This window comes from Orussus abietinus, unplaced genomic scaffold (genome assembly GCF_000612105.2).
Source record: "Orussus abietinus isolate OABI.00-Male unplaced genomic scaffold, Oabi_2.0 scaffold86, whole genome shotgun sequence".
In the NCBI taxonomy this organism is placed as follows: domain Eukaryota; kingdom Metazoa; phylum Arthropoda; class Insecta; order Hymenoptera; family Orussidae; genus Orussus; species Orussus abietinus.
The window spans coordinates 372,374-433,508 of record NW_019394257.1 but is presented as its reverse complement, the minus strand read 5'-3'; the positions used below and the strand labels follow the sequence as shown (position 1 = coordinate 433,508).

Here is a 61,135-nt window from a genome sequence, read left to right as displayed (position 1 = left end):
CCCGGTCCCCCTCCCGCCGCCCCCCCGGGCGAACGCGCATGCGCGAGGAGGACGCCGACGGGCTCCTGCGAATCTGACTGCGAGAGGAAGAGAGAGACGGAGAAAGGGAGGAAGAGAGAGAGAGAGAGACAAGAGGAAGAGAACTCGCCGCGCTCCTTAGGTGTGGCCGAAACCCCTTTTCCAAGGGGCCCGCTCCAATTACCGTCGCCATACCCCGGTAAGACAATTAATCGGAAGAGATCCCCCCCGGAAAAAAAAAAAAATGGATCGGTCATCCCCGAAAGAAAAATCCGCAAAGAGAAATGGGCTCCCGTGTTAAGTGCCCCCACCCACCCTCTCCCGCCCCCGTACCCAGGATATCGGGCGGTGCGTATCCCAGAATTTTTTGGAAACGACGATAATCCAGGCGGGGGGGGGGGAGAGAGAGGCGGGGGAATTCTAGAAATTCCAAGCACGGTCGAGAGGAGGATCATGCAGATCCGATCGTTACGCGGTATCCTCTCCCCCCACCCCCACCCACCCCCGGTGACCCTTTTCGCCCTAAATGTCCACCGCCCACCCCCTCATAAGGGGAGCGCGCGCACGTGTTATTTTTTCCGAGGCATTAAGCCTGCTTTCCCCGGGAGCCTTACGCGCCTCCACCCGCCCCCGGAGGGGGGGGGGGGAGGATTCGAGGATGGGAAACGCGGTCGCGGAGTGCCCTCGGTTTCCCTTTAGTTTTCCCTTCGGTTTCCCTTCTACCTTCCTACGGCCCTCGGTCATGGCTTCTTCCGCTGGGCGCCCCTCGAAGGGCTCTCCTCCGCCCCCCCACCCCCCCACCCCCCGGACGGGAAGAGACATTCGTGNGGGGTGGAGGTGTCCTCGACAGCCTCCGCTCGAGGTCCAGAGCACGACCGACGACGTTTTTCTCTCGTTTCCCCCCCCCCCCCGCCGCCCCCCTCGAAAGGGGGGCCTGTCACGTACATCGGGGCCCGTCGACGAAACGCGCTGGGGGGAGGGAATTTGGAAAAACGCCCTCGAAATAACATTTCCGGAGTGACCGATAACTATTCGGCACCGATTACGAGGGTGAGGACGCCGAGGTCGTCGCCTCGAGGTTGGGGCCCCCACCGGGGCCCGCCGGGGCCCGCGTTGGCGGCCATCTTTTATGCCGACTGTACCCCGTCCTTACGCGGCATACCAAATAGGGATACCCGGCCGGGCCCTGACTGACTGACTGACGTTAGTCAATCAAGGAGGAGAAAAAATGCTCACCCTCGAAGAGGGGCCCCGGGCCCCGCGGAATTCCTGGGCCCTTCTCCGACCACCTCCCCCCCCCCCCCCCCCCCTGACAAACTCATCGGAGGACTCGCCGAGGATCGCAGGTGCATCCGTGCGCGCGATTTTCCACCCTCGAAGTGCGGAATTGAATTTCCGAAGAGGGGGGCAATCGGGGGGCGATCCAGGATCGATCGGCTCGTTTGGTCGGGGGCAAACATGCCCGTTTATTCCGTTATCTCGACCACCAGCGGGGGTGTTAAATTCCAGCTCTTCTGCCCTGACAAAAGGAATTGTGGGGGCAGGGGGCAGGGGGCAGGGGGGGGGCTGAATTCGGGAATTATTCATAATTGGCCGCGGGCACCGCCGGGTCGCTGATCAAACGGCCGGCGCCCTTTCGTCGATTAATCCCATTTCCTCCGGTGAATTTGAATGGCGGATTGGCCGCGCGCGGGTTTTTTTTTTTCTCTCTTCTTTTTTTTTTCTTTCTTTCTTTCCCGATTTTTCCGCCCGCGGCGACCGCGCGGAAATTCGGACCACCTGTACGCCGGGGTACCGCGAGAAATACGACGGGGGGAGGGGGGTGGGGGGGCCCGAGTAGGTACGCAAGCGCGACGGTGAAATACGAGCTAATAAAAATCCCCTAAGTATTTCCGCGAGGTGGGGGGTGGGGACGTCGCCTCTGGGGTTTTTCTTCCCGGGGTAAGGGGGGGACCGGGAAACCGGGAAAAACGGAGGAGCCGACCTTCGCAACCTCGTAACTTTTCGGCGCCGCGGAATTACGCCGTCGGGCTTGGCTTAATAAATTAAACAAAATTACCCCCTCGTTACCCGGGCCGCGGGTAACTCGCCGCGGTCGTTCCTCCGGGCCGTTTTTAATGAAAACCCTCCTCTCTAATTCGCTTAGCTCGCGACAAGCCCGAGGAGAGCGCGGCTTTCCCACTTCCCTCGTCTCCTACCCTTACCCCCCCTCAGAACGTAACCACCCCCGACAAATTTACCCATCTTTCGCAATTAATTCTCAAGAGAACAATCGCCGTATAATTATCGACGGATCGTCAGGTCCTAGGTGAGGATCGCGAATGGAAGATCGAACTAGGGAGAGGGCAGCGGGGGCGCGAATTTTATCCGGGGGCGACTGCCCCCCGGCCCCCGGGGCTCGGCGGCGACGCGACCGTACATCAAGAATTAATCTTGCCTAGTGTTCGAAATACAAAATGGACGAGGACCAGGAGCGTGATGGGGCGTCGGCGTCGGCGGGCGGAAAGGGGGGGGGGGGTGGCGCTCGAAATATGAAATATGAAGGTTCCACCGGGGCGCGGCCGCGCTCTCGGTTGTTTTGTTTCAGGGAGGGTGACGTCAACAGGGTCGTTTGTCAGGGTCCCGCCGACCCGACGACCCTGGGGTCGGTATCGGTACCCTCGAGTACGGCACCGACTGCACTTGGGATCTGCGAAGGGGGGGTGCAACCTAATCGTCCGGCCAAGACGGGTGAATTCCCTCTTTGACCTTCTTCTTCTTCTTTTTTCCTCCCTTTCCTCCCTTAGCCCGCCCATGGCGCCTAATTGCCGCCCTCGGTGGAGTTGCTAATTTAAACCGGGCACTTAGCGCGACGAGTCGGATATCTATAATCCGATACCCTCGCCCCCCTCCCGCCCCCGATGGATTGGATTTAATTAAGGATAAAATTAAGCCCGCTGCCCTCTCGGCGGCCCGATTAGCCAATTTGCATCAGATCTGCATGGCTAACCGAGAGAGAGAGCGACAGCGCCCCCTCCCCCCCCCCCGGGTGGAGGGAAGTCGAGTGCCCCTGAAGAGGATATCGGACTCGACCGGGGATGGGGGGCACAGGGACCCCTATCGATCCTCGGCCGGTCGATCGGAATTGCTAATTAGCGATCGGGCACCGTCCAATTAAGCGAGCCACGCCTATCGCGAGGCTGCCTGCGAATTGTATCTGGGGGGGGGGCACCCCCCCCCAGGGGCGATTATCCCGGAGACCTCGGGCGGCCGGGCATGGCCTCTGGTCCTCCGCTCTCATTTGCCGGGAGGCGTCGTAATTAATCGGGGGAGTCGCCGCCTTTTGATAGCACCGATGCAGGGTAGGGGGGAGGGGGAGAGGGGGTGGGCGTGGCCGGGGTGGAGGAGAAACAACCGAGTGCAGTCCGCCCGGCGGCGCGGTGCACCGGCCACGTGGCCGCCCGGACGGCCAATCGGCGTCCTGGTAATCGCCGCCACCCTGGGCTCTCCCCTAATTACCAGACCCTCGGAAAGGCGCGCCGGGGGTGGAGGTGTCCTCGACAGCCTCCGCTCGAGGTCCTCGGAGCCCTTTCATGACTCTCTCCGGTTTTAAGGTGATACGAAGGTGTGATATATATATATATATATATATGTATACACGTACCGTAAAGTCGGCATATTCATGATAATTCATATCTCCAAACTGGGTGAACCGAATTATCTGAAACTTTCGTGATCATGGAGGCTCCGATATTTCTCATTTTTCGACAAAAAAAAATTGTACATATATCGTTTTTGTTTCTTATCAGAGATAAGTAGGAAACTTTGTTAAAAAAAAAAAAAGACAAAGAAACTTCACGAGGGGGGGAAAGGCCCCCCTCATCTGGATTCAATCCGTCGAACCGCCTCGCCACGCTTTCCGGGATCCTCCTGGAAACCCTCGCGGATCGTCTTTCCCGAGATACGTCACCTCTCTTTGGGTCTTGGGGGGGTGGGGCGGGTTGGGTGGGGGGGGGCGACGCCGCCGTCGGTAATGGCGATGGCGATGGTGACGGTGGCAGGGCATACCCGGGCCGCGCATTCGTACACAGGGGATTCCGGTTTAAAAACACAAATGGAGTATCGAGCTTTCGAGGCGCCCCCAGCCGGGTGGGTGCCCGGGGGGTGGTAGGGACGGGGGGAACTGCGGGTGGAGGGGAGATATTTCAAAAATCGAATATTGATCAGAGCTGCCAATCCTACGTGGCGCTACACTCGCAGTGGACGACTCTTACGTCGGGAGAGAGCGTCTCTCCTCGGGGGTGTGTGGGTATGTCTCCCTCCCGGCGTCGCGACGTGCACACACGGGGGTGCCCGCCCCCCGCTCCACGTACGTCGCTCCCCCGCCACCCCAAGATTCGCCGTCCCGCTCTTTCCTTATTTTCCGCCCCCCTGTGCTGTCTCCTTCTCCTTATTTCTCGCCCTTTCCCGCCCACCCCACCCACCCTCCAACCTCGCCACCCCTCGCTCTTTCTCCCTCGGCGGTACACCGTATGCGCCCACGTATCCTCCGTGTCCGGGGGGGGGGTCGTCCCTTTCTCTGTCTGCCAGTATGTGGAACAGCCCGAGGGGTGGGACGACGGGCGAGAAAAGGGAGGACGGAGAATAAGAAAGAAGGGGGCGGGGGGGGTGGCTCTCAGATTACTCACCCTTATATATGGGCGACCGGGCGGTGGGGTGCCGTCGCCCGGGGGGGAGGGTGGGCGAAATCTTTTAATGGCAGCCATCCAAGCTGCCGCACCCCCCCCCCGCACCCCCGAACCGTATTAGCTATTCTTATGTCCACCCCGCGACGCGCACCCGCCCACCCCCCCAAACGGCCACCCTAGGGATGGCGACCCTTCGCGTAATCGCATTTTAAATTACCCCGCGTAGGTGTCCGCCGGGATCGAAAGTCGCTCCGCTCTCGACGAGGGATCGATATGGACGGACTTTACCCCCCCCCCCCCCCCAACACATTTGTCGCGTGTTGCAGATCCGCGACTCGTCGGGTTTATGGAAACTGCGGAAGGGGTGCTATAGTGGACACGGGCGGTTTGCCGTTTGTTCGTGGATATTGGCAGTGGCGACGACCTGGAGGAATAGTTAGTGGGGGGGACAATGGGCGGAGGTAGGTCGTTGGGAGAGATGGTAAAAACGACTGGTAGAGAGAGCTAGTAGAAAGGGTCGGTTGAATTAGTTAGCGGAGACGGATAGGACGGACGGTGGAGTGACGGGCAGGAGTGAGGGACGGTAGATGAGGACAGTAGAATCGGTCAGATGGGGAGCAGATGGTAGAAACTGGTAATAGGATCGGTTAGTAGAAATTGTTAAGAAGCACTGACAGGGGAGATAGCTGGCGAACCACCGTAAGTGGAGAGAGATGACCGAGTACCGGCAGAGAAAAAAAATAGCTTGGTAGCGCTGACAGTAGAAATAGGTAAGGACCGTCGCAAGTAGAAATGGCCCAACAACCACCGCCTAAGAGAAATGGCTAATGACCGCCAGTAGAAACAGCTAATGACCGTAAGTAGAAACGACCAGCAACCACCGCCAGGAGTAGCCAAGAGCCGTCAGGAGAAATGGCGAACGACCACCGCCAGGAGAAACAGCCGACAAGAGGCGGCCATCCCCATACCCTCCACGTGGCATGGAATGAATTTAATTCCAAATAGGAGCCGTCGGTCCACGGGTTGTTTAACCCGGTCCTTCGGTTCCTTTCCGGCGGAAACGCGAAAAACGGCGACAATCGGCCGGTACACACACCCCCCTCGTAATGGGGCCGGACGCGAGGCGCGTGACGTCACGCGTCGGGGGCACATAGCCGCACGCGCACACGTGCCCCCGACAGCCCCCGGACCAGGAGGGGAGGTAAATCCATATTTTACACCGCCACCCCCGCACCCCCACAGGGCGCCTCGCTTGTTTCGCCCGTCTTCCGCCCCCGACTCGCTGGAACCCACCCCAGCTTGCCCCCCAAGGGGGGGCAGGGGGTGCGAAAGGGGGCCCAAGCCTTTCTGCCATTTTTTGGTTACCAGGGACTCCGCGTCTAATTAATTCACGCATCGATCTCGTGTGTCCTGACACCCGCCCCCCTTGACCCCGGTCATCTGCNGCTGGTCAACACCGCGCACGCCACTCGGTTAGTCCTAATCCGCAGTTAAAACAGAGTGGACACTGACCGATCGTGTCCAGAACAAACGAGAGGGCCGGACACCTGGTGGCCGTCGACTTTCGTCCCCCTCGGAAATTAATCGTTTTCGGCCCACCCCCAACCCCCCCGGACCTCCCCGACCCTCGATAAATCGGGAGCAGAGGAATCCCGAGGTTAGGTTACACATGGGTGTGCCCGTGTTTCCCGGAGCCCGAGAGGAGGTTGAGGTTAGGGTACACCCTGGCGCGTCCTAGGTACACAGGGAAGGAGGGAGGCTCGAGGTTAGGATACGCGCGAGTTAACTTCGCGCGGGATGAGGAAGATCCAGGTTAGGATGCCCAAAACATGCCCGAATTTCCCGGGGAAGAAAAAAAAAAAGAAAGAAATGGGAACGAAAAAATTTCCTGACCCCACCAGGACCACGGGACGGTGGAAACGGCCAACTGGATATCGGAACAACCTCGGGCTCGATGATTGGCCGGACGTAGGACCACCTCGGGAGCGACCGAAAATGGTTTTATTATGCAACTCGGGCGTTAAGGTTAGGGTCGGCTGATGAGTGGAGTCGGAGAGGCTCTCCTCTGGGAAATACTCATCTCCGTCCCCAGCTCCATCTTAGAGCCCCGTTCCCTGTACACGGTCATGTCCTCCTCCTCCACCCCCCATCAGGTAAACTTACCCCAAGCCCTAAAAAACCATCCCGAAGGGTCCAGTTCCCCCACGTCTTCGTTCCGTGGCGCGAATTGCTTTCCGGGAATTAATCCATTCCCTGGTTTCCCAGCCCCCCCAGGGGGGGTGGAGGCGTTCCGGGGGGCTTCGTTCACCCCATTTCGAGACGTCCTGTGACTTTTCCTACCCCTTCACCCCCGCGGACTCTCTCCTAGCTTGCGAAAAGTGGAGCGAGATCCCTGGGAGGCAGTCGTAGGGGCGGCGGTCGAGGGGGCCGGGAGGCGGCAGTCGGGGGGTGGCAGGAAAGGTTTATGAAAGCAAAACGAGAGCGGGACGTGCGTTGCCTACCTTCTTCGGCACCCTGTCCCCCCTCTCCCTCCCTCCCACCCCCCGAGAGCGGCCCTTGTTTCGGATCCGGCCTTCGCTCTTTTATCGACTCGAAATTTCTTCCTTAGTCCGCCACCCCCGAACCCCTTCCTCAGGGCTGAGGGAATTCTATCGCGTCTCGTCGCGGGAAACACCCCCGCACACGCATACATACGTATATGTGTATATATACACATTTTCTTGCGACAAAAAGTGAGCGGCTTTAATTTCGATACCCTCGGTCCCCTCGGTCCACCCTCCCCGGGAAATCGATGTCCACCCCTTGGAGGCGACCAGGGGGAAAGGGGGATTATTTTCTTTTTTTTACCGCCTGACATTTGCAGAGATATTCCCTTTTCCGGGGTTCCTCTCTCAGTCGGGGCTCTCCTCCCTTAGGAAGGTTAGATCCCGAGGGCGGGCGGGTGGGTGGGTGGGACCCCCCTCCGGGGGCTGTCGAGCCGCGTGCGAGGCTAATCATATTTTCTAATCCAATGTCGGGACCCGGGAAAGCCGGAGGGGGGGGGGAGAAAGCTCTCCTCGGCCGCTATCATATAATTTTCCGGCAAAAAGCACTTACGACGCCTTCGCCGTCCGCTTTTACGACCCCCTTCCCTCCCCACTAGGGGAGGGCTCAAGTTTTCGCTAAGACGAAACTTAACTCGATATCTCCGATACGGTGGCAGTGGCCGAGACGGTTCCCCCCGAAATTTCCCGAGAAGACGACGGCCGCCACCCCCCGCGAGGCGCTCTTATCAGTAGCGCCCAGGGGATGCGAACAGGTGCGCGGACGATATGGGGTAGAATTTTGTCGATAATTCGGCCAGGTCCCCCGCCACCCTCCCCCGATCACGTTGATACGCGGACGTCCTTTATCAACCGTATCCGATAACAGTGTGGGGCCCGGGTGAGCGAGGAAAGGGCGTCGGTGTCGCCATCTCGCGGCGTCAGGAGTGGCCGGCCCGCGTCCCGAGCTCGGGGCTCCTAGGGAGAAAAAGTCCCTAGGCAGCTCGCCCGGGGTGGCTGTATCGCGGATCGGCCGGTCGTTACCGCTCGTCTCGTTAGGGTGCCGGCCGCGCTCACGTCGCTCACGACGTCCGATTAACCCGTCGCCATTTCTGCTCGTTAAGGGGCCCCGAGGCCCGGCGCTACGGAGCCGGTGGCTCTCTATTAATACGTGTCAGCCCCCGGGACACGGGAGGAAGGCTCGTAGATCAGTCGGCGCGGACACCCCGGGGACTTCTGCCGAACGGCGATATCTCGGGCCGAGCCAACCCAACCTCTACCCCACCTGGGGAGGTTCCTGGGCACGAGGTCACCCAGGTAACCCGCGACCCGTAGCTTCTCCAAGGCCTCCAAGTTCTCCAGGTTCCCCCCGTTCTCCATTTACGTTAGTTTCGCGAAATACCCCCGGTAACCCCCCTGACCCACCCCTCACCCACCCCGCCTCACCTCATAAGCATAACGAGGCGCGGCGTTAGGGAACTCCCTCGGCATTACCCGCGACATGCCCCCGTGGGGGGGGGGGGGCATCCTGGCGTAACAATCCCCAGAGGAGGGGGGCCGCAAGGGGGGCGGCAGAAATTAACTCGGACGCCTCCGTTCCCCCCACCCTCCGGCGACACCTCTCTTCTCTCTCTGTCTCTCTCTCCCACCTCCACCTCGTGTGTAGGATTCCGAAATAAGCTCCCCCCCCCTTCCCGCCCCTCGCACGCTGCCGCCACCCACCCCNCTCCCCCTCCCCCCCCCAGGCCCCACTACTCAGGAAACTTCCGCCGTACCCGGCGAGCCATTGGCCGCCTTCGGATCGCAGCGAGGCGCTCATTTGGGCGAAATACTTGCACGTCCCTCCCGGGGGGAGGGTGGCGAGGGGGGCCTCTTTACAATCACAGATGCCCCCCACCCACCCACCCACCCCCCAAACCTCGCATTTCAAGCCGGCGGTCCACTCGCTCCTCGGTCGCCCGGCCGACCGACTCGATTTCCATTCATTTATTTTCGCCGCCATTTCATTGATTGCCACCTCTTCCTTCACCTCCCCCCCCCCCCGAGGACGGGGGAGGGAGCGGGGGTGGCTCTTCTTTCACTCTAATTCCCGGCTTCGCTTTAATCACCGGAAGTGCTGCCCCCCCTGTCCCATGTTTCGGGTCAACCGCTTCAGGTTCCCGTCCCCGAGACGCCTGGATGGGAAATAGGGGGGGATACCACCCCCTTTCCGCGAATATTCACCTCCCCTAGTAAGGGGGTGAGTTAACGCCGGGTTTTAATTTCCCCCCCCTCGATGGTTCCGGGGTGCAGGTGTAAATCCGAAATCGGGGAGTTTCCCGCGGGGGGGTGGCGGTGGGTGGGGTGGCGGCGCCTCCCGGAATTCGACTCGGAGGATCTCCCGTGTTTGCGAATCCCGGATGGAATATCTAACCTCGGTCGGGGCCGCAACAATGGAGTGTTTGTCATTCCTTTCGAGCGGCGTATCGATATCGCTCGAGCACTTACGGCTTTCAGAGGCTCGACGGAGATCTTTGACTCCCCACCCTCCGCACCCCCCAAGATTTCGAGTCGCGAGATCTGGATCTGGACCAAGTTTCGGGATGCTGGACGAGGACTGGACGAGCGCCCCGGCAAGTATCGCTAATGCGGTCGTACGTCCCTTCCTAACTTGGGAATTTTCCTGGGGGATTTTTCTATTTTAGGGGAAAATCGGAGGGGGGTAGGTGGGGGGCAAGAATTACAGCTCCGTTCATTAATAAACGTCCGGGACGTGTCCGGAACGGGAAGGACCACGTTGGCTCTCCCGGGGTCCAGGGACCGACGTTAATGGCAGAAGTGGGACGCATAAAGCGTGGACACCGGGGGGTGGTGCCCCCCCCCCCCCCGGAGAAAAAAGGCGATTTATGGCGGAAAAAAAAAGTAATGGTATGATAATGAAACGAAACGCGTCCAGAAGGGCGAGAGTCCCTTCGAGGTCGGGGGCGGAAAATCCTTGGGGATGATTTCTTCGCGGGGGGTGTGCTAGGGCGAAGGATAAGTCCGGATCTGCGCCTTATGAGCCGCCGAGACAAAAGCCGCCGTTTCGGGCCCGATTTAGGGCGGGGGCGCGGGTAAACGGGGGTGTCGAGGGAATGAACCTGGTCGTGGGGTGGCTTTCTAGGAAAAAAAAGAAAAAGGAGGTTCAACGTAACGTCGGGATTTACTCGGAATTAAGGACGATCGAAGGAGGACTTAATAGCTATCCTTTGCAGCGTCCCCAGGTGATTACATTAAGGGTTGACCTTATCTGGGTTTTTTCTTTTTCCTTTCTTTGGGACGATCAGTGAAAATCATCGGGGTTTACCAAAAGTTAAAGGGCCGGTGAGCACGTGTTTTACCGTCGAATGAGCCGGAATGATCGGGCGAGGGACATTTAAGGTTGCGGAATTAAGGCCGGCCTAAGGTTGTACATTTCCCCTTATCGGCGTCGCCGGGGCGCGGGTGTATTTCGCGGGATCTGCAAAGGCCGGGGCTCGCAGTTTCCGGGCTGGCCGGCGCATAAGCCTCCGCGAAGCCGGCGACAAAAGCCGCCATATCTGGGGCCCCCCCCCCGTGGTAGGGGGGTAATAACGCGCGGGCTAATCTACCGGTGTGCGTCCGTGCGCGGCGCGGCGGACACTGAGGCGGCGGGGCCCGCGCGCGCGTATTTATACCCGGCCGGGAATGGCGGCTGGGCGGGCGTTTATTATTATCATGGCCGCGCTCGGTGTATATCCCCGAAGCGCGCGGCGGGCCCCCTGCGAGACTTTCCCTCCTTTCCTTTCCGATATTAATATTATTTCTGCCCGGGCGTAGCGGCCGCCATATATCTCGGCCCTGGGCATAAAATCCATTCCGCCCCCCGGCCGGCCGCGGAGGAAATTCCCCCCCACAGCGGGCGGACGGGAAGGAGAGAGAGAGAGAGAAAGAGAGAGACCGACAAAGGGGATGGAAATGCGCGAGCGAGACGGCCACCGACCACTCTAGAAAAGGACGGAAACCCCCGCGAACACAACTATACGGACATTCGTCCGCCCGGTCGAAGCGTCTCTCTCCCATAATTAATTAACATGGCGGATCCGCCATTTTCCATCTCTCACGCGTCCCTCCACCCCAGGACACCCCGAATACCACCGAGAAGAGGATCCATAGAAATTTGCATACACTTTGACCAACCACCCAACCGAACTTTCACTTAGAGAGAAAACCGTAAAATGGAGGAATTACAAATCAGGCACATGTATACATGCCCGCGACATTCTACATTCATTGCACTATTTCATTTTCACTTGAATCAACTGTAACGTTACGTTCTAATTCTTCCCGCAGGGCTACCACAAGAGACCCGTCAATATTACCCCCGATGAAAGTATACACGGGAATTCTTTCCTCAACCGAGGATCACATCCCCATCCGTCGGTCCGGTCCTCGCGAGGACGCGCTCCGCGAGCGGCGACGTCCACCCCCCGGTGGGTGGTGGGTGGGCGAGATTAAAACCCGCGGCGGAATTCCGCCATGTTGGATCGCCGCTGGCGGGACTGCAGGAGGCAGTCGGATCCCGGGCGCCGTATATTAATGGAAAAATGAACGGACAAACCGAGCCGATACGAATACATCCCCCCGCCCCACCTCACCCCCTCCGCCCCCCTCGACTCTTCCCGGATCGATCAGGGGATGATCCCGGCGAGATCCTCCGGGACGGCGTTGCTCGAACTCTAATTCGAAACTTTGGAAAATAATTCGTCAGCACGGTCAGGGGGGGTGGGGTGAGATCGGGCCGGGGGGGGAGGCCGACGTCGTCGCCGTAGTTTCCGAGGCGGACCGTGCGAGAAATTTTAAACTACAATCATCTCTCCGAGGGCCGTGGGGGCAAGGAGCCCCACGGCCTGGCCGAGCCTTGGGGGGTGTGAAGGGGCGAAGGGGGGGAGAGATGCCCCCGTCCCCGGGGCCGGAGGGGCAGGATCGACCCATAGACGCCCGGCACCGCGTCCTACGTGCGGGACATCATAGGACACGGGGGGAGGGCGGGGGCAGGGGGAGGAAGAGAGAGCCGGAGGGATGAGAGAATGAGGACGGGGGAGGGAGCGGGGGTGGCTCTTCTTTCACTCTAATTCCCGGCTTCGCTTTAATCACCGGAAGTGCTGCCCCCCCTGTCCCATGTTTCGNCCTCATCTCCCTCGACCCCCGTGTCCTCCCCCTCACCTTTCCCCGCTCCCAAGGACCACCTCGCCGTTCTACGCTCCTGGCGTGTTCGATCGAAATTCAATTTCCACCGCCCCCCCCCTCCTCCTCCCCACCCCTCCCCCAAGGGGGACGAGTGGGGGGAGAAGGACCCCGGGAAAGCGAGGGCGGCATTCCTCCCGATAAATTACGCGGCTCAATTATTCACCGGAATCTCCCTGGCGCGAGAGCGAGCGCCCCTTCCCCCCCCCCACCCACCCCCCCATCTTAAATTTCGCATGTGCGACCCAGCTGCATCTCCGCAAGTGAGGGGGGGGGCGGGAAAGGTGAAGGGTGGAGGAGCGACCTTAGCTGAGGACGCGACTACTTGTTAATTTAGGGCAAACCGTCCCGGGTGATCCTTCGTTTGGCGTCGATCGATGTGAAATTGTTAATTATCCCGGCCGTGTCCCGGCAAGATAGGCCGGGGACCCCCCAGGTGAGGATGCATCCCTACTTGTCAATTCGAGTGTACCGGTCAAGCCAAGTGCCGTCGGACAAGTGCAGCGAACCCACCGGGCCCGGTTAAGCCGCCATACCCCGCGCACCCCCGAATCGTCGCGCCTTAAGCCCCACTATCAACTGGTTAATTATACCACCACCCCCCCCCCCCCCCCCCCTCCAAGGATCCACCAGGAGTTAATCAGCGCAATAATTAATTACCCCGGTCCCGGTGAATCCCAAGCCCAAGGCGAGTTCCAGGTCCCGGGGAGGCAGCTACCCCCGCGGCCGTTCCATCCAAGTAAGGACGGGAAGAAAGAGGAGGGGGAGGGGGTAGGGGGGATTTACCGGGGGAGGAGGAGGGAGCGGGGCGAGAAAGAAAGGCCATATGAGGGTGGCCGCAGAACAAATACATTAATTTCGCCCCCGCGACGCCTCCACTCCCCCCCTGGTCCTCCGCTACCCCGTCTTCCGCCCCCCCCCCCGCCCCACGTAAGGGACACACGCATGCTCTCGGCGAGTCGCCCACCCACACGCGCACCCACACCCTCACCCTCGGCGTGTCCCCCGGCATATAAGTAAACGGGCGGGGGGCGATGGGGTTGGGGGTGGTGTGGTCGCCATGGCGACGCCCAGTCCCTCTCTTATAATTATATGGGGAAAAATGGCTCGCGGACTTTTACCCCGCGCAAGCCCNCCCGTGTTCCTTTTTTCCTTCCCCTTTCCCCGTTCCTCGCGGTTTTTCTTTTTTTTTTCCCGGCTCCCTCCCTCCCCCTCCGGTCCGCCCTCCTACGCCCGGCACCTACTTCCTCGGTACGCCTCGGGAATATTATGCTTGTACCTCCGGGGCTCTGACTATGTAACTACCTTCGACAAGGTTTATGTATTGCGCGGGCTCCTCCGGCGCCCGGGAAGCCGCGCCTCGCGACCTGGGAATCGGAATTTCGGATTCGGGGGGGGGAGGATGGTGCTGGGGGGGTTGCCCCCGAAAACACACTCGAAAAGACCCCGCGAAAGTCGGCCCGACCCTACCCCACCGACGGAGTCGGGCCTCGTTGCGCGAAAGAAAAGAAAAGGAGAAAAAAAGAAACATACGCGCCAGGAGAGAAGAGGCCGTTCTCGGGGCGATCGCCCCCGACCCCCGGGGGGGTGGTGGCTCGGAGATCCCGAGGAAGATAGCCCCCGACCCATTGGTCAGCGTTTAGTCGCATCCCCCGCGCCGATACACACGCTGAGCTCTCATTTCGGCCCGCTTTCCCAGATAACGGGGGCTCGGACTGAGATAAGGGCTGAGAGCGAATAGAACGACGGGGGGAAGAAGAGAGCGTCAGAGAGACGCGCGCCCCCCCCCCCCTTCGCGGGGAGCATATTGCTCCGGAGTAATCCTACTTGATCGCGGTTTTCGGTGCCCCCCTCCCCTTCTCCCTCCACACTAATATCGATGTGTGCCATCTCAGTCGGGATTACTGCTTGAAGATACGCCTCACCCCCCCTCCCGTCCCCCGCTCCAAAGATCCTAGAAGAGCCGGGGGTTTAAATACCCCCGAGGTAACCCTCGTCCTGCGGGGGGGGGGAGGCCTAATTCCCTACCTTGGTGACGTTCCTTGGAGAACTTCCTAGCATCTGGGAATAAAGGGATGCTGAATGTCGGTGGTTCAAGTGATCCGGGGGGGGGGGTCGTCGTGGGGCGAGGGGCGATTTTCGGGGTTTCCAGGGAAATGCACGCATCCGAAGCACGGCATGCCTTTCCCCGGAAACAAAGTTTCGGACGCGTCGGCCGGAAGGGAGAACAAAGGGTCCTTAAAGAGTCGGCTTAATCCGAGGGGGAGGGGTTGGGGGCATCACCCCCGAGAGTGACTCGATCGGGCCGAAGCGGCCGATCGGTCGTTTTAATGAAATAATCCGCTTTGATCGCCGTCTCTCCTTTCCGCCGGTTCGGCGGTCCTCGCTCGCGCGGGGGATGCGCCCCCGCCCCCGTCCCACCCCCCCCCCCCAAGGAAGACCACCTCGAGCAGAAGGTTTTAATTGCAGCGACGATTGTTTCCGCTCGGCGAGCGACCCCGAGAGACCCTTTAAACCTTAAAAATCTTCCCAAACCCGGGATACGCCCTTTGATTGCGGGGAAAGAGAGTCGTGGGGACGGGGGCGTTCGCCCCCCCCGTCCCTCCCGGCCGCCCTCACCTTCATTATGATCGATAAATTTAACGCGCACTCCCCTCGGCGACACTTCCGGGAGGGAGGAAGGGCAGGGGGGGGGAGGAGGTGGCCCTTCCCGAGTGAAAACTCCGATAACTCGGAAAACCGGCGTGAATTAAAGGGAACGGCCCGGGAAATTAATAGGGCCCCGACGCGTTAGCCTCCCCCCCAACCCCCTTCCCAATGTCCCCACCCTTAAACCCCCCCTGTCGAAATGAAATTCCACCGAGGGGGTCGCCCGAAAGTATTAATAATTATGTTAATGTCGCGTAATAAGGGGGTGGGTGTGCGGCGATCCTCGACGTAAGAACATCCTGGGGGGGTGGGAGGCGGCGGGGGGGCGGGGGGTGGGCCCTCGCGTATTTTTATCAATATCTCGCGAGCGGCGCCTGCGCGCCTCCGCGGTCCCACACACTCCTTCTCTCTCTCTCCTCTCTTTCTCGGCGTCCCTTCCCTTGCGCCGGCGGTGCATATGTGTGCCCGAGGGTGCCTATGTGTGTGCCCCCCCCCAGGGTGGAGGGGGGAGGGGTGTGCGCCTGTCTAAGGACCCCCAGGACAAAATGGAGCCCGCTTACACTCCGGCGTCGCCGCTGCGAAGTGTATCCTTCTCTGGCGTCTCTCTCTTTCTCTCTTTCTCCTGGTTCTTAGCTTCTGTCCCTTTCTCCTGTTTCTTCTCTCTCTCCCTTCGTCCGTCCCCTCCCCCCGCGTCTCTTTCTCTGTCTGTAATTCCAGGGAGAATCGAATGGAAGAATCAGAGGGAGCGAAGGAGACCTCCGAATGCAAAATCGCAAGGAAACCCTCGGAAGGATAATTGCCCCACGGTGCCCCCCCCCCCTGAAGGGGAGGAGGAGGACTCCTCTCTCGAATCCTTCATGTCTCCCGGGACGAATCGACCTCCGGTGTCCTGGAGAATTAATTTCTAGCCCGGTTTCCGGACGTGGAAGGATTCTTCCTTGTCTTCCTCTTTCTCTCATTCTTCTTCCTCTTCTTCTTGAGAATGTCACTCGCGAAGCTTATCGACTCCGTAGAATCCGCGAGGATGCTGGGTACAGACCCGAGGAGGGTGCCTATCAGCCGCGAACAAAGGGCACTATCACTTATCCCACCTCTCTGTCTCTCTCGGCTCCTCTTTATCTCCCTTTCTGTTTATCTCCTGGGAGGAGGGCCGGCGTTCCATCCCTTTCCCTCGCAAGATAGATATTATTTTCCGCGGCGACGAAGGGCGACGAGGGTTGGCGGTTCCGCCGCGGGGTGGAGGGGGGCAGGGAAAGAAGAAAGAAGGAGAATGGAGGAAGAGGGCGACTCGGGTGTTTTGCAGCGCGAAATACCCTCCATTACACCCGGGCGCCGTATATAAGGGATTATTTTTCTTTTCTCTCGGCCAAGCTCGACGGCGAGTCTCGCCCAGGGTGGAGGGCAAAAGGCGGGGAGGAGACTTCCCCGGGTTTTGAAAAATCGGCGAAAATTAGCCCCGAGACGTCCCGGCTTCGTTATCCCGGGGGAAGGACGAGTCGAGGCTGGAAAGCCGAAAACCACCCCTGAAGGGAGGCCGGTTAAATATGGCGACAAACCAGCCACTTGCTTCATCGGGGGTGGTTTTTCTTTTCTTTTTCGTTTTTTTTTTCTCGTTTCTTCTCTTGGCCGCGTTCTTGAGGTGGAGTCCCGTTCTTTTAATCGCTGATAAGGCGTGGAAGGGATCTTCACTCCGTTGGACCACTCGCTAGGAGTTTCGACTTTCCACCCCCCCTTTCCTGCTGGATCCTTCGGCAAGAACAAACAATATGGATCTCCTTTAACTAACAATGCACTCTCTGGCACTTCGTCACTTTATATTGCGGCTTCTCGCACTGTTTCAATGTTTAATTCGAGTAATCTTCGCACTGAAGAAATTCGAAGACGAGGAAATAGTTGAAGATCGCGCTCCTCACCCCGTTTCAATTTTCAATTCGATTTCGGGAGAAATTTAACAAATTCGAACAAACTTCGCACTGTGGAAATTCGGAGACAAGGAAATAGTTGGAACCGCGCGCGAGTGGGCCAGGTGAGTGACTGGCTGACTGAAAAATTTCGCTTTTCGAGACCCCACGAGGGGTACAGATGCTGCGGAGAGCGTATAAAAAAAAAGGGGACCCACCCCGAGCGCGTGGGGCCCCCTGTGGGTAAAAAAGTTGCCCCCTCGGCGAGGAGCCCCTGTGTAAAAAACCGAAGGGGGTCGGCTCCACCTAGCTGCTGCGAGGGGTTCGCGTAGCTCGCGCTCTGGACCAACACGCAGCATCCCTCAGGAGTCCACCGTTTCCTCAAAGCGAAGCTAAAAACCGATCCCCGATTCCTTTCGGGACATCTACACACCTCCTATCACCGATTACCCAAACCGTGATTAGCATGGAAGCTCTTAAGACGATAAGAAAGAGTCATCTGATAAGTGAAATCGCTGGGGAAAGTGTTCCCCGAATGGGGTGTACCGATTCGTTTGAAATTTCCCCACGGGAACAGGGACGCCCTAAACTAGGTCCCGAAACTCCTGAAATTTGATTTTTCACCCAAAATTTATTTATTTATTTATTTCGTCTCGGATGTTGATGCATCCTGACCAGGTGGAGTCTTTGGATCCGTTTTTTTTTCCATCCTCATCCCAGCTCGTAGCCATCACTCCTGTTCTCAGGGGGGGGGAAGCGTGCCCCACGGTTTTTTATTCTCACGAGCCGCACCCCCCGGGAACGGTGTGGGGTGGTTTTTCGGGAAGGCCTCTCTTTTTTCTCCCGGGTACCCCTCTTTTTCTCCGCCATCAAACTCTCGTTACTTCTGTCCGCCGGCGGATTACCGATTTTCCGCGTTCCTCGATCGCCTTTATTTTCCCGGCTGGTTTTTCTTTTTTTCCTCTCCTCTTTCGGGAATCCTCCCGCGGGATTACAACTTCATCCCCAGTGAGATGACCATTGTGGGACCGGTCACCGGGTGCATCACTTCCGGCACTTGCCTCCGAGGTGCACACGCGTAATGCGCTTCCCTCACAAAGGAGCCGAGGGAATAATCCCGAAAATCTGGAGTCGTTTTTTTTTTCTCCCGAAAATCCTGCCTTTTCGAGAAATGTGTTAAAAAATTCTCAGAGTGGAGGCGACTTGCTCTTGGTGATCATTTTCAAGGAATCTTTGCCATCGGAGTTCCTACCCTATGTTACACAACAATGGAATAACATGATGCATAATGCACATATAAACATGTTAAAAAATTCATAATTAATAATTAATCCGGCGCTTGTGTTTTAAATCCTTTCGATTTAACCCCTGTTTAATATGAAATTTCTCTCCGGATGAATAATCACATATTTAGAAATAGAATGGCGTAATGTACTTTGCGCTCACATAGCAAACTAGAAAGAGATTATACGTTGTAATATCCACGTAAAAAACCATATTACATGACATATCGTACTTACCCAACCCTGGTTAGGCTCGATGGAACTGCATAGCGTTTTGGATTTAGGAAAGCAGGCTGCCACCAAAATTCGGTCGTCCGAGAATTTGCCGGAGTTTCGATCGCTGCGCCACCTCTCCCCTCGATCCGGAACTAATAGACTTTTTCTTTCACCCTCGCAGAGGCCGATGGGATATCGGCGCCATTATGACCATGATTTTCAATGGGTTCTCTCGAAGAGAGAGCGAGAGGGAACACTTGGAAGGACGTGTCTCACGGGGAGAGCCTCGGATATCCAACCTAACCTAAACACACCCCGAGCCGTTCGATCGGCATCGAGGACCTCGACAGATGTTCCCCATTTTTTCGTCCCCCTAGCCGTTATTCCGCAAAAAAAGAAAACAGTGTCCCGAAAACCGGCGGTTTCCAGGAGTCACGGGGGATCGATTCCTGGAACCGGACGATTGATTCTCGGGAGAAAAAAAAATAATTCCCGGAATACGCACCCCGAAGGACCCCACATCCCAAAACACAGAGTACGAAGGAGAGCCCCAGGAAATTTCCTGAGAGAATTTCCCTTATCTAAACCCACCGCCACTTCACGGTACGACATCTAAACCACTGTCCGACCTAACCTCGAAATCCCACCCTCCACGTATGGACGGAAGAGGGACACAGAGTGAAGACGTACCTCTGCTCCATCTCGCAACCCTAACCTCAATTTCCCTACCGACTCTAGCCAGAAATAATATAAAAAGAAAAAGGGATCAGCGCTTAATAGTGATTTATTCTAGACGTGCTTTATTTTACATCCGTCGGTATAAATAGTAAACGATGGAGATAACGTGGCCGATAAGCTGCACGTCGGTTTAGGAGGCGCCACCCTTTCGTCGCCCTTCATCCCCGGGTGGTCCGTTTAAGGGGTGGCGGCCCTTTAATTGGGATATCGTCCCTCGTTGTTTTTTTTTTCTTCCAGGGCGCGTTCGGTTTTCGTTGCGGGTATTCCGTGGCGGTTTTTTCTTACGTTTTTTCCTTCCTCTCGCGAGCCGCGCCACCCGGTAATTATGTGGGCGCGACAGACCGAGGGGGTAGTTTCGGGGTAGTTTAGGGGGAGAGGAGAAGCGGCTCCCGGCGGAAGGGAAAAGAGAGAAGAGAAAAAAACTCCCTTAGCATATTTAAATCCCGGGCGAGAAAGGGGCGCAGCGCCCGGAAGGGGTTGCCACCCCTGTATCGCGCAGGCGCGTGCGCACCCCGCCTCGGCGGAACAATGTCGTGTTTGCGCTCTGTTTGCACACCCGAAAATTGGCGGTGGAAGAAAAAAAAAAAGAAAAAGGAATATAGGAAATCGCTCTCCGAGAGAGCTAAAGGGCTTCTGCTTGGAAATTCTGCACTGGTGGATTTTCCGTTTATTTTATTTTCTATATTTTTAATAGATATTGTAAATTTTGTAAATATTTAACAGCTTATCGGCGACGTTATGTCCATCGTTTATTGTTTATACCGGTGGATGTGAAATGCACGTCTAGGATAAATCACCATTAAGGCGAAGTGAAACCACCCCTACTATCGGTATTATCGATATTTGTTAAATGTATAGAAAATATATATCGCAAGTATAACATCGATAGTATAAAATATTAGCAAAACGTTTACTTTAGGATACTGTATAATATTACCTCCATGTGTTTCATAATATTTTTCTAACGGATATACAAAACGATTCGTTTCATTTTAATGTAAGTATCTTCTGAATATTATGTGCCGAATACATTATAAACATTTTAAAAATATTTAAAATCGAGATCACACATTTTGCTACGATAATGAAATAGTAGTTTTTCTCAATGTCCCCATCCACGTCGACTGTCAGAGAAGTTGCCGAGAGACCGAGGTGGGTATCGCAATTAAACGTCGGCGGGCAACAAATTGGGGGTTGAATTTTTTAAGCGGCACGTCCAGGGGCGCGACCCACCGGCAGGGTCCCGAGTGTTCCAGGGGTGCCCACGGGATGGTGAAAAAAGAAAAAAATCCATAGGGGTTTCCGAGTCGCCGAAAAGGGGATGCGAGTCTGGGGAGAGACGGCCGAGAGGGTGGCCGAAGGCAAAACAAAACCCGGGGACATTCCGCGCGCCCGAAGGAAAACATGGCGCCTCCGGCGAGAAGAAACCTCCCAACAGAATCCGCCGCATCCGGGTAAAAACGAGCCCGGAACCGTGGCCTTTCCCTCCGATTCGAGCCCGCGATAAGCCGTAAATTACGGATCCGTGAATATTTTGAAGATCAGACGGATTTAACCCCCGAAACAGACGCCAAAATAGAGTCGGCGTCGCCGGCCGGCGAAACACTTCGAACGACCGCTGGAGGTCGGATAATTAAAGATTTAGAGGCAAAATGGCCTGCATTTATAATGGGGGAAAAAATCCATAGAGACGGCCGCGCCCATCATATATAATAGACGCGCTCCCCTTCGGGCCGCCTCCTCTCATCTCGCATCTCTCTCACCATCCAGCCTCCTCCCGCCGCGCACACTTCCACATCTCCTCCAACCTACTTCCAATCAATATTTAAAGAATTGCGCCTTAATAACCAGCCCTGCGACGCCTTTCCCCGCCCAGAGACGCCTATCTTTCATTTCCGCAAACCGCGGCTCCTTGCCGGAAATGTAGAAGCCTAGTAGCCTTGTCGGTAATGCAGACGCGCTGCGTCTATTATAAATCGCGTCGATAACGTCTCTTGGCTAAATCCAGCCCATCTTCGGATGAGACGGTCGCTCTCTTCCTTTCCGACTGAATTTCGTCGATAACACGAATGTGAAACAGAGATGAGTTGGGAGATTGCTCACGGGCAGGGTCGCGCGATCGCATCGTGTGCTGCCCTCTGGTGGAGGATGCAGACGGCTAATGCACTTGCCACCTGTTACAACTCTGGGCAGCCGGAGAACCGGCTGAAAAAGTGAAGAACTCCTCACAAAAACCACAAAACCCTGTATGCCTGTATGGAGACAAATAAAACAAGAATAACACGTCGGACGTTATAAAGGGCCACAAAACGTGAGAAGGAAATTTTTGAGGAAGCAGGTACAATTAACATTAATTAACATACAGTAAGGTTCTAAAGGAAACGGATCCGTGGACATATACCAACTAAACAAATGTTTTATGGATATAATAATTGTTCTATAATAATTCATTGGCTAATTGGGAGAGGAGATTTGACATCCTGCATCGGTCTCCGGATTCCTCCCAGCGCATTCAAGGATTTTTATTTTCACCTCTAAGGTACGACAATGAATCTATACGACATGGCGTTATCCCGAGGACTAGTTCTTGGACTTACCCGTTACCCTGTCCAGGACAGTTTGCGTAATGACCTGCTGGGCAAGGTTCCTGGCGAAGCTGGTCAGCTGGTCGCTGATACTGGGCTTCTTGGTGGGCGGAGGGACATTCGGGTTCTGATACCCGGGGTAATTGGGATTGTAGTACCCACCGGCAGGAGGATATCCACCTTGAGGAGGTGGAGGATAGTTCCCTGGGTACTGACCATATCCAGGATTCTGGTATCCCTGGTATCCATATTGGTTTGGATAATTACCGGGAGCAGGTTGTCCCTGACTCGGATACCCAGCATTGGTCCTCGATGCGCTGCTTCGACTCATGGCAGGCTCGTTACTGGGATATCCTGGATAGCCCGATGATCCTGAACTGGGATAGCCTGACGATCCAGAACCAGGATAGCCAGATGACTTCGACCCAGGATAGCCCGATGATCCAGAACCAGGATAGCCCGACGATCCAGAACCAGGATAACCCGATGACCCAGAGCCAGGGTACCCAGAGTTCACAGAGCTGGCCGAAGCCTTCTTCGCGCTGGCCTCCGTCGAGGGATAGCCAGGATAGCCAGAAGATCCACTTCCAGGATATCCAGACGAGGAGCGCGAGCTACTGGGGTATCCCGATCCCGCAGGATACCCTGACGACTTGGGGTAGCCAGAAGACGAGCTCCCACCAGCAGGATACCCTGACGACTTGGGGTATCCAGAAGACGAGCTTCCGCTGGATGGGTACCCCGATCCCGCAGGATAATCGGACTTCTTCGACGTCTCCAAAGTCCCTGTGACCACGATTCCCTCCGGCTCGCTCTGCCGTTTGCGGAGGATCCTGTTCTCGACGTCGACGTACTCTGCGAACAGGTCGTAGACTGGCCCCGAGGAGCCGTCAGTGATCCGTGATCGACCTCCCGGTGATCATAGGAGCCAACCTGGCATGCAGAGCCCAACTCTGATAGCCCGATCATTCCTCGAAGCGAAGAGCTGGATCTCGTCGGACCTTCCTGTCCGCGAGTCCATCGGATAACGCAATCATCGCTGCCAAGAAAGCCTGATAGCCTAATAGCCTGATAGCCTAGTTAGTAGTCGAACGGAGTGTTAGTACAAACCAGTCTAGAGAGGAGTCCAGCCTAAATGAGATTTTCAAGGACGATAAACCCACCCACCTGGAAGATATCCCACCAAGGTCCTCAAGGATGACTCCAGCAGTTCTCGTTGATAAGATTAGCCTTTATTGGACGCTCTTAAACCTTAAACCCTAGTACAGTGGTCATGCTCGAAGGCATGTCAAGTCTCATCAGTAAATGGCGCGTCCGAGCTTCTCGCGATGGTTAAACGTTAACAAATGAAATTAAAGCAGAACACTGGATTAGAAGAGGAGTATTTACGGAGGGAGTTCGAAGACCATATACACGGATGTATCCGGAAGACCCTTGCCAGCTCCGGTTGTTCATGAATACGATGTCCAATATGATGTTCTGAAACCTGAGGGGCTATCGTTGACATCATTGGTACAGGTATTGTTGGTTAAGTTGGTACGGTTGGAACAGCGTGTACAGCTGGTACAGTTGGTACAGTTGGAACACTCGGTGCAGTTGGTACAGTTGGTGCAGCCGGAACACCTGGTGCAGCTGGTAGAACTGGTACACCCGGTGCAGCCGTTACAGCTTGTGCAGCTAGTACAGCTGTCACAGTCGTTACAGTTGGTACAGCTACGACAGTTACGACAGTTACGGCAGTTAGTGCAGTTGACGCAGTTGACGCAGTTGACACAGTTGACGCAGTTGGTATTTGATCCCGATGATGATCTTGACACCCTTGGTACACTGCCGGTACCGCTTCTAGCCGGAAAAAGTCCAGACTCGATTCCCTCGATTGTCCACAGTAGTGTGGGTGTCGTAGTAGTTGGATCCTCCCGAGCTGGGTTCTCTTCTGGTGATAGGGCGTTTATCATCCACCCCCCTAGACCTGCCCCCGCCCCCGAAGAGCCTGGACCAGATGGAATTGTTACCGATGGTGTTTCTAGAACCAGAGTACCCAGTGTTGCGACCCATAGAAGAGGTCCTCGGAGGCGGCGTCGGCGGCGTAGGTCGTCCTATCTCCCGATGTCTGTTCCCGGGGTTCGACGGTGAGACTGAAACATTTCTCTCACTTTCGCCTCGTCCTCGAATCGAACTAGGACTCCAGACCATCGAAGGACATCTTCCTAGATGACTGAAAACGTCCTGGCACGCCAAGGCTCATCGCACCCCACGGACCGCGAGATAAAGGACACCACGCAACTACTCCCGATACTTCGAATTTCTGCCGATAGGGGAGACTATGGATAAATACAGAACGAAACCCCGAAGAAGGAGCTCAAAGCAAAGGACCCCACGTGCAACGCGAGAAACTCGGTACGGTCCCCGCCGTTCGTGCATAAATTACCCGGGAATAGGTCGCGACCTAGACTCTTAGATGTAAGGTCTTCGAGTTACAAGGCAACGTCTCATCCAAGAATATAGTATTTCGCCAGCGAGAGTGCATCCAGACAGTTCCTGCCAAGACTCCTGCTCATCCCTTCTCATGATTAGGTGTGACCCGAGATATTCTGTACGTGCAACTATCAGAAGACTGATATCTGGTCCTTAACAAGACTAAGCCCCCCAAGGACAACCCCTGGAGAGAGCCACATCGGTGAGGACGGCATTCGTGGTAATGGTCTAGACTAGGATATCTCCAGGAACAACCCTGGGAGAGAGCCACAGGAACGAGGACGGCATCCGGGATAACCCACTGGCACAACCCGTGATCTCGAGTCTGCCCAACCCCTCGCCTCCAGTCTTTGGACGCGTCCAGGAGTCGTTCCGGCCAACGGAGCCCCATCCAGGTGGGGAACGAGACCCAGGAACACCAGGTCTTATCCACACCCGGCCAGGACCAGGAGGGCCAGCAGGATCACCGACGACCAGGCGACGCCGCTCGTGGCGGCGCTTCTGCGGTACCCACCAACGGTGTTGTACATCCCTCGACTCTGGGAAGGATCCCCAGGATATCCAGGATAGTACTGTCCGGCAGGGTATCGCTGTCCGCTTCCTGGATACTGTTGGGGGTACCCGGGGGGCTGGGGGTACCCCTGGTGGCCAGGATAGACCGGGTACGACTGGCCAGGATAAGGCTGGCCAGGGTAGTTGGCCTGACCTGGAACCGGCATCCTGTTTTGCGTCGGGTATGGTGGATAGCCCAGGTTCGTGCCCCCCGATGAGCTCCGGTTAGGGGTCTGATTAACCGGGTATGGTGGGTACCCGTTGTTGTTCCCCGAAGAGGGGTACGGCGGGTAGCCCAGGTTCGTCCCCGAGTTCACCGGGTAACTTGGCTCTGCGGGGGGTGCGTTTGCATTCGCGTAGGGGTCTCGCGACCCCTGATGCTCCTTAGGACCCTCGTCCACCCGCTGCCCGTTTACGATCGACACGCCTGCGGATTCGTACCCTGGAACACGTCGAGGGTGGGTCCAGGTTCACTCCAAGTGTGCCGCCAGGTGGTGCAACCTCCAGGGATGCGGTCACATTACCCGTTCCATGATCTAATCTCTACCCTACTCCACCTTCCGACCCGTCCATGAGCCATGGACCATTTTTCATCCTCTTAAGGTGATATGAAAGAGTCAGCCTACATATATACATCCCCCGAATTTTGTGTGCCAATTAGTTTCAGATTTTACCACGAGAGTATGGAGGCCCTAAAGTAGGTCCTGACACTCATGAAGTTTCATTTTTCATCAAACAATTTATTTATTTATCATGGACGGGCTGACTGGACCTGCGTTCGGTGATGATCGCCGCATCCCTGGCCATCGGTGATAACCGTGATAACCGAGATAGTGCCAGGTGGGAATTCCCCCCTCCCCCCGATTCCCATGCATCTAATAGTGCTCTAGGATATGTGCAAACATTCTTCCTGGACTTGAGGAACTTGTTATCAGGTGCATAGAGGACCGTCAAGATTCTGGATAGTGGGGACAATTAATACCGATCGGATAGGTATGCAAAGCAGGGTTCCCAAGACGTCACCAGTCATGCAGCAGTGCCTGGATGTACCACCGAGGGAGAGAGACTGAGTAATTAGCCTCGGAAAATACGGGATCGATACCAAAGGCCGTCCAGAGGTCCCACTATCATGCAACCGGCTTATCGTTATCACAGGGTCCAGCACCGTTCCGTATCCATCCCATATCTTCCCCTCTATCTGTGTCTACGGGAGTGAGACACCTCCGTCACTAATTCAGGAGGAAGAGGTACCAAGTACTCACCTGAATTGGGTACTTGGTTTACGCAAGTCGGCTTTCCGTCCTCAGTCTTGCAGTACTGCCCGCTGGGACAGATCATCGTCGTGCAGCTGAGCGCTAAAAAATGGAAATTAATTTTAATTCATAATTGATTATCATTACAGGTGGTGGATATTGATAGAGGGTCATCACCTCCGGCTTGGGACATCTTCTTGCAGGTAGGATAACGTCCGCACTGGTTCTGAGAGTACAATGTGCAGGGGTCCTCCGCCATTATGCAAACCTCGTTGCTGAGACAGCCAATGTCCTTGCAGGACCTCCCATACTCTGAAAAGACAACGAGACGTCAGAGTCCTGGTCCAATTGGCCCGAGTAAGTGTATCTTACGAGAGTACCCCATCCCCGGTGTACAAACCACTCGTCCTGGCCATTACTCGAAATTGCGACGCAAGACGAGTCGTCAATTGCGCTCAACGAGACGAAATCAATGATTCGATATGACCCCGCTCTCTCAACTACTGTTCTGATTACTTCGTCGAAAATAAATAACCATTTGGCTACTAACAGCGCCTAAAGGCGCCCGACGTTTGGTCCAATATTGCCTGCACGGTCAGGCGAATTTCGCCCATATGTCGAAATGGGTCAAAAGGGTAAAAATTATCGCGGAAGAAATTCAAGAAAAATTGCACCGAGATAAAAAATGAAATGTCCGAACCGAAGAAATATTTCTTTCAATGGTACCGAAGAAACTTACTTGGCTGAAATGAATTGCCATTACTCCTAATCAACGTTGCGGCCAATTGATTCTCAGTGGAGTAATTATTATTTGAATTAAAATGTTTCTTCGTTTCATTTTACTTTTTACTTCGGATTTTAAGGACCAGGTCAACCTTTTCCTGTCCGTAATGTAGGAGGTGTACCTCCCTGGAGATTACCTCCACCTACACTCGCGACATGTCTCATTACTCGGCCATCTCCTCGGGACCGGGACAATCCATTTGCGTTAATTCCACGTGGCGTCGCGACGCCGACGCGGAGGGAGCGCCTCCGTCTCGAAGCGCCTCCACCCTGGTTAACTCCTTTTAACAAGCCGGCCTCGGCTGATGATTAATGGAATTGCGCGGGGCTAATTGATCGTAAGGGAGTAATTACAACCGACGTATCCCGGAAAACGTCGCGCGCGATCAGCATCCGGGACCCTGGACCATTTTTTTTCCCCAGCCGCGTTATCATCTCATATCACCATTAAAATACCTTGCAACATTAATATAAACTTTATCCCTGGAAATTAAATTAACATACCCTCACCGGGAATTTCTAAATAGCTTTGTACACTGAGGAAAAGAAAAAAAAAAAATGGTGTCACCGAACCAAAGAAATATGAATAGTAAATAGTTCTAGAAAATAACAACAAAAATGTTGTAAAATTATAAAACGCGCCTTTTAACAATGTCAGCCAATTTCCATTACACGAGATGGGAAATTGCCGAGTATTGAGAACGTTTTTCCACGCGATGACGTGTTTCCTCCCCCCCCCCCCAATGTTAATCATCGCATGATAGCGCGCAATTCGCGCCAAATTACTCGCCTAAGGCTTGTTTGAAATTGACTACGCTAAATGGGGAACATTATTGAACATTATTTTCCACCCTGTTGTCCCGGAGCTGATGAGAAATTCGCCGGCGCGGTCATCGTTATCAGCGATAACCTCCCGACTTGTGATAACGCGGTGCGGTTTACGAATGCGACCGATTCCTTGATATGTACGCAAATTTCATGGAGATTCCCGGAATTCTTCCTCTCGTCACTTCCACTGCGTAGAAAACTAAGACGAAGGTTGTGATGATTACTCTTATCAGGTCGGAGAGTAAGTCTGGTCCTCCTTGACTTTTATCTTCGACTCTGGACCGACTTAGAGTAAATAGCGGGTGGAAATAATATTTTTCGTATTTTCTTTTTCTTTTCTTTTCCTTTTTATCTACTTACTGGAATACGGAGTAGCGCCGGCCAGGCAGACGATAAGTAGCAGCGCCGCGGCGCCGCAGTGCGCCGTCGTCATTATTTTTCTGGAATTAAAAATAACAGGAGGGTAGAGGTGAGAGGTAGAAAGAGAGGAGGAGAGAATTACGCACAATTTACTGGAGAGGGTGAGAGGGGAAAATGTCATGAAAATGGCGCTTAAAAAATAGGGGACAATTTAATGACGCTGTTTTCGCGGATGGGAAGTAAGGCGAAGCTGAATCATCAGTAACTGACTCGACGAGTGCAATTCCACGCAAGTTTCGCAAGGTCGGCTACTTCCTGTGTCGCAATATTCTTCGAGGCCTCCTTCGACGAGGACTTGTCCGAGAGTCCTTTAGAAAAATCCTCTAGGAGTGAAATCCGCGATAATTACGCGGGACCTTGAACGAATACACGAGAGTCATTGAAAAAAAATTCCTGGAATTCGAGGTCGAGGCGACACGTGGAAAATTGAATTTTCTGGGAAAACTGATCGAGCAGGTGGAAGGAGCCGCGAAATTGCGCGATCTCGCGGCTGCGCAGTAATCGCGACTCGAGACGACGCGGAGAAGGCGCGATTTCCAGGAATTAGCCGGATCTGACGGGTCCAATTCCTGGAATTTTGGCGTCAGACGGTGCCGAGAGGCCCCCGACGACACTTGACATTGTTTTCGGGCGAAATCGGGGAAAGCAAGCCGAGGAAATGTACCTTGAGTCACGCGGCGTTCCTTCCTTCGACGAAGTTGCTTCAACACTGAAGGCGAGCGGGAGATTCAGCATGGCCGCCGGTCGTAACAGCGCGGGGCGAGAGAAGGAGAGAGGGAGATACGGGCGTAGTGGGAGAGGGAGAGAGACAAAGCGAGAGTCGCCAGGTGACGGGCGAGAGAGAGAAGAGGGGAGTATTGGGTGAGGTAGAGAAAGAAAGAGGGAACTACAGAGTCGAACAGGTATACGAGAGAGAAGGGGAGAGAGAGAGAAAGCGAGGCGGTAGCGTTAGAGAGTGAGAAGGAGAGAGAGATGACACTCCCGCAGAGTATGGAAGAGAGAAAGAGAGAATTCCCAGTCGATTGCGGGAGGAAGATACGCAATAGAGGAAGGAAGAGAAAATGCGGCGGTAGTACCGAGGAGAGATAGAGACAGGCCTAAACGCGGGAAAAAAGAGAGGACGCTATACATAGCGCATAGGAGTAACGGAAAGGGCAGACTCCGTGACGACAGAGCGGGGTGGACGAAGACCGCTATATAGGGGACCGCGTGAGTGCGAGAGAGAGGTCGGAGGGTATCGAACGAGGACGGAGAGCCGCGCCACGTGCTCGGCCCTGAAACACCGAGATGAAAGACGACGTAGAGGGGACCACGGGACTCCCCGGGAGTGAAAGAGAGAAGAAGATAGGGAAAACATGAAGAAAAAAGTATCCCCAGTAAGAATAACCGAGGGAAAACCACCGGTGACTCGAGCGTCGCCGTGAAGTCATCGGCCAAAAGAAAGAGATAGACCTCACCCCCCTAATCTACGCAGCATTCTCTCTGCCATTACAGTCCGCGACCTTGACTCAAGAATTACCTTCCGCCCCATTATCTCGTAGGTCGATAACACGAAGTCTGCATTACCGGGCGAGTGCGCGCCGTCCGAGGCGTCGGGACGCCTCTGGCCGGAAGCCGGGAAGCTGGTCGGCGCCGGCGCGAGCCTGTGGCACAGGACTAAGGGATGGAATCCAGGGGATGGGCACTCGAGAGAGACAAAGAACCTCAAAGAGAGGGACAAAGAGCCTGAGAAACCCCCAGCCAGCCCCCCCCACGAGTCCCCATTTCCGCCGAGTTCCACAATCCACCGATCTCAAATCACTCAAGATAAGCCCACCCACCCCTCCCTCCGAGAAAAACACCCTTCCCTATCACCCCTCCCCCCACATATCAAATCCCCCTCGCGAATAAAACAATGGAAACCCCGGGAAAATTCGGGAAATCCCATTCTAATCGTGGAGGTTCCACTTTTCTCGAGGGCTGGCTCATTGATCAGGGTCGAGGGTGGTTTTCGCGGGGAAAGATGGACCGGAGATGTAAAACGTGGATGTGGATAGTGGAGGGGGCGCCACCCCCTCCAGATATAGGGGGGTCGCCGGCGCGACGGGCGTCGACCGTCAGTCGAACTCGCACCCCCGGTAGGGTAGGTTCCGCGCGCCGCCGCTCTGCCCCCCTCCTTCTCCCTCGACCCCCCCGGGGTGGTTAGTGAGAGAGAGGGAGCCACGCGACTGATAAGGACCGCGATATCTCCGGCGCAGCTGCGCGACAGAGATGGCCGAGTCGCACGAGGGTGCAGCGCGGGCCGGTGCCGTCGCAGTTGCAGTTGCAGCTGCAGCTGCGAGTCGCGCCCCTCGCTGCTCGCGGCCTTATCACGGTTACCGGACCCACTTCTGAGGAGTTCCAGTTCTGTTATCACACCTCGGAAATGTCGCACTGCCGAGTTTACCCCGTTTTTTGAAGCCACCCCTTTGTGCCCGACCTCTCCGAATTTAGTTGCCCGGATTGTGACCCAAGTGCCGGACTGATTATCCTTATCACCGGTGATAGCTGCACCTTCGAGGGGGGTGCTACCCTCTGACCAGCCACAAGTAAGCCTGGGACCTTCTGCACGGGGTTACTCACCTGTGATCGTTACAGATCCCGGGATTCCTTGGGGAATCTGCACCCCGTTGCACCTGTGCTTCGGGGAAACATTAAGGGGGTGGTTAACCCTTACCGTCTCTCCTGATGATTAATTTTATATACACTGTTTAGGTGACGATTTTAATTAGGAATCCACTTTTATTCCGTTGCTCGGGGCCATTTTCAACCCTTTGCACCCCTTTGTCGGGGGTGACTCGATTTCTCAATAACCGGGGGTGCAAAGGGTTATGTCACCTGGGTATATACGATAATTCTGAAATTTTCTGGAGGATTGAGTATTAATTAGGAATTAAATGGGGTTATCACCACGTGTTGAGGACTTCTATATGTTAGTTCGGGAGACGGGGAAAAGTCAAGGATGACCCGGAAGTGTGATAATTTCGGGGGGGCGGAATTGATTGCAAAATTAATCGTGTCGGGGTTCGATCGGCAATGGAAGTGTAGAGGCGATTGGCTCGCATCGCTGACCGGCTCGATATCAATATATCGAACGGCGTTTAATCGAAAGTGGGGGCGGAGGGTGGAGGGTGGAGCGTTTTCACGTAATTCCAAACCCTGGTGCCTGAATAGTCCGGGGTATCGCCCGGGCACTTTCACTGATAACCCGTCCAGAGAAAGCGCGACTTTCGCGCGAGACCGCGACCGCGTCCCTTATCGCGCAAGGCTGCTATCGATTGCTTATCTCCGGTTACTTTCTGGGGATTCCTCGCATCCTTTGTCGCCGGTTGTGCAGGAATTAAAGGAACCGATAGCCGCAACCGAGGTGATAAGAATGCAGGGCGCAAAATCCCGCGGCGAGGTTCCTTATCACGCGAGGACATTATCAGTACTGCATCTCGTTCCTTTGAGAGTACTCGCAGCTTCCGAATCGGAGATTAAAATGATCTAACGGGGAACTGATAACGCGCGATCGAGATTATAAGGAATTGGAAGTAGAAAATCGTGAAGAGCCCTTATCACGTATCGGTATCGATATATGGATAATTAATCGATTCAATTTCGATCGAGACGATCGGTAGTTGAACGAGCGAGGGGACTGTTCAACATCACTGATAAGCGCGTTTACTCCTCGTGGAGTCGATCGATCTTCGTTGAAAAGAGCTCCGATAAGAATCGATCGAGCTGTCGAGTCGACCGGAAACCCGGAACCCGCGTTAATCGGCGGTCGGTTTTTTAATCGCGGTTTTATCAGTGGGCATATCGGCGAATTCGGCTCGCGCGTCCGACCGGGCGGAAAAAAAAACGCCCGGCGGGCGGACCGTGACGGGGAAACAATGGTTCGGTTTACGCCCGGAGATTCTCGGAGCGACGTCATGTACGGGAGAAACGCGCGAGCGAGCTTTTCCGAGTTAACATCCGACGCCACCCCCTCCACCCTCTGGGGGTGCGACGATTTCCAAGAGAGTGATAACGCGTCTGATAACAATCTGCCTAATATCAGGGACAACAATATCCTCGCTAGAGATTCTCTGCCAAAATCATCCCTCGCGCACCCCTCCGACGCCACCCCCTCCACCCTCTGGGGGTGCGACGATTTCCAAGAGAGTGATAACGCGTTTGATAACAATCTACCTAATATCAGGGACAACAATATCCTCGGTAGAGATTCTCTGCCAAAATCATCCCTCGCGCACCCCGAGGGAGCGCGACGTCGCTTCGACGCGTCACCCCTTTTTCCGCGACGGGGACGTCGCGACGCCCCGCATAAGAATCACCGAGAGACGTCCCCAAGGACGCCGCGTGACGTCGACGTCGCGAGGGGGATCGACGTCCAGGACCAGGGGGGTGGAAACCACCCCTTTTATCGGCCTCGGAAAAGGATCTAGCAGGGGTGTCCGTAATTCGCAACCGAGACCCCGATATGTCGGTTCTGCCTCAGAAACGTCATCGAGCTCGACATGTTGAAATGACATGGAACATCCCCTAAGGGGTGGGGAAACATCCCCCGATTGTTCCGCCGATGAGTATCCGATGATTCTTCGTTTCTTTCGGAACCATGATCTATCCTTCAATGATGGACGGATTTTCTCCAGTTCGTCACATTGTCACCAACCTCTGGTAATTCTTCCCCGTCATTTATCCCATTTTTCCTCAGAGCCATGACCTAGTCTTCCCCGCGGATTACCTTCCCTCAAACGAGGGCCCCTCGATCATCGCGACCTCTTCCATCCCACGACCTCTTCCAAGCCACGACCTACGACAACCAGGTCAGCTGTGCGTCTTCTTTGCGTCCTTTGACTGCCACGAGAAAATCCCCCCCCTTCGTTCCCAGATTTCACATCCGACCTGGTAATTAGACCTCAGGTATAATTACCACCTCGCTCGGAATAATCGGCGATAAAGTCTCCCCCAAGAAAGATCAGCATCGAATCCAGCCTCCGAGGTCGCAGTAAAAAATATCTTCTCTTAATAAATAATTCCTTAATTGAAAACATCATTAGGAGTCATACCATTTCTAGGTTATCCCAGATCCCTCTCACCCCCACCGATCGATTGATCGATTTCAAATCGAGAACTAATTTCTACATCTCAGACGTCCTCCGTAATTTACATCCTCCCAGTTTCCGGTCTCTGATGGGTGAAACATTTCCACCCCCAGGAGGCTAGGGGGGGTTCGATCTCAACCCCCGAGACGATTTCCGCCCCCGGACGTGTCCATCTCCTCTTTGACAGAAATCCTACCATCCCTGGATCTGCATCCCAGGATTTACCCCTTTCTACCCCTTCGATTCCCATTTTAATCCCCCCTCCCGGGAGGGGGGCTGAAATCTTAACGCGTCTCCCAACCCCGGAGGAATCTCGGATTTCCGGGGCGTTTCCTATGGTCGAAACTTCTGGGGGGATGAAAAATCGCGGGGAACGTTTCCGGGGGTCTCCCTCGGGATGGGGCGAAGGAAGGAGGGAAATCCTCCAGAGGTTAGGAACGGCCAAGTTCTTCCACGGTCCCTCGACGTTTCGGATACCTTCTTCCTTTCTTTCTCCTCTCTTCCCTTTTATTTTTTATTTCCCTTTTCCCATTCCCCCCGGAGGAAGTGGAGATAAATCCGGGATAGGTTGAAGTCTCTCCAGAAAATTAATTTGGAATACGAGGCCGCCTCGCGTCCGGTCGATCCGTCGAGCCGGAAGTTGGTCCCCGGGGTACTTTCGAGGACTTCCGGTTCCGGCTCGCTTCCGGTGGACCGACCTCCATCTCTGAGGTAATCAGGAAGAGGAGGATTTGGCAGAGGACTTCCGGCTTGCCTTTTGAGATGTTACTTAAAAAATTGATATATAAAAAAAGTACCCCGTAAATTGAGGGAGGGGTGTACTTCTCATTCACCCTTATCACGTCATATTGTACGTAGATCGCGTATATGAAAAATTGCTTTTCCAATTTTTTTTTTCTCTCCTCCACGAGGCACTCCCTCGGGAATCGCACCCCCCCGGGTCCCAGAGGTGTCGTCGTCGCGGCGAATGTTCCGTTCGATTAATCGACCTCGAAGAGGACGGATCGTGCGAGCCGGTACGTGTCCTGAATCCCGCACTTCCGGCCACCGATGGGGATTGTTTCCGGATAAGCGCGCTTATCAGTTTACCTTGTCGCCCCGACAAATGCCAAGAAAATACTCCGCAAATCACGGCAAAACCTCAATTCTTTTTTTTTCTTCTTTTTTTTTCGACAAACAATCAACATAAAGAAATTAAATAACAACCCCTACGCCGATACTTGGCGCGGGACTCTACCGAGTACCTCGACCCCCGCGAACTGTTACCGTCAATTTTTACGATCCATCAACAAAAGTCATCCGGAGCAAGTACACCCCCCAGAGAGGGATGTCTTTCCAGGAGGGTCGTCACCCTCGGGAACAGCCCCCCGACCCAGATCGTGCACCCCTAGACAACCGGAAGTCGTATCCCTGGAACGACAGGGGCGGACACCGACCCCCCACATCCAGGCGGGGGTGCGAATTTTCATCCCCAATCTCGGCCGAAAACCTAACCCTTTCCTCGACTCCCGGAGGAGTGCCCGATTCTTATTCCTTCCACCCCTCGCCGGGACTTCGCGCAAAGGACGTGTCGCAATCTCGCGAAGAAGCGTCCCGAGGGATGCAGGGTGAGTGGGGGAGGAGCCCCATCGGGTGCGCTCGAACGCGGGAAACTCGCCGAGAGGGATGAAAAGCCCATTCCGGTGGGAAAGGAGAAACAATAATGGCCCCTCGAAGCGGGGGGTGGGTGCTTCCTTGGAGGAAAAATCGAGTCCGGCAATAAAATCTTGAGATCCCCCCCCGACCCCCCCCCCGGGGTTCTAGAGGTACAAGGAGCAGTAACATAAAGATCCCGGATGCAAAATAAAGGGGATGAAGAAGCCTCCCCGCAGGGATGGCGCTTTTTCCTTGCCCGGTGACGACGGGGGTCGGGCGCCCCCGCTCCCCCTAGCCCTCGGGGGAGTTCAATTTCCTCTTGTTTCGAAATAGTAGGACCGTGGGGGTTGCGACGAGCCCCTTAAAACGGGCGAGAAGGGAAGAAACCGCGACGAGATCCGCTGGGGGAGGGAAGCCCCCCTTCTCCCGGAATTTCAGAAAAAAAAAGTCCGAGGCGACCATTAAATTCGAAGAGGGGGCGAGGGTTGAAACGAAGCCAATAACCCGGAGGTTTACTTCTCATCGGAGCTCGAAGGTTCCTCACAGGGGCGATCACCCCCGCGCCGCACTCCCCGTGAAATGTCAGTTCATCACCCTCCCCCCTTCTTATTTCCGGGGGTGTCTCCACCCGCCCGGTCGATTCTAAACTCCTTGGAAGCAGAAGTCATCCCCCGAGATGAATAGAAATCCTGACCCACACAAACAGATGCCCCCCCCACGCACACCCTATTGGAACCCCCAAAAATGGTTTCTCAAAATTCCGTAAAAAAAATTCGGGAGTCTCCCCTCTCGCCGGAAAGGGTAGCGCCAACCGCCAGGGAGAATCCCCGGTCCTAGGGGAAAAGTTTCAGGTGGGGCATGGGGGGAGGGGGATAACTCACCGTAATTCGCCCGGAGGAGGTAATTTAGCGACTCCGCGTGCGCCGCGACGCTTATTTATACCCGGGCCGAACGGCGCCGCCACGGTAATTCGCCATGGCGGTCCCCGAGGGAAACTTCCCCAGGAAGTTCACCCCCCTCCCCCCCGGGAAACTTTAAAGAAGCTTAATTCGAAACACGGCCCCCGAAACTTCCCTTACTACGGAGTTGGTCCTTTGCGGGCGTCCTGGCAACCCATGAGACTTCCTCCCCCCACCTCCCCCCCACCACAATTCCTGAAAACCCTTCTCAACTCTCGTGAGGGCCCCTCCCCCCGGTGGGGGAGGCATAGGAAATAGGGATTATCGGTGCGTAGGAAAATGGAAGAAAAATCTGAAGATAGGAAAGAACCACCCCCTCGTCAATCGGGGGGGCTCCCCCCAGCCTTTAACGAGAGCCGAAACGAACGGCGAAGGCGAGGGCAACCCTTAACGAAGGGGCGAACGACAGCCCCCCCTTTCCCTGAGGTAGTCTCGGTTTTCGCCCCCACCGCACCCCCGATCGGGGCAACCCCGTTCAATGAAGGCATTCACGGGCGCTAATGAGCGCGGAAAATTGATTGCAATTAGGCTCGAATAACCCCGGCGGATGGGGTTCCTTGAGGGGGTGGCCGTGGGGGTGGGGGATAAAAACCACCCCGCTGATTGGTCCCCGGCTCTTTGCCCGACTGCGCGGATTATGCTCGCGTCTGATTGCGGGATTCCGGGGTTAGCGAAATTTCTCGCCAGGGGGTGGATTCCCCCCCCCCACGCGGGGTATAAAAAATGTACCGGCACGCGTCACAGGTGCATCCTCTGAGCTCGATGGGGCGCTTCGCCCCCCCGCCCACCCTTCTGAATGGAACAGGCGCTTAGTCCGGAAATCAGCGCCGGTGATAAAATATTTATGAGGCGACGCGAGGATCCATCTACCCCCCACCCCACCCCACCCCACCCCCTTATGTCATCGCGACGCATCGCGCCCGTAAAGGGGCTGTCTCGTTTTCGCATCCCCGAGCTCGAGGGGTCGAGAGATCGATACTTATCGGGTCGTCGACGCCTTCGATGTTCGGGGGGAGGGAGGGGGATCGATTATTGATCGATCGGTTCAGCTGGCCGGCGCTTATCAGTTTTTGAACCGACGAGTCGCTGGGGGGTCGCAACCCCTCATCGGGCTCCCTCGAGCTCGGCGAAGAAGCCCGTTAATATTTTAATCACCTGTTGAATTTACTCTCGAGCGAGCACTNCCCACCCACCCACCCTCCGCGGCCTGGATGTGATAACGCCTTTATTAATGGCACGCGACGCCACCCCCCGGGGTGATAAAATGCCCCCGACCCCCGACACCGGCCCGTGCTTCTCCGTCAAGGTGATTGTCACTTTTTAGAGGAAAAAATCCCCATCCTCCCAGTTATCGCGGATTACGCTCATCCCCGGGAAAATCGCGGGATAATTGTCGGGATTAAAGCCTTATCATGAGGCCCGATGAATTTATTATCACCCCCCACGGTGTCTGTAAATTTTACCTGAGGTCTCTCGTGAGACGATTAGGATGTACGGAAGGAGGGTTGATCGAAATTAGACTGGGGTGATTTTTCAGGGTCGCTAATTCAACCCCCGCCCCTGATTGTACTTACTCGAAGAGGGGGAGGCAGGAGTAATTGTCTGGAATTAAATCCCGATCCTTGATCGGCTCGTCTAATGAATTTCGAGAATCCCCGGACTCTTTGAAGTCACCCCCCCGCGATCTCTTTGCCCTTTTCCTCTCGGGGTGACTTCCCCCCACCCCCACCCCTCTATTACTCATTGACACGGGAGTTCCCCTCGAGCTGTCAAAGGGAGCTCAAATCCGCAAAACGAAGAGTGGAGAGCCCGCGCAAAGGCGATCCGGATCCGGAATAAAAAGGGATGAAACGAGACCTCGATAGAAAAGGGGAAGTAAGAAAATAAGAGAACAAGGGGAGAGGAGTCTTTCACGGGGGCGAAGTCCCCCAGGAACCGCGGCTAATTGCGCCCGAGGTCGAACGCACCGATATAAACTGAGAAACTGGAAAAAAAAAAAAAAAATAAGAGCGATCAGAACCTACCCCCAAGAAATTGAGTAGCCACCCCCTCGATATTCCTGAATTTTCCTGAATTTTCCCCAATTCTCCCGTATTCCCAGTTTCGCCATTTCCCGGTGAAACCTCGTCCCCGTCGACGTTCCCTTTCGTTTCCCTCGGGCAGCGATCGGCTCCTGATAAGACGTGATAAGAAAAGTGGCAATTTAAATCGCGACGTGTCTGCAAGGGGTGGTCCTATCCTGGAAGAATTGTAGGAATAATTTCTAGGTTATGTTCCTTTCCTTCAGTGAAACGAGGGGTAGGGTAGAATGGGGCTGATTGGCTTTCCACCCCCCCCAGGGGGAGGTCCCCCCGTTTCCCGGAGCTCTCCACGCACTTTCCCAACAAAGGGTTGTCTCTCACCCCTACGGGGTGGCGAACTTCCGGAACATCCCCGTTGTACCGGAAAAACTTTCCTCTGCACTCTGCTCCCCCCACACTTTTCCATCCCTTATCAATCCCCCCATAGGGTGAGTACACGCACCACCACCGTGAAAATTCTCATCCCCCTCTCATGGGAGTGCATCTCTCGGATCAAAGCCCCTCGATAATCCGAACCACCCAGGGGGTGGAAACCACCCTGACGTCGGGGGGAAACCACCCCCCGAGACGGGGTGAGAAAAACCCCCGGAAAGGCTAGTCGAATGGGTCTGACAGACCCCTCGGGAATTAATACGTGGGATTAAAAGTTCAATTTTTTCCCGGGGGTGAGGGGGTGCAGATTACGGGGTGAATCCCGGTGTGGGGGGGACGTTATCAGCGGCGGCGCGGAAAGGCTTCTCTGCTGCTTCTTCGTTCCCAGGAGGAGGGGTCCCGGTCCTGGAACAGGACCCAGGACATGCTCCCGGGGGTGGCCGGGTCGTGATGTCCTGCCGGTGCTGCGCCGCTGCCAACGGGGATGGTACCGGCGGAGGGGTGCTCGGCGTCGCCTCCGGCGTCTCCGCGGTCCTGTCCATGGCTGTTATCACCGTCGCTATCACCACTGGAGAGTGGCTGCTGACGGAGGAGCGCCTCCCCAGGGCGCCCTCGGCCAACGCATCCACCGAGCCCGACAGCAAGCTCACCTACAGCGGACTCTGGAGGGTCTGCGTCGCCATAAGTGAGTCCAACCCTGACTTGTCTAATCACCCGGGGAAAGGGTTTCCTAACCTGAAAAAATGGTAATTGCGAAAATTAGATTCGGAACATTGTAGGGCAATTAAATCGGCGATGGACTAAAGAGCGACCGCGATACACCCCTTTTACCTCAAACGTTATTTCGCCACAACTCTTGCCCTAACCTGCAAATATGGTAATTGCGAAAATTAGATTCTGAACATTGTAGGACAATTCAATCGGCGATGGACTAAAGAGCGATCGCGATACATCCCTTTTACCTCGGACCTTGAGTTGCCATAATCCAGTGCACCCGACTTATCCATTCGACTAGGGGAGGGTTTCCTAACCTGCAAAAATTAGATTCCACAAGATTTTAAGACAATCGAGAAATACAGAAATAATTGTAGAATTATGATGTACAGAGCGGATTATCGAAAGGCGTTGTCGATTTTAATTATTTCACGATCCCCGTATTTTACGATTCACCACTTCTACCCTCGAATCTCACGAGAGTTCGCCACCCGTAAAAGAGCCACCCTCAAAGTCTCCAGAAAGTCGAATCCTGGATCCGACAGAATAAAAGAGCTCCAGCATCGGGTTTCGAAAGGCGAGAAGATAATTTCAGAGGGGGCAGAAGTCGCCCCTCGCTAAGGGGGTTGCAAAGGATTTCAAGATGGCGGATCGGTTTATCGTATTCAAGGGATGGGCGGGCAGGACGGCGTCCCATAAAAACCGACCAATGGCAATGGGGTCGAGGGTGAGTTTAAGGAATTGCCCAGGAAGGAATTAACCACCCCCTATTCCGCAGGATCAAATTTCGTTTTATGGAAAGGCGGCTCCCCATAAATTGGATCCCCTAGCGAAATTGAAACTGTCCCGAGCCGAGTGGCACCTTTTAACAGGGGTGTGTGGGTGGAGGAAGAGGGTGGTCCAATCGTGGAGACGAGACCCCGGTACACGGATTTCCGTGCAAACAAGCCGAGAGAACGAGCTCGGGGGTTGTCGGTCATGAGGTCGCCTCACTTCCGGTCCCTGACCTTGCGCAACCACCCCCAGGGTGGTGGCGGTGGATCTGACCGATACCAAAAAAAAAGAAAAGGACCAGGTGGGCAAAGAAAAATAAAGGGGATAATGAAAGAAGGACAGAAGGGGTGGAAAAGTGGAAAAATTCACGCCCGAAGGGGGAGGGAAAAAAGCGCAGGAAAATGTGCAAGGGAATTATAATCGAGAATAAGGAGAAAACGAACGATGGGGTGCGGGGAAATGCGAGGGGAAAGTGTGGAGAAGTGGAGGAAAGTACGAGAGAGGCCGCGAACAGAAAGGGATGAAAAAGCGGCGCAAAAGGGGTTGAAAAAGGAGGCGGCACATAAATAGCCCCGTCCGGCATTGTGCGATTTAAAGGAGGCCAATCGGCGGTGCTTTTATCATTTGATTAAGCCGAGGAGAGAGGAACAGTCCTCGAGGGTCTTTCTCACCCCTTTGGCAAAATGGCCGCTTCCGGCGTCGGGGGACAAAAGGCAAAGAGAACTCGCGATCCCCGTGTAAACGCCATCGTTCGCCCTTTCGAGGGAGGAGACCAGGGTGGGAAATGTGGGCGAAGATAAGGGGATGATAAAGGAGCACCCTTCAGAGACGAATTCGGAGAGTTTCAAGAGTCTCGATGGCACTTACCTTTTACGCTCGCCCGGGTGTCGAAGGGCTGAAGGGGTTAATAAATTCGATTAAAAAGTCGCGAGCGAGGGGGGTGAAAGTACCGAGATCAAAGCGGGTCCAATATTCCAGACTTTCCCTCTCAGACGAGACCCGGAAAGAAGACCCCGGGGGCAAGTCACCCCCGTTTATACCTCCAGAATCGAGATTGCGTTTTTTAGGGGCTTCTTCCTTTTCAGGGCTGGAGATTCTTCCGCCACCCCCGCAACGTGGGTTCGAATTTCCCGGGGACAAAAAGTGCTTTCGCTCCACCCCAAAACCTCTAGAGAAAGTCGAGGAAAAATTTGAATCCATGGTTTAACCGATGGTACCCCCAAATTCCGACACTCCACCCCGAAGTCCTGGAAAGAGTCGCGGAGAGTCCAGGGGAGGGAAAAATCGCAATCGGGCAAATGGCCGTAAATTGGGTTCTCGTCGTCAGGGCGAAATGCAATTTCGGCCCCGTTGAAAAGCCAGGGAGCACCCTTCGAGACGGCGAGAGGCCACCCCCAGCCTTAGCCCCCGGCATTCTCTTCCACCCTCCATTTAATTTGAAAGCTCGGCCCGCGAACCCTTTCAGCGGAGGTCAACCCCCGTAAAATCGACTGGCCCCGTGGAAATTCACCCCGAACGACGTCCACCGTGGTCACGACCCTGAGGGGGTGGTTCGGGCCCCATAAGTCACGAGAAAGGAGTCCAGATCGACGTTTACGGGGTGCTCGCGACATCCCAGGGGACGCTCCTAAAAATCACCCCTGACACCTCATCCCTTTTCGTCAAGGTAAATCGGGAGAGATGACAGCCACCCCCCTTTATTATCCAGATATTAAGGCGCGTACCATTACCTCGCGAAGGTCGTGGGTGAAAAATGGACCACGGGGGGAGTGTAACTACCAGGGGGGGGTGGACGAAGAACCAGCGAAATGGTACTTGGCTGCCGAATAGTTCGGAAGACGAATGGCGCCCACCCGGTGCGCAAGGGGGAGGGAGAGATGGGGTGAAAAAGAAAAAGGGGGGTAAAGGGGGGGGGGGCAAACCGACCGGGCGGATTCGGCGAGTAATGGACGACCGACCGGGCGAAATCGGACGGCGGGGCGTTGTAAACCGATTTCCGTGCAGTTTAGCCAAGTTCCCCGTCCAACGGGGGGTGGTTTCCACCCCCTGGGATAAACGTTCTTGCCGCGGCCGCGGCGACCGGAAACTCGCCCCCGTCGATCCCCCGCGCCCTTCCGCCCCGGAAACTGCGCCCCAGGATCTCGAAACAGGGTCCCCGGGATTTCTTATTTCCCTGTTTCTCGAAAATTTCTCCCCCTTCTCTCCTTTCCATTCCCTTCCTCCTTCATTTTTCCCTAATTCTTATGAAATCGCCATAATTCTACCTTGGGGCGGATGTCTGAAATACTCTCGCGATTTACGAGCCCCGAGTAAGTTGAAAATGGAGAACGAAAGAAAAAAAAATCCCGGACCACCCACCCGCCCACCCCCAGCTTTGGATTTTCATCCCCCTCGCACGAAACAAAAGCGAAGGACACGAGAGGATGGAAAATCGTGTGGGGAAACGCGTACACGCACCCCTTCAGCCTCGATTGGCCTCTTCCGCGCCATCGCCATTTTTCCACCCCCTCGCCACCCTCTTAAAGACATCCCCGTCGAAGTGGCATTCGACTAATGGTGAGAGATAGTGAGGGGGAGGGGAGGGGGGGCGATATTTCAGGCGTACCCCGGAAAAAGCGGAGCCCAGCTCGAGCGGAAGTAAACGATAGTTTGGGGGTTGGGGGTGGAGGCAGGGGGGGGGATCAGTGCCGAAGGGTTGCCGGGACGAGCCGGATCCTGGAAGTACGTAAAAAAGAGAAACGACTCGCGATAAAGATGAAGCATTACTTGTGGGCTGTGCAGGGGGTGAGAAAGGGGGCTATACGGGGGATGGGGGAGGTTAAGGGGGACGAGGGGGGGAACGGATACTTCGGGACGTTTTACCCCCGGCCGGGTCTATACACCGGTAATGCACTTTGCTCTCGCTGGAATTTCCTGCCATTTTTTTTGTCCCACCCCTTCCGCCCTCCGCCGTTTCCATTCTTTCCCCCTTTCTTTTTTTCACCCCACCCGCCCCCCTCCAATTCCGCCGGGGGGAACGCACCCTGCAACCTGTTACCCCCGGAAGCGGCGAGGGGTGACTTGTTGTCCCTCCCCCTATCCCTCAATTTGCCTCCACCCCCCCGCTCTATTCGTGGGGGTGTATTTAGAAAAAAAATATCCACCCCCATGCCGCATAAGGAAGGAAGAAGTATCGTGTGCACGAGCAAGGGATGCGAGGAGATAAATCATATACACGTGGAAATGATAAAGCGGAGGAAGTTACGTCCGCACGAGAGTGATAAGCAGAGAAAAAAAGAATGCAGAGATTGATAACGAGGATAAGTGATATCTACGTAAAAACGATAAAAGGAGAATTATTTCCCCCCGCTTCTTTGCGAACCTCCTGAACGCTTACTCACGACCTTTCCTTATCAACCCCCCGAAGTGACTCGAATCGGTTGATAGCTCGTGATAAAAGCCTCTTCCGCCACCCACGGTTAACCGGAAGTCGAGGGGTAATTTATATTCCGGCATTACCGGAACTTCGCCGGGGGGGGATGAAAACGTCGAAAAAGCTCGCCCAGTCAGCGCTTTATTGGCTGGAACCTGGGGGGGAGGAAGGGGGAGGGGGTGAATCCGCGGGGGCATCGATATATATGTATCCATGTATATCTATATATTTCCCGCCACCCCCGGCGGAAAAACCGGGTCACCGGGAGCGCGATAATAACGATATAACCGTGGAAGACGGGGGCTGTTGCCCCCCCCCCCGACTCGCTGGGGGAAGATTCGTCTTCATTTAAGACCCCCTCCCCCCTCGCCCATGAATACCGGCCGCAGACTTATTGAAACGCTTTTTCGTATTTACGATGATCCGCCCCATTTATCCCCGGCATCCCCTTTGAAGGGGGATGCAAATTTATGCGGCGTCGCGTTTTTGCCCCCCCACCGGTATTCAACCCCCTTCCTTCCGGACGATTTGTAAGGAATTAAAATGAGGCGAACGGTCAAGGAACGCCGGTGAGTTTTTTTTTCCTGCCACGGGGTTGTTTCATCCCCCAGACTTTCTAAGGACTTTTTCCTTAATCCCCCCCCCCCCCGACGACGACGACGACGTTTAGTCGGCAATATTCGCAAAGCCAGGGGCAGGGGCGAGGGGCACAGGTGAGGGCCAGGGTAGGAAATGACTCGTTACCCTCGCAAGCCGGAAACTACCCTCCCCTGCCGTCGTTTCCCTCGCCCCCGGGAAACGATGCCCTTTTTCCAGGGGAAGGTGGTGCAGGAGCCTGGAGGAATCGAAAAAAAGTCCCATTAAAAAGTTTCCTCGGCCCCGGGGAGAGATTTTCTCGCGTTCCCACCCTCTCCCGGCAGCCATTTTGGTAGCGCCACGATTCCACCCCAGACAAGGGACGCTCTCCTCGGGGGTGGATATATACTCTGACCAAGTAAATATACATATATATATATACACACATTAATATAATTCGTGCCCCTGGAGGTTACACAAATCATCCCTTGGACCTTTTTGCACCCCCTTATATCCCGCCCCTAAGATTAAAAATACAAGATATTAGTGAATAGAGGGGGTGAAATCGAAGAGACGGAGGGAACGCTCATTAATCGTGGGAATAAAATTCAATCGACGGTTTCGAAGGAATACCGATTAACAGAACGAAGCGGAAGTAGTCGGAGGATCGCCCAAGTATGTTATTAAATAAATAAATCATAACATGGCAATTGATTTCATGTATCCCGGGGTTGTCGCCGAAGCAGCGTCCCCGGGGGTAGCGAACGGAACGACGGTTCGCATTTTCCTTCTGCATTTCTTTTTTCAACCCCTTCTTTTTTTCGTTGATTATATCCGGCGAGGGGGGTGGCGCCCCTTCAAGGAAGCTCGCGGAATTGCCGCAATCGCGGGGGTTAAAAGGGGAGCCGCGGAATCGCGGCTCTTCCGCCGCGAGATGAGATTTTCTCTTCCGTTTAAAGCGCAAACGTCGTTACGGCGAAAGTCGTTATTAAAAATCTAATTGCAGCCCCCCCCCCCTCGCGTTCTGCTCCTTGAAGAAAGCGGAAAGTCGAAAAAACGAAGACGATCGTCCCTCCAAAGGCGAGTTTACCTCTTAAGGATTTACCCCGCAGATATTCCCATATTTAGGGGGTTAATCGACCCCCTGAAACCTCTTCACGATAAATAGTTGAACTCATTTCATCCAATGTGTAACGATAAATCGTTGCGATTTGGGATTTCCACCCTTAAGGTGGCGGCAAGTCGTTGAGTTCGTAATGACCGATCAATTTGTACTATCCGATATTCAACGGATAAGGCGAATGATATAGGAGAACTTGAATTCAACTGCGGAGCTAAATTCAATGTTTCATAAACAATTGACCTCTCGGGTGCCATTCTCACACCCCCTTAAGGTGGAGTTGCCTCATGTATGGATCGACGCGGCGTTAACCCTTTCTTACGTGTCCTATGAATGGGTGGGTGAAGGGGGTTATGGTGATAACACCGCTCGATATCCGCGTTTCCGGTCCCCGGGGGGGGTGGGACATTACCAGAAAAATATTCCGAGTGCAAATATTTATTTTACGAGGGGGCCACCCCCGCGGGGCTTTACGCGGTCCATGCACCCCTAAGGCAGTAAAACTGGGGAGGAGTTGGCAAGGATTTCGGGAGGTTTTACAGGGCCGTAAAGGCGAAGCCCCCCCCCCCGCTCCCCCCCAAGGCGCAGGATCCCGTAAACCGGGGCGAATTAATAAAAGGGGGTTGGCAAAAAAATCTGGAGAACTCTAGGGGTGAAGTGGGGATTTCTCCGGCGGGAATTCAACAGGGAGGATTTCCGAAGAAAGGCTTCTGGGAGGAGATCCCCCCGGGGGGGGAGAGACCCCACGGGTCCGCAAGAATCCACTTCACCCCTTCCGGTTCCGGCGCCCTCTATAGGGGATGTTTGCAATGCCGACCGAGCTGGCTCCACTTGACATCGGTCCTCCCCGAGGAGAGTCGAGATATCCTCTCTCCACCCCTAGAGCGGATCGTCCCTTTATTTACCCTCTGCACAACCCCCACACCCCTATCACGCCACCCTTAGGGTAAAGGGTGAAGGGTGAAACTAAGAGGGGCGTTCGGACCCTGCAGCGACCTCTTGAGCGCCTCTCGTTTCGGAGATAACAGGACGGATCGAAACCCACCCCCTGATTTGGGGTGGTGGTTGGTACAGAGGGAAAATGAATCCCACGGGAATTTTCACCCACCCTTTTTCGAGACTCCTTGGAGTACAATCAACGGACGTTCCACCCCTTTCTAACCCAATGACTCGTCGGAGGAGGGGTTGATATTTCGGAGTGGTTCTGCCCTTTGAAAGCCATAGTCCCGTAGTGGGGGTGAGAATGAATTCCACGGAGATTCCCTCGCTTTTTCGAGGCTCCTTGGACCGAGTCGACCCCTTTCCATCCCCTCTGATCCGGCTCGTCAGAGCCGGGGGGTGGTACTTGGGGGGTGGTTCGGCACTTTGAAAATTAATTACCTAGTCGTTGAAGGCATTAGGGTGCATCCCCCGGGAGTACCCTCCACCCCTTCCGGGCCGGCAGCTCGGCTGATTTCGCGGGGGCAGAGGGAGGGAGTGAGGGGGGGCGAAAGTAACCCTTTGAAGTCGGCCGCCCTTGCACTAGGGGCTGGGAACCACCCTCGGCCGCGGCGCCTCCGTGGAGACAACGGCGCTATCTCTCTATCAGCGATCGATATATCCCGGCTGAGCGCGAAAACACCCCCGCGCACCCCCGCACCCCTTTGCGAGTGCGTTATCGCCTAGGGGCTGCGTTCTCACCCCCCCGACTTCAGTGCGACTCTCCGGGGGACGTGTTTTACCTGCCTTTTTGAATAAACGGCCGATTCATCCCCGGGAGTGATTCGCAACCCCCGACTCGGAAGGGATGCTGGGGCGGAACGGCCCATTCGAACCCCCTCGTCCGGAGGAAGTTCCACGGCGAATTTCGAAAAGCACTCCCCACGCTCCCATGATTCGCCATGACACCCCCACCCCCCGAGCGAAGTCAGGGAATTGTTCCTTTAATAAGCGAAAAGTCGCGTCCGGCAGCTAAAACCACCCCTAGAAGCCCTGGAATAAGGGATCAGAAGAGTTCTACTCCCCAGGGGTGGGCCTTCTACTTCCCTGATAAGTCACCGCCGTGAAATTGGGCGCGACTCCCCTCCTCGATTAAAAATCGATACCACCCTCCGTGACGAAGTCAGGGGTGGTTTCTCCAAAGAGCAAAAAGTTTCGCCCGAAGGCTAAAACCTCCCCTGGAAGTCCTGAAAAATGGAGTCCAGGAAACTTCACCTCCCTAGGGGTGGACTTACTGCCATTTTCCCTGCCAAGTCACCCCCGAGGAATTTCTCCCGACTCACCCCCTCTGACATAACGAGGTGTACTCATCACCCCCTCCCATTACCATGGAAAGGCTCGAGAGCCAATTAGAAATCGCTCCTGCCAACCCTTCGATAGATTCCAATTACCACCCCCGCCCTTTGTCGCCTCCTCCCACCCACCCCTTCTTCCCTCCCTTCGGTCCATTTTCAAAAATCCTCGGCTTATAAAAAAAAAAAAACCCGCAGAAATTTAAGGCGAGTGGAGACGCCCCACACCTTCCAGAGAAAAGTCCCTCCCCCAGTGTCGGGGGGGGGGCTTTCAACCCCTTCGTTACGGCGCATCTTGCCGGCCAAGTGGTCGCGGCCTCAGCCAGCAGACGAGGTCGCATCTCCGCTATCTCCAGCCCCCTTATCACTCCCAGAAGCCCGAGCGATCTGCAGCAGTTGCACTTGCACCCCCACAACGAAAGGGGGAGGATTCACCCCTTCATCCAGAAATTACGATTCTTCTCTGCATATCCATTACCACTCCATCTCTCTAACCGACCGATCTCGAGATAATGAAGGATGATCGATATCGCTCGATGACACCCCCAGACCCCCACCCCCTACCCACCCCCCTCCCACCTTGGCTCGCCATTTCGTCGTTATATTGCTATTCCACCGGCTTTCCCGGCTAAACGTGAGCCAATTAAAGGGCTACGTGAGCGCACCGACTCGCCGACTTGCGCGGCTCGTTTTTCATCCCACCCCCTCTCTCCCGGGGGGGGTGTAACTACCCTCGCCCCCGACCATTTTTAATACCCACCGTTTACAGAATTTCCTATTCGAGCCCCGTCACGGATCGATCATCCCCGTTTTCGCTTTCGAAACGTCTCCTCTTCCGTAGCAATTTTCCGCCAATTTCCCCGTCGCGGGCGGGGGTGGCGTGAGGGGGAGGGGGCCACAGCGTGCCTAGATTTTCCTTTTTAACAAAACGAGGATGGAGGGAGGGACGTCTAGCGAAACGAGAAAATCTTGGAGGGAACGTCGGAAAAGTCTGTAATGAAACATGTCGAGGCCCGTGATGCGGTTTCGGGGGGGAGGTAAGAGGGAGGGGGTGCATTGGGGGAAGTCCTCCTCGCAGAATACCTCCCGGAAAGTCGAGGGGTCCACGGCGGAAGGGTCGAATGGCTCCGAGGAAATCGCGAAACACTCCTGGGAGCGTCCCGGGGGTGGTTGGGGCCAAGGGTGGGTTCGGGGAAATTCGTCGGGAAAAACTCCGCATTGAGGGAAACTCGTACCGAGTGCTTCCCGATATTCGTGGAGTCCCTGGTCGAGCAACCCTCGGGAGGCACCAAGAAGATCGCGCACCCCCCCGTCGAGATGAAGTCGCCCCCAAGGGTGAAATCTCCGATTTTTGGGAGGGGGCGCTTAGTCGCCTCCCCCTCTCTTGCAATCCACCATGTAAACTCCCTGGGAATAGTTGTTGTTCTTATTTCTAATCGATCCTTATCGCCCCCCTTGATAACCGGGCTTATCAACCCCCGGATATCAGGTGCCTCTTGGGGGTGGGAAATGGCAGTCGCGATTTCTAACCCGGAGGGGGGGGCAATCTCAACCCCTCGATTCAGGGAAACGTAATCGAGACTCAATCGAGGGGGTGGTCGGAAATCTGTTTCGAAATTTGTCGCCATGACGGCCGACTCGAGATTGCCAATAAACCCTACTTTCATCCCTCCCCCCCAGGGGTGAGTTCCCTCATCAGTTTTCCACCCCTTTTCTCCCTCCCGGGGTTAAAATCCACTCCTGAGATTTTTTAGGGACCTCGACGTCCTCTTGGGGGTTGTAATCGAGGTTTTGCGAAGGGGTGGTGCTTCTGCCACTCGAGTGGAATTTCCGGATCTGTTTATAAAAAATTTTTTTTTCTCACTATTTTGGCTCTAATTTTTCTCGAAAATCCCCGGAAAAGGAAAAATCGGAGCCGATCTGCCCGGGGAGGATTCGATTACTCGCGGTCTAGTTTGTAACAAAGGGCGCCTCGAGCGATTTTCGACTCCCGGCTCTTTCCTCCATTCTCTTGCGTCTCGATTCGCCACATTTATCCCTCTTTCCCGGGGCTTTTCCCGCCCCCTTCGCCCGCCGACTCGATTGCCCAGATTTTCCGGAGTTTTTATATTTCGAGCCGGCCCTTTGCGATTTTTTCTTCTTTTTTCTTTCACCCGGGGTATTGGTCGATCGGGAAAAAATTATCGGAAACCCCCGAGGGGCGCGTCGACACGACGGAACCTCCGGGAAAAATTTCCCTAGAAATATCGAATAGGGATTTCGCTTCGTTTCCAGATTTTCCACGCCCTTAAGGTGATATTAAAGAGTCAGCCTATAAATATATATGTAGAAATAAATTTCAATTTATCGACGTCGATTAAATTTCTCAGCGGCTTTAATATCATCTTTAACAAGAGAGAGAGAAAAAAGGGAGGATAACAAAGGAACCGCAAAAGAGAAAAAAGCATCCCTGAAAGCAACCCTTGAATCCCTCTCCGGGGGAAACGATGCGCGTGACATCGCGCGATTTGTCGCGCTTAGGGGTTGAAAAAAGGGGTGGAGGGCTTGAAAGAGGAGAAAAAGAAACAGGGTGTCGCGACGCGGGAAGGGCTCAAAGCGGCCTGAAATTATTCCGGGAAGTAAAGTGACAAAAACGCGTGGAGGCGCTGCGGTCGACACAACACACCCCCTCGAATCGATACGCGGGGGTTTGCGGGGTCTCCGGTGTGATTAAGGGAAATAAGGGGGAGGGCAACGATAAACCCGGGAATATTAATACAAATAGTAAAGCGTCGGGAGACATTAATCTAAGTGATCTCTTTCGGTTTCAGGCTCCCTGATGGAGTACGAGTGCTCGAGCATCGACTATTTCCCGAACGAGGAGTACAGCCCCGACCCCAGCGACTCCACCATGGCGATCCCATGTGAGTAGAGTACAAGAAATCCACTAATTTGTGTGTATTGGGGTGGAGAGGGGAGGAAAAAATGGGGAAAATTGTAAAAAAAAGGAACAACCGAGGGAATCGCGGTTTTCCACCCCCAATGAGGCGGGGGCGTCCCTCCCCCCGGGGGTGGGACGCGACACGTGCTTCCTTTCCTCGTGGGGGTGGGTGACCAAAGGGTTAAGTGGACCGAAGTTTGCCGGCCTGATTGGACAATGTCCGAGCAAACGAGCCCAGACCGCCGGGGCGTTATCGGGGGAGGCGATTAGGTCGAGCGCTTATCACCCCTCCCCCTCCTTGGTGGATCGCTCTGCTCCTTATCAGAGTCGATCGCGTCCTAACGGTTCCTCTCGACCCCTCGAAAAGGACACTCGGAGGCCCTACGGTCTTATCAGGGTGCTTTATCAGAGCCCTGCGCCCTAATTCCCGAAGAGTATTCCCGGGGTTGGCCACTCCACCCTGAAGGGGTGGAGGGTGGACGTCTGCGCTCGCATAACTTAACCTGGGAATGAGGGGGGGCTGCAGACGTCGATCGACCCCCTCGAAGCCCCTTTTATCACATTATCCCGACTTTTCACCTCCCCCTCGGTTTTCTTCCCCTTATCGCGCTTATCGTTTCTATCAGACCCCCGACTTTAGCCTACTAATCGCGGTTTTATCGGCACGCGGGGATCGATCCCACGTAGATGCACCTCGGGACGCGGATTCGAAGGCACGTACGAGGCCGCACGCGCGATTAAGCCGCGACAGTTTCCCCGGCGTGAATAATTCGCGGTGGCGGGGTCTCTCTCGCACCAACGGGCCGGCCCCTCGCTCTGTCTTTCTCGCACTCACGGGGGACGGTACCCCGCGGCTCTACGGATGGCGGACGGGGGAGGCGGCTTAATAAAAGCACGGAGTCGCCGAAAAGCGGCGTTATACACACATACACGTTATGTACATACATCTATATATACGTTATATACCCGGAAATATGAATACACGAGTACATGGATTTATCTATGTGTACATGCACCCGTGCATCGTCCGATATTTACGACCGGAATGGTCGGCGAAACTGGAGCGATAGCGGAGTATCGAGGGGGTCCTTGCTGTTCCTGGAGTGATAACCACTCCCTTATCATGCAGTATATAATCGGAGGATTTTTCTTTTTTATTTAATTCTAGATGCTGTTACCAAATCCGCCATGTTCTTCTTCGGGGCCACATTGTTGCTGGTCGTGGCTGAGGTCTGCTACTTTGCCGCCCACGTGGCTCACCCCAAACACCGACTTTGCGTCTTCGTTGCGGGGGTGGTCTTCATCGTTTCAGGTGAGCGATCCCTTATCACCTGATAAGTCACACCTGATATGTCACATGTCTCGTGACACGTGGTTAACATCTTTCCAGGGTTGCTCATGCTCGTGGGCATGGTCATGTACATATCCGTGTTCAAGGCCGAGGTCGGCAGCAAGCTGAGGCCCAGGTCGTCCTTCCAGGTGGGTACTGATAAGCCCTGATTAGGAGGAGGGATTACACCTCTCTCTTCCAGGGTCCACCGTTCATCTATCGGTATGGGTTCTCCTTTCTCCTATACGTCAGCGGGTTCATCACCATCGAGGTCGCAGGGACTTCCGCCATCTTTCTGTACATATCCTGGCACCAGCAGGAACTGGTCCAGGAGGCGTCGCGACGCAAGAGCTACAGGGTACGGCGGTATTCTTTTTTCTATCTCGATGTACTACCTCCGAATAGAGGGTACTGATTAAGATATTGAGCAGGGTGTGTACCACCTGGAGAACCACGTCAACCACTCCCACGGGAGCTTCCTCTGCGAGCGCCACCAGAAGAGATACTTCTTCGGGAGGGACTCGGTCGACCACGTGGACTTTGACGAGTTCCTGCCCCCTCCTCCTAGCCTGGACTACCAGGAGTACCCTCGACAGTTCCCGAGGGACCTGACCAATCAGACGGTACGGCGTTAAGAAAAAAAGAAATAGTTCTATCACTTTTCCTATATTTTTTTTAAACATTTCAAACTTAAATCTTTACGTTCTCCAGGTGAGCACCACCGCCGACGTCCTGCAGGAAGAGTATAGTCCCAGCATCCAGCACGAATTCGTGACTTTCGACCTCGAAGAGCCCGTGCCCCCGCCCCCGCCCCTGCGGACAGGTGACTGGACGATGGACGCCCTGAGGAGGACGACCCCCGTCTGATACAGCGTTAGGTACTTTCAAGGACCTTCCTTAAAAAAAAAAAAAAAGATAGGAAAGGTCGCACTAGTACTTCAACATTGTACTTCAACTTCAACCTTTCTTCAAGGTACGCGAGGCTGGTGCAGAGGCTCGAGAGCGACGCGAGCGAGGACGAGAAGTCTGAAGATCCTGAAGATCCTGAAGATCCTGGAAATCTCGAAGACCCCGACCAAGGGTTCGGGGAGGAGGAAAGGATCATCAAGGACCAGCCTTGAAGACGGAGATCTATGCACTTCCTGATAAGGAAAGGCGAATCGACGTCGCTCTTCAGGGACGAGGAGGACCCTGGAGGACTTCTCAGGACTAAGTGATAAGGACTCTTAAAAGAGGGTTTAGGTAGTTTATCGAAAATTACCGCGTCTCGCCGACGGAAATGGACGCCTCGGTGCCGAATCTCCTGCCGGGGGTTATCAGAGCCAATCGACTGCCGATAAGGACGATCGGTCCTCGTAAGGACGATTTTCCAGGAACTTTGGGAATTAATTGATAATTCGGCGTTTCGCTGAGATAATGGACGACTTCGTGCCGAATCTCCTGCCGGGGGTTATCAATGTTTAATGATCGATCGATCGCTGATAAGGACGATCGGTCCTCGTAAGGACGATTTTTCAGGAACTTTCGGATGTAATCAGCCAAAGCCGAGTGACAAAAGCCCGGGACGTGTCTTGTCCACGTGTCAATGGTTCATAAAATTATTAACAAAGGGAATTAACACGGAAGAGATAACAAAGAGGTCGCGTTTATTAGAATATGGCGAAAGATTCAGATCCGCCATTTTTCCCGGTTTTTACGCTAGGTATGAAATTGGCGTACGCAAGTCAAACTAGAGAAATGTTATTGCAAATTTTGTAAATTAATCCTAAGTGGACTTGGGTAACTCCGTATGGCGGGATTATTGCGGAAAAAGTAACTTTATTATTTACACGATAAATGTCTTTTGAGCGAATAGGCTCGCCACCGTTGAGAAGAGGAGACGCGAGATTCCCATATACTTTCTATACGTNTATATAAATTTTGTAAAGTCGACTCACGGCAAAGGTAGAGAGGTCGACGCGTTCCTTAAGAGATAAGAGGTATAAAAATTTGGAAAAAGTCCTCGCCGACAATCCATATTAACAATTGCACCGTTAATGCACGATCGCCCGACGTCTGGCTAATCACGTAATTTTCTACTCGAAACCTGCACTGCCCCTTAATCAGCGTTACTGTAAATTCGAATCTGCACGAAGAAAAAAAAAAAAAAATAGGTTCACTTAACAAAATTCAAGTTCATTTAAAGGAAAGAAAAAAAATTACCTTAAGTAATTAAATTTCATCACCGGACCAAATTTCTTTGCGCCAATCGACTGAACTGTTTCAAATGAACGGATTTGTCAATTTGAGAAAACATTTCAGGGAATAAACCGAATATTTTGGTTAAACATAACGAATTACTTTAACACTTGGTGTAATGAGACATTTGCTTCTCGTAAACCATATTCAATGGCTAATCCAGGAAAGATTGTATCGATGAACCGAATATTTTTCTCTGTGCGAGAATTCCGAAAAAAATAAAATAAAATAAACTTTGTAAGAAATGACAAAAGAGAGAGAGAGAGAGAAATATGAAAAGAATGAACGTCCTTGCGAATGACGTCACTGAAAGTTAAATGGAGCCGGACACCATCTAAGCATGTAATTAAGCCGATTAAATAAAATAAAAAATTATTCTCCTGTGTACCTCGGCCTTAGCCTATGTACACGAGTATTATCAGTGACAACGCTTATCAGTAGGGCTCCGAAAAATGTCTCGGCGATCGACCATCGAAATCCATCCACTCTCTCAATAGTTCATTCATTTTCTAATCCCTCCAAAAGATTTTCCGAAAATCTCCGGGAAATCCCTGGAAATATTAAACGCCTAAGTAGAAAGGATTTTAATTAAACACTAAGATATCGATAAAATTAGCGGCAAGGGTCGACTTTTTTTTTTTTTCTTCGCCTCCTTATGCGACAAGATTATCCGTCCATTTTCGAGATAATGATCTTTTTTCTTTCCTTTTGTAAAAAAAAGAAGACACTCATCAAATGACGATTTCCCCAAAATCAGTCGCTCTTATCAAAGGACGGCCTTGCTCTTTCCGAGGCAGTCGATAAGGTAGAAAATGTCCCGGCCCCTGATTTTTTAAAGGCACCTGCGTTACCGCCACCTCTTATCAGAGCGGATTGATAACGTTAGAAGGGGTGAAAAGACGATGAGAAAAATGACTATTCGATAATTGGTCGAAGGCTGGCACGATTAGAGGCAAATTCCGATAAGAAGAGACCCGCGAAGATCTCTGGGCGAATTTAATTTCGCCGAGGTGCGCGAATGTGATAACGTGATAAGAAGAGAAGAGGGGAATAGTCTTAACGACCTATTATCGTCGGCTCGTCCGCCATGGCGATTTCTTCGGTCGGTGCTCTGTCCCTCTTTCGCTTTTTCGAGAAGATCATGAAAGCGCAGCCTGATATCAGCACCCCGATAAAGACGAACCACGCCAAAATCAGGGAATAGTCGTAGGTCATTATCGCATCAGGGGATGACTGTCTTGTGCACCTGTCGCTCTCGTACTCGGCAGCTGATAAGAGCACCTGTATCACCACCATCACGCAGGCGGCTGCAAATGACAATCGAGACATGAAAAAGAGGTCTTATCAAAAAAGGCTTATCATAAGAAGCAGTCAAAATAAACATATAAGGACTAATCAGTCTAGGTTAGAATGGGTTATCCTGAAAAATTAGAGAAGCTTTTCCCCTGAAAGCTCGCATAAAAACGGCTTGAAAAGTCTTACAGGAAATCATGATAAGGCTGGACCTCAGAATTCAGAATGCAACTATCAAGAATGCTTATCATGGGAGTAGAGAGTATACATTATCACTTGCTGGCGCCCTTATCAGGAATTACTCACCGCCGATGAAGTGAATACCCCCAGCGAGCCTCTTGAACATGTATCGAGGATTCCGGAAGGTGTAAATCGAGAATCCAAAGCCCATGAGCATGATCGCCATGCTCATAACCGCAAAGGAGCCCTGGGTCCTCGAGTAGTCTAAAATGAATTTTTTTTCCTTCGGATAACCCTTATCAAAAATTCTCAAAAAAATCATGCAGATTCATGAGGAGCTGTAATTCTAGTGGGAATTTTTTCTGGAGACTTACTCAACACCGTCTGGTCGAGGTCCACGTTTTGCTTGGCGGGGGTCTCCGCGGGGAACATGTTGTGGAACTTGCAGATCACTGAAAGTCGAATTTCCCTCCATCAATTCTCGGCACAGGGCAATTTCGGGTTATTCGAGCTACGAGAGGGGAGAGCTTCGGAGGATTTACGAGACACGAGGTAAACCTCGTGTAAGCGGGGAAATAAAATAAGCAGCCGGCCGGAAATAAATCCGCGCCTACGGAGTCATCGAGTAATAGTCGGCCCGGCTTCGGGGACATTTACCAAATCAATCGAAACCAAGTCAATCGACATCGGCCAGGGACAATTTACGTAATCAGCCGGGAAATCACGCCCCCAAGTCAAATAAACGTCCGCCCGAAATAATCGGGAATTTCTGAGCGCGAGCTTCCGCCTTTTCTGAAATTTCCCAACGATTTCTCTAAGATCGCTCATTTTTCTTTTTTTTTCCTCCGATTTATCTAAAGTCTGCAATTTCTCTCTCTGCAATTTTTTCTGATATTTCTAATTTTTCTCTCCAATTTTTGCTAATATTTCTAATTTTTCTCTCTCTCCAATTTTTGCTAATATTTCTAATTACTCTGAAATTTCTCACGGATTTCTTGTCTACCCCTGGAATTTCTCGTTCTCCCTTTCTATTAGATAAAACGAGGAATTTCTATTAGATAAAATGGATTATCAATTACCATATGGCTTAGTCTCCGTGGAGGTCCCGGAGTCGACTCTCTCTGTACCGTACTCGCAGTACTTCCAAAGCCCCATGTACTTGAAGAGCCCGACACTGCCATTGCCTCTTGACTCGAGACATGTCAATCCTGTTCCATCCGACGATTCCAAAATGTACCAATGATCGATAGCGATGGAAACCGCCCAAAAGCAAGCGCAAAGACCGACGAGAACAGTGCACCCGAAAAGTATCCTCCTCTCAAACAACACCTGAAATTTCATAACCATTCTATTACTTATTAAAATCTGAAAAAAATTAAAAAGTTCAAAAAGAAACGTCACCTGGTTGTACAACGCCTTCATGCGACTCGCCATGCTTCCTTCCTTCCCTATCTCCCTCGAAATTCCCCCAGGACTCTCCTTATCAGTGATAAATGGTCCCCTGCGAAAGTCACTGGTTATTACCTTCTTCTGATGTCTTTAAATTGACACTAGAGGATTGACATTAGAGCATGACAATTCTTACCGAAAGTGGGATTACTATTAATCTCGGCACTTTTCTCCGGATAGGACGGGATGAATTGTCCCGTGATAACGTTATCACTACGCTACTTCCGGGACGCCTACGCGTTTACATGGTGGCCTGGCGATCGGGTCCTCGACCGATCAGCTGATCAGCTGATCATCCGCTTATTTCGATTTTCTCCTAGGGGGGCTTTCCGAGACTTTGACTCGACGAATCTGCAGACCTCTCGCCGAAATCCAGGTGGAGGTACCTCCAAGTTCCTTCATTCGCGGCGACCTGGAATTACCGGGACAATTGCACCTTCCAAATCCCTGATACGTCACACCCCATAAGAAATGAAGGGAGAAAAAAATTAAATACCCACTTCGCGTCAACCCCACTAATCAATAATTGGAAATTGGTCATATCGAAAGTGCGCCAACATTACGAGACAATGCTTCCCATTATCCCCATACGTCGGCATGTGGAAATTTCTCATAAAAAATGCCGCACATAAATTGCCAAAATTCAATCGATACACCGCATGTCAGTTAACAAGTAGAATGATTACGTGTCGATTTCTTATCAATATTCCAAGGCAACGTTCCTCCTCATTGCGATCGATCAGCCCATTATCCAGGTGGCAGTCTGGAATAATTTATCGACTTATGCGGCGCAGCCATGGATCCTTGACCTAGGCTACGTCAACCCGAGTTGAGCCCACACGTGTCGAAGGACCAGCCCCGACCTCGATATCATGGGAGTCTCATTAAAAGTGGATAGATAAAAAAAGATAGAGATAAGGATGGCCCGCCGACAGTGCCTATTAACCGAATCTGAGAAACGAGTTGGCACGAACTTGAATCTACTTAGCCAGATCCCAAGTGGAGCCAAGAGATACCGAGGCCGGCGAATGATAACAACTCGATCAAGTGTTCAACCCTCGGGCGCGAGATCGAGCACCTTATCAATTACCGAGTCGACAATTTGTTATTCCCTGAAGAGGCCACCTAAAGGAAGACCTCCCATCATTCGCCCCTTTTTTTTTTTTCTGGAAGCTGGATACGCCAGGATCCGAGATATTGGAAATCACCAATTCATATAATAATCAATTATTTGGCTGCAATATCGCGAGGTCGATATGAATGTTAATAAATTCCATGAAATATGAGAAATTACGTCTTCCAAGTGAACTTGACCAGACTCGATTGTTTGGATGTGATGCTCACATTGGACGGAGCTCTTTTGACATACGGGCGAAATTCCCGAACCCGTGCAGGCAATATTGGACCAAACGTCGTACGCATACATGCGGTAGTCCGGAATGGGTTAATAAGTTTCAATGTCACGTGGGCTCGGCATATCGAGGAGTAAGGAAGATAACGATCATCCAGGAAATCCAGGAATGGATTAGGGCGCAATCGCTCGCCTCCCGCAAGGCCGACAAGTGACAAGACGAGCTCGACAGGTTTATTTATATTGACTCGGTCGGAGGATCCCGAGATCGGCCAGGGTCCTCGATCTGCGAGCGATCTAACTATAGTCTAGGGATCTAGCCAAGTCTCCGGACCAGACGACGTCTGGAAGACGGGAGCGATCCTCCCTCCTCCCCGGAGTGCCCCTTGGGGGTCCCGAGGGAGAGAGGCCCGGTTTCTAGCTCCTTTCCCTCTTCCCTTCCACCCCCGCCACGGACTGTGACGTCAATCCCCTCGGCATTGTTTTATTCGCAAGCTCGACAGCCAATGGCCGGTTTATTTAAGCTCACAGCTGCGACCTTAAAGCCGTAAACTCGCGGCCGCGAAACTGCCCGGTGCCCTGTCCGAGGGATCGATTATGTGCTTTTGTTACTTGCAAACTGCTTTCCATTTTTTCTGGAATTCTAGAAATGAGAGATAGTCTTGATAGTCCCCAAATTTTTTCGGCCCACGGTTGTTTGAATTCTATTTTAGCCATTTAAGCGCTATGGACCCCATAGGTGCGTCCGACGTTTGGTCCAATATTGCTTGCACGTCCTAATGAAATTCGCCCTTACGGCGAAAGGGCTACAAATCGATTATGTGCGCGTTACTTGCAAACTGCATTCCATTTTTTCTGGAATTCTAGAAATGGGAGATAGTCTTGTTAGTCCCCAATTTTTCGGGCCCATGGTTGTCTGAATTCTTTTATAACCCTTTAAGCGCTATGGACCCCATAAGTGCATTCAACGTTTGGTCCAATATTGCTTGCACGTCCTAATGAAATTCGCCCTTACTTAATGCGCAAAGCACGCGACTAAAGCGAATTTAAAAAAAAAATTCAGCTCGACACTAAAGAGATGCATCACTGCCTGGTAAACCACCCTCAATGAAAATCTCGCCCTATCCAAGAGCCACATGATTAAATTAAAAAATACCTAATAATACAGAAATGTCATGAAAATACCAAGAGGTCCCTCACGTGTCTCCCTATGCACGCGATATTTCCTGAGCCCCAGGGAACAAGAAGTTCACGCACGCACCGGAAGCCCGCGAGCCAAGGGGTGGAGGGTGGAGGGTGTACCATGTATAAATAGTGTTAAAAAAATATTGCAAACATGATAATCGTCAAGAAAAAAAATGTTTCATTATATGATTATAAATTAAAGGGTATAATTCTGACACGCGTTCATAAATTACTAAACCTAAATATATCAATGGGATTTTCGGGAAATATTTTAAATATGTTCTAATGACATCTACGAGACATTTGAAAAAAAAGGATTTGTCTCTTGGGATATTTTTTGCAAAGATGAGAAATAATTATTTGGAAATTACGCTTTGCTACTAGGAGAGCGGAAAAGTCCCTGAATAAAAACGGGATGATGTTACCCTCCCATTAGCGATCGATAGTCCCGTCTTTCGGGGTCTTTTCCATTGTCGTGACAGCAGATTTCCGTGGGTTCCCTCAGGACTCCACGAGGTGACTGACCCCTGACCCCGACTCCCGAAGGAGCCCTTCCTAGAGTACCATCCCGGTGAGAGGATAAAAAAAGAAGAATATCCATAAAAGAAAGTTTCTCAAAGGGAGTCCCCCATTCCCGAGATTCCCGTTTCATCCCTGGGGACGACAGGGCGCTTATCACGGAAGGGTGGGATCGCTTCCGCCTGATAAGACCGCCCCCGCGCAAGGGGAGACCACGGTGACAATCGATGGGGGAGGAAAAAATCGGGAAAAAAGATCATTCGAGGGAAGGAAGGATTTCATTGATGAGGAGTGAACGAAGAGGTCCTTGCGGGACTATACGATAAGGAGGAATTAAGTCCTTGCTCCAAATTACCTCCTTATCACATGTACAATAAGTGGGAGGATGAGTTGCATCCGCATAAATGCATCCTTGCAGCAAGGAAGAGTTTAAATCCCCTCGTGAGGTCCTGGAAGGACGCGTGACGTCCTTGAAAATTATGTTCCCCCTTAAAAGGATCCTTTATTAGTGGCAACCCTCCTGTGGATCTTCTACCACCTATTTATTTGGGATTAATCCTCCTCCACCCTCTGCATAAAATTCGATAATTATCCTGTTTAATTATTTTCTCCGTTATCCTTTTTATTTATTCTGGCAGGCGACGTACGGTTTATTCGATGGGATCCTTGCCCGAGCCCGCTGGGAGCCGAAGTGCGAATCCAGCGGGATGACTCTTCCCCTTCCTCCTTCTCCTGGGTGCGTCCTAAGGACGAATCCTGCCACCACGAGGCGCGAGAAGGGCGATCCGCGCACCAGGCCTCGCCGAACCTCACTGAAGCTCGAGCTCGAATTGCGCGAGAAGCTCGACTTGTCGATACGCAGGCTTGATGGTGGGGGAAGCGAAGAGTGGGGGGTGCCGGAGAGTGGGGGAAGCCTCCCCTCCCCTACGGACCTGGCAAGCTTCCCCTGCCGGGCGGCGCCAAGAAAAGAGCCACCAAAACGGTCCTACGATAGATCCTCGAATCGATCCATCGATCCATCGATCAAGTTGCTCTTAAACCAGACATAGACTACACGCATGCGGAAAAAAAATCGAAGAAATCGAAATGAGAGAAAATGAAGCCACTCTCCCAACGAATGCATCAATAACGATGACGGACGTAGAAAAAATTAATTTTAGGGCAAATTATGAGAAAAAAATCCAGAAGCATGTGTTAACGATGACCTATCGCCCTGATCGATTGATTGGGACACTCTTGAATGAAATATCGAGGCGGGAAAAAATTCAAAGGCCTTGATAAGAAGGAAGATGTCCTCGGTCTAAGGACAGGGCATTACCCCGCGAGAAGACCGAGCTGTCCATACGTTTTCCGCGGGTTTTCGGCCGCATCTCTCTTCCTAGGAACGGGAAAAGCGGAAAACGAGCCGCGAACCTCGCCAAGAATAGTCCAGCAACAAGTTGTTGTTGACAAGCGCTCGGCAGGCGGTCACGCGAGCTTTTCTTAGTCCTGGGCTTTATTCCCGGTCTTCCCCAAGGAAGAAAGGGAGGGCAAGGT

The 61,135-nt window shown here is 53.6% G+C and overlaps 4 protein-coding genes across 5 annotated transcripts; 1 reads left to right on the top strand and 3 right to left on the bottom strand.

Annotated features, from left to right (window-relative positions):
• Positions 1-21,590: 21,590 nt before the first annotated feature.
• On the bottom strand, positions 21,591-29,058 carry LOC105695100 (prisilkin-39). Its single transcript, XM_012416392.2, has 5 exons — positions 28,778-29,058; positions 28,054-28,133; positions 26,260-26,394; positions 26,092-26,184; positions 21,591-22,675 (listed from the first exon to the last, which is right to left on the bottom strand). The coding sequence occupies exons 1-5, from the start codon at positions 28,846-28,848 to the stop codon at positions 21,798-21,800; spliced, it is 1,257 nt and encodes a 418-aa protein (XP_012271815.1). The 5' UTR covers positions 28,849-29,058; the 3' UTR covers positions 21,591-21,797.
• On the bottom strand, positions 23,013-24,703 carry LOC105695102 (keratin-associated protein 5-2-like). Its single transcript, XM_012416393.2, has one exon. It carries the CDS (start codon positions 23,755-23,757, stop codon positions 23,254-23,256), a length of 504 nt encoding a protein of 167 aa, XP_012271816.1. The 5' UTR covers positions 23,758-24,703; the 3' UTR covers positions 23,013-23,253.
• A 9,660-nt stretch (positions 29,059-38,718) lies between the features above and the next one.
• LOC105694920 (voltage-dependent calcium channel gamma-5 subunit) lies at positions 38,719-52,392 on the top strand. Its single transcript, XM_012416061.1, has 8 exons — positions 38,719-38,953; positions 49,945-50,037; positions 51,223-51,366; positions 51,445-51,533; positions 51,587-51,742; positions 51,816-52,007; positions 52,096-52,262; positions 52,358-52,392. Exons 1-7 carry the CDS (start codon positions 38,719-38,721, stop codon positions 52,249-52,251), a joined length of 1,065 nt encoding a protein of 354 aa, XP_012271484.1. The 3' UTR covers positions 52,252-52,262; positions 52,358-52,392.
• Positions 52,393-53,292: 900 nt separating this feature from the next.
• On the bottom strand, positions 53,293-60,401 carry LOC105695180 (transmembrane protein 114). Of its 2 annotated transcripts, XM_012416530.2 has the most exons (8): positions 60,247-60,401; positions 59,955-60,169; positions 56,681-56,956; positions 56,497-56,596; positions 56,175-56,424; positions 55,470-55,547; positions 55,222-55,359; positions 53,293-54,929 (listed from the first exon to the last, which is right to left on the bottom strand). In XM_012416530.2, exons 4-8 carry the CDS (start codon positions 56,527-56,529, stop codon positions 54,679-54,681), a joined length of 750 nt encoding a protein of 249 aa, XP_012271953.1. In that variant the 5' UTR covers positions 56,530-56,596; positions 56,681-56,956; positions 59,955-60,169; positions 60,247-60,401; the 3' UTR covers positions 53,293-54,678. The 2 variants fall into 2 exon arrangements, with proteins under 2 accessions (XP_012271953.1, XP_012271952.1); XM_012416529.2 differs by lacking the exon at positions 59,955-60,169.
• Between the last annotated feature and the right edge of the window lie 734 nt (positions 60,402-61,135).

Coding starts and splice junctions, on each gene's coding strand:
- LOC105695180 (XM_012416530.2), bottom strand. CDS start 56,529: ATGGCGAGTCGCATGAAGGCGTTGTACAACCAG. Junction 55,360..55,469: donor CCTCGACCAGACGGTGTTGA/GTAAGTCTCCAG, acceptor AATTCATTTTAG/ACTACTCGAGGACCCAGGGC. Junction 54,930..55,221: donor GGGTATTCACTTCATCGGCG/GTGAGTAATTCC, acceptor TGTCATTTGCAG/CCGCCTGCGTGATGGTGGTG.
- LOC105695100 (XM_012416392.2), bottom strand. CDS start 28,848: ATGCTGAATCTCCCGCTCGCCTTCAGTGTTGAAGCAACTTCGTCGAAG. Junction 28,134..28,777: donor GGAACGCCGCGTGACTCAAG/GTACATTTCCTC, acceptor TTTTAATTCCAG/AAAAATAATGACGACGGCGC. Junction 22,676..26,091: donor AAACCAAGTACCCAATTCAG/GTGAGTACTTGG, acceptor CCTCGGGGCCAG/TCTACGACCTGTTCGCAGAG.
- LOC105695102 (XM_012416393.2), bottom strand. CDS start 23,757: ATGATAAACGCCCTATCACCAGAAGAGAACCCAGCTCGGGAGGATCCA.
- LOC105694920 (XM_012416061.1), top strand. CDS start 38,719: ATGTCCTGCCGGTGCTGCGCCGCTGCCAACGGGGATGGTACCGGCGGA. Junction 50,038..51,222: donor CTCCACCATGGCGATCCCAT/GTGAGTAGAGTA, acceptor ATTTAATTCTAG/ATGCTGTTACCAAATCCGCC. Junction 51,367..51,444: donor GGTGGTCTTCATCGTTTCAG/GTGAGCGATCCC, acceptor ACATCTTTCCAG/GGTTGCTCATGCTCGTGGGC.